Here is a 72,089-nt window from a genome sequence, read left to right as displayed (position 1 = left end):
TAATATCAATTTAGACGAGGTATGTGGTCCGAGGATCCAAGCACACCAAGCTTCAGTTTGATGCTTAGATGAAAGAGTTGAAATGTTAATTTTCCCAAAGTAGATGATCCGAGGACCAAACGTAACTTAGGTTCTGTTTAACACTTAGTAAAGAATATCAATTTAGACGAGGTATGTGGTCCGAGGATCCAGGCATACCAAGCTTCAGTTTGATACTTAGATAAAAGAGTTGAAATGTTAATTTTCCCAAAGTAGATGATCCGAGGACCAGACGTAACTTAGGTTCTGTTTAACACTTAGTAAAGAATATCAATTTAGACGAGGTATGTGGTCCGAGAATCCAGGCATACCAAGCTTCAGTTTGATACTTAGATAAAAGAGTTGAAATGTTAATTTTCCCAAAGTAGATGATCCGAGGACCAGACGTAACTTAGGTTTTGTTTAACACTTAGTAAAGAATATCAATTTAGACGAGGTATGTGGGAGGATCCAGGCATACCAAGCTTCAGTTTGATACTTAGATAAAAGAGTTGAAATGTTAATTTTCCCAAAGTAGATGATCCGAAGACCAGACGTAACTTAGGTTCTGTTTAACACTTAGTAAAGAATATCAATTTAGACGAGGTATGTGGTCCGAGGATCCAGGCATACCAAGCTTCAGTTTGATACTTAAATAAAAGAGTTGAAATGTTAATTTTCCCAAAGTAGATGATCCGAGGACCAGACGTAACTTAGGTTCTATTTAACACTTAGTAAAGAATATCAATTTAGACGAGGTATGTGGTCCGAGGATCCAGGCATACCAAGCTTCAGTTTGATAGTTAGACGAACGAAGATAATGAACGTAATGTAGTTTACAACAAAAAACGGCCGAAGTGCCTTTTATTTAATAATAGTACCTTCGTAGATTATTTACATTCCAGGAACGTTGTACAACACGTTCGTCCAAATCTTCCAGATTGTAGGCCCCTATTCCTGCGACCGAAGTAATACGATAAGGTCCTTCCTAGTTGGGCCCCAATTTTTCCCACGCAGGATTCTTCGTCGTGCCCAAAACTTTCCTTAGTACTAAGTCGCCAGGTCCAAGTGGTCGAAGCTTTACATGAGAATCATACCCCTGCTTGAGCTTATGTTGATAATAAGCTAGTTGAACCATGGCGTTCTCTCGTCGTTCCTCAACTAAGTCTAAGTTTCTCCTTAATAGATCATCATTGCTATCTGGAATGAAGGAGCTTTTCTTCAGGGTTGGGAACCCAGTTTCTAAGGGTATTACTGCCTCGGCTCCATAAGTTATGGCAAAGGGTGTTTCACCTGTGGATCTTCGTGGTGTAGTTCGATACGTCCATAAGACATGTGGTAGTTCTTCCACCCACCTCCCCTTGGCGTCACCCAACCTCTTTTTGAGCCCGTTCACTATTACTTTGTTGACAGCCTCGGCTTGCCCATTTCCTTGGGGATAAGCCGGAGTGGAATATCTATTCGTGATGCCCAGATCACAACAGCATTTTCGAAAGGCTTTGCTATCAAATTGTAAACCATTATCTGAAATGAGAGTATGAGGGATGCCGAACCTGGTCACGATATTCTTCCATACAAACTTTTTTGCTTCCATGTCTCTGATATTTGATAATGGCTCGGCTTCAACCCATTTGGTGAAATAATCTGTTCCGACGAGGAGCCACCGTCTGTTTCCTGTTGCTTTGGGGAAGGGTCCAACAATGTCCAAGCCCCATTGAGCAAAAGGCCAAGGGCTAGATAGAGGATTAAGGACTCCCCCTGGTTGATGTATATTTGGAGCGAATCTTTGACATTGGTCACACTTCTTCGCATAATCTTGCGCCTCCCTCTGCAAATTTGGCCACGAATAGCCCTGAGTAAGGGCTCTGTGAGCTAAAGACCTTCCACCTGTGTGACTTCCGCAAATCTCTTCATGTAACTCTTCCAAAAGTAGCTCCGTTGCCTCGGGGTGCATACATAACAAATATGGTCCTGAAAAGGAACGTTTGTACAATTTCTGGTCCTCGAATAACCAAAAACGAGTGGTTTTCCTGCGAACTTTATCTGCTTCAGCTTTTTCTCCAGGCAGGATGTCATTTCTGAGAAACTATTTAATCCATCCAACTAGGCCCTGTCCTAATTTGAAGAATTCGAGTGGAGTTACCATCCGTCCCAGTGGGTTTCAACAGATCTTCAACAAGGATAACTCGTGGTAGACTTTGTGCCGAGGACGTTGCGAGCGTGGCTAGTGAGTCGGCATGGGTATTGCCACATCTGGATACATGTAATAGTAAAAAAGACTCAAATTTAGATTGCATATACCTGACCTGGGTTAGGTATTCTCGCATTCTGGAATCCCTTGCTTCTAGCTTCCCTTCTACTTGGCCTACCACCAATAGTGAATCTGAGAACATTTGCACCGTCTTTCCTCCCATTTTATGAACCATGTTCATCCCTGCGAGGACGGCCTCATACTCTGCTTCGTTGTTGGTGGCCGAGAATCCTAATCTCAAAGATTTCTCAAAAGTAATTCCCTCTAGGGATATCAAAACTAGTCCTATACCAGATCCCCTCTGATTTGCTGCTCCATCAACATGTACTTTCCATAATGGAGGCTCTTTACATGAAATCATGCCTACTGACTTTTTACCCATGCCTTCTTCATAGTCTTCTAACGAAGGCTCAGCAAATTCTACCACAAGGTCCGCGATGACCTACCCCTTTATAGAGGTGCGAGGCATATATTTGATATCGAAAGCTCCTAGGACAGTTCCCCATTTGGCAATTCTTCCCATATAATCTGCACTTCGCAGAATCGATTTAAGAGGGAGTTGTGTAAGAACAACAACCGTATGAGATTGGAAGTAATGGGAAAGTCTTCGTGTAGCATGTACCACCGCCAAGATAGCTTTCTCCAGTGGCAAATAACCCAGCTCGGCCTCATGCAGAGATTTGCTTACATAATAAATCGGTCTCTGGATATTATTGTCATCTCGGATAAGAACCAAACTAACTGCATGGTTAGCCACTGCAATATATGCAAACAGAATTTCACCAACTTCTGGTCGAGACATAACGGGCGGTCGCGAGAGATATTCTTTAAGCTGTTGGAAAGCCACCGCGCACTCCTCGGTCCATTCAAAACCCTTCCATTTATTCAATAATTGAAAGAAAGGTCTGCATCTGTCTGCGGACCGAGATATAAATCTGTTGAGAGCAGCGGTCATACCTGTTAGCCTCTGCACTTCTTTAGGATTCCGAGGTGGGTGTAAGCTGTTTATTGCCTTAACCTGAGCAAGATTCACTTCAATTCCCCGGTAAGTCACCATATAACCTAGAAACTTGCCTGATCCCACACCAAAAGAGCATTTAGAGGCATTGAGCTGCAATTTATATTCTCTTAGCTTTTGAAAAGTGTTGCTCAGATCTTCCAGATGTGCAGAAACTTCTTTACTCTTTACCACCATATCGTCCACATATACCTCAATAGTTTTTCCCAGTTGTGCTTCAAACATTCTCGTCATCATCCTTTGGTAGGTAGCCCCTGCAATTTTCAAACCAAAGGGCATTACCTTATAATGATAATTTCCCGTAGGAGTAACAAATGCAGTCTTCTCCTGGTCCTCTATGACCAAAGGTATCTGGTGATAACCCTGGAAAGCGTCAAGAAAACTCATCCGAGGATGCCCAACAGTAGCGTTAACCAATTGATCAATCCGAGGCATTGGGAATGAGTCTTTTGGGCAAGCTTTGTTTAAATCTGTGAAGTCCACACAAACTCTCCACTTCCCATTCTTCTTCTTCACCACCACTGTATGGGCTAACCATTCAGGATAAAACACTTCTTTTATAGCACCAGCCTTTTTGAGTTTGAGTACTTCCTCTTTTACGGCTTCAGAATGTTCCTTAGAGGATCGCCGAGGTGGTTGCCTCCTCAGTACTGCAGCTGGATTGACCTTTAAATGATGACATATGAAGCTCGGATCAACCCCAGGGGCTTCATACGCATTCCACGCAAATACATCCATATTTTTTCTCAAAAATAAAATCAGCTCCGCTTTCTCTTCCTGTGGTAATTGAACTCCTACCTGAAAGAATCTCTCAGGGTCATTGTCTATGAGAAATTTCTCCAATTCTTCACATGCCGCTTCATCTATCTTGGCTGTGGCAAAAGACTTTGATTGCTATGCTTCTCCGTCAGCCGAGGCCGAGGACTCTGGCTCTGGTCGACGCAGAATTGCAGCCGTGACACACTGTCGAGCCACAGATTGACTCCCAAGTAACTCTACCACCTGGTCTCCAGAATGAAATTTAACTTTGACATGCAAGGTTGAGGAAACAGCCCCTAACGCATGCAGCCAAGGCCTCGCTACAATAGCCGTATAGGGATAATAAGCATCGACCACGATGAAATCTACGTCTACCACCTCTGGGCTTGATTGTACAGGCAGTCTAATTTGTCCCTTTGGGACGACAGCTCTCCCTTCGAAGCTTATCAAGGGTGAGTCATATGCCGTAAGATCCTCAACTCTTAATTTCAAGCCTCTAAATAGGTCAGGGTACATGATATCTGCGCCACTGCCTTGATCAACCATTACCCTCCTTACATCATAGTCCCATATCCTCAAGGTTACCACCAAGGCATCATCATGAGGCTGGATAGTCCCCATCTTGTCCTCTTCAGAGAAACTTAGACTTGGTAGGGTGCTCGCCTTAATTCTCTTCGGCTGATCCCGTGACTTTTCGGCCAATGTTCGCGCCACAGACATTACCCTGAAAGGAGCTGAGCCAGTCCTTCCAGGTGCTGCAAAAATCACGTTGATTGTACCTAAAGGAGGTCTCGATGAAGGGTCGTTGTGGTTTGCCACTCCTGATTGGTTTCCTTGCCCATTAGGCTGATACAGGAACTGCTTCAGCTTTCCTTCTTTAACCAATTGTTCCAAATGATTCCACAAAGTGCGACAATCCTCGGTGGTATGACCCCTCTCCTGGTGATAATGGCAATGGAGATTTTGGTTGCATCTCAAAGGGTCCCCTGCCATCTTACTTGGCCATTTGAAGAAAGGCTCATGCCTTATTTTCTCCAACAGCTGCTGCACTGGTTCTCTGAAGACGGTGTTGACCACCTGTGGGGGTATGTGACCAGCCTGTCTGGAAAAATCCCTTGCAGGCCTGTTATTGTTGTATCTTTCCGACCTGAAATCCCTCCTTTCTTGTGGGATCACCTTCGCTTTGCCCTTTCCCTGCTGCTGATCTTCCTCAACCCTTTTGTACTCGTCGATGCGATCCATCAGTCGACGTACGCTTCTGACAGGTTTCTTCGTTAAGGACTTCCTCAAGTCATGCTCCGTTGGTAGGCCGACCTTGAAGGTCCTTATTGCTACATCATCGAAGTCTCTGTCAATCTCGTTGAACATTTCCCAATACCTGTCCGAATACGTTCTCAGGGTTTCCCCCTCCCTTATAGCCATGGATAATAAAGAATCCAATAGCCGAGGAACTCTACTGCATGTGATAAAGCGAGAACCAAATGCTCTAGTAAGCTCTTTGAAAGAACCAATGGAGCCTGCCCTCAAGCCATCAAACCAGCTCATGGCCACGGGCCCCAGGCTAGAAGGAAAAATCTTGCATAACAAGGTCTCATTTTTGGAATGCACTGCCATTCTCTGACTGAAATGGCTTACATGCTCCACAGGATCCGTCCGACCATTGTAAATAGTGAAGGCCGGTTGTGTGAAGCGCCGAGGTAACCTCCTTTCCTCCAATCTGCGCGTGAAGGGTGATCTGGAGATTTGGTGTAACGCTCTACCCATTGCGTCATTTCCCAAGCCCCTAGAGGGGTAGTCTTTGCCACGCCTCCCATGCAGATTGTCTTCTTCGGAAGAGAAAAATTGACCCAGGGGAGTCTTGGATCTCTGCCCGTAATTGTCATCCTCGGATCCCTCCGAAGAGTGGTCAGAGACCGAAGGAGTTCGTCTTCGTCTTTCGTGACGCAATTTTCTCTTTAAGCCGTCGATCTCCTTCTGCATGGCCTTGGCATTTCTCTCATAAGGAACTCTGCTTCCTCCTTGTGAATGGCTTGCACTTCTGATGGTGTGTGTAGTATGTACACTACCTTCTCGGTTCTCTCCGTGATCAGGACGTAAGGAGTGATCCTCACGCTGGGAGCCTACGGACTCCTCGCTGCGTTGTGGTCCTGATCCCACCATGACGCTCTAAACTTCCTTAAAAACTAAATCCCCACAGATGGCGCCAATTGTAAGGACACAATTCAAATTCCCAAACTATGACTGGAAGGAAATGGGCTTGAAAGGCCTTTTTTACAATAAAATTTGTAGATGATGGGTTTACAATCTAGATTTCAAGGATGATTTAGATGACAAGGAAAAGAACGGGCCTTGGGCCCAATGGCACAAAATAAAGAACTGTTTACAAGAGTAAGACTGAAAGTTCCTCTTCGGACACAATCCGAGGATAATTTATAATAGGGTTTCCTAAAGTTTGGATACAATCATATGCTATTGGCCCTTTTTCTTCTTGAAAAAGCCTCCCCTCTTCTTCGTATGTCTTCCCTTCTATTTATACTTCTCTTCTTCTCTTCCTCATCTTCCGCCTCATGGTTGCAATCCTGATTTCGGATACTTGTCCCATCCATTCTTCCCTAAAGCCCGCTGGGGTTAGGGACCAAGTTCCAAACTCCATGCTCAGGTCCCATCCTTCCATCTCTGTAGTCAGCGTATCAATTACAGAGCTTTTAATGTATGGGCGGTGGTAGCAGCTTTACTTTAGATATTCCACCGCTCTTTCTATTGTCCTCCACGTGTACTGTGTATTCCCGTAGTCGTAGGATTCTTTATAACATAACCCGGGGACACTAAATTTCTCTTCCTATGTCCTCGGCTCAACAATCCGAGGACAAATCTACTCCTCGGACGTAATTGGACATTTAGATACTCCAAGATCATTTTGATGTCTTCGGATTTGGGTTTCTAGCACAAAAGACTTCGTTGGGCCATCCTTGATAAATTACTGGGCCCAATGCCCCTACAGATTTTATTTGAACTTATAAAAGCAAATAAATCCTAATTCCACTAGGAATGATAAAGTAACATAAAATATTAAAATATTTCATTCTTCCTTAACCAATCTGCAACAATTTGTATATATGGTCAACCTAAAAAATACTAGGCCTTGGCTTTTAAGCGAGCCTGGTGTATAATCATTATGTAATATATATTTTTTAAACTAATAGTATTCCCATGCAATGCATAGCTTGATGAATCTTTGAAGATTCATATGTCAGCTGATTTTTTTAAAAAATAATTAAAACAAAATTATTAAATATAAATAATAATAATAAAATATAAAATAAGTAAATAATTTCAATAAAAAAAATTGCTTTAAGTTTAATTGTTTTGAGTTTGGACTTATAAGTGTTTATCTATTTTTGTATTAGAAAATTCTCTTTGTACTTTGTGTTAATTTCTTAATATGAGATATGGAATGAGTTTGATCATTTCTACTTGAGTTATGTTTAATCTATATGCTGTAGCTAACACAAACAATAATAAACAAAATAGTTTTTCAATATTGAAGTTTTCCTAGTGATAGTCTAATTAAAGAAATGAACACACTCACAAATTAAATACAATAACCAAAAATTAAAATCAAAACATACACAAAAGAGTTCAATTTTAAAAAAAAAAAATATTAAAAACTTACATAAGAGAACCAAGAAGTCAAATTAGTGTCCATTGTTTTGCTTCTTTATAGTAATTAAACTTCCTTAGGCATAATATCCTGCACGCAAATTTACAATTAGAGAACAATATGTAAGATAAGTTTATTAGATTAAAACATAAAAGACTTCATGGTTGCTAGAATAATATAAATGCGTACAAGTTCTCAAGACAGGGACACTAATTATCTACTGATTATTGATCTTAATTACAACAAATCAATGTAAACAATTTTTGATAAAAGTGAAATATATTGTGTTCCTAGACTTTGCTGAGCTATAGCTTATCCACATGATAATGCTAGTCCATAACAATTGGGTTGGGTGTTCAAATATGTTATTTTGCTGGAAGTACTTTATAAAATTGAATGTGGATGATGCAGTCTCACATGATTTACCTTTTTAACTGTAGTTGCCAAAAATGTAAATAGTGAAGTGTTAAAGGTTTGGACCAAGATTTATGACTTATTCACTCCTGCTCAAGTTGAAGCAACTCCAATTTTGTGGGTTTAAAACTTTTCTAGGTTTGAAAATTGGTTCAATAACATTGGGGCAGCGGATGCAAAAGTTTGTTTTGATGCTTTGGCTAATTAAGAGGATGAGCTTGCTGACTAGTTTATCTCTACTGTCATTAGTAATTGTTTTGATTTAAGCTTGTATTTTGTTAGTTGTGAATTTTACTGAATTAGGAGACCTCTTAACTTTTTTTTATATTTTTAATATAAAATAGAAATTTTATTCTAACCTAATCTAAGTGTATATGTGGAATGACTATCGCACTAAAAGTGCACGTTGGTGGAGATCTCTTAACTTAGCAGCTCATTCTGCTACTAAACTTTATGTTGCTCTTAAAGTTAATTTCTCTTGTAATAATTGCAATCTGTGTCACTACAGTTCTAGAAGCATGCTCAATTACCGTACTACTTTTTAATTCTTAATGATGTTGCAGTTTATAAAAAAAAAAAAAAAAAAAAATCTAATGAATGATTTAAATATAGAATATATAAAATTAAAAAAATTTTTTTGTAAAATCATGAGATCTTCAAAGTTTATGTGGCACAATTTTAGAAGGTGAACCAAAAGTCAAAAGACTTCGTTTTAGTTAGTAATTATGTTGCTGAATTCATTGTGGTTTATGTCTATTTTATTTTTGTAAACTTAAATATGTTTTTAACTTTTTTTTAGAGAGTTTCAACTTATAATGGTTTTTATCATCATACCAAGACACCAATCGATTTTTGGTGTAAGCGGAGTTGAACCCCAGATCTTTTATCAACCTTCAGAGACTTAATCAGTTGAGCTATCTGAAACCCATAACTATGTTGTTAACTTTAATTCTCATATAACAAATTCATAAGTGTTTTGATAAAGAGATCTTGCCATGAATGGTAACTAATTTGAGTTGACTATGGGATTGACCAAACAATCATAAGCGCTACATCTCCTAAGGCCTCGTTTGGGAAGAGGGAATGGAAATGAATGAAAAGAATAATTTTAGAATATTTTTCCCTTCCCTTATTTGGGAGTTTTAATGGAGGGAATGGAAAGTTCATTTCCTTATTTGGGAGTTTAAGTGGGAGGGAATGGAATGGGTAGGAGGGAACACTCATTCCTCTCTATTCCCTTAAAACTTCAAATTTTCATTTCCCCAGAAATTGGGAGGAATGGGAGGAAATGAAATTAGATTTAATGAATTTTTTACTAAAACTCCCAAAATACCCCTATATATTCAACCATTTATTTTAAAATAGGGGTCTAATAGTAATATTGTCATAAAATGATTCCATTTCATTCCTTCCATGTTACTTCCAAACAAGATTACTTACATTCCATTCATTTTCATTCCTTTCTATTCCTTTATTTTAAAACATCCAATCAAGGTTTCTTAATTCCATTCAATTTTTTTTCCATTTCTTTCCCTTACTTAAATACATTTCATTCCATTCTATTACTTTTCATTCCCTTATGATCACTCCATTTCATTCTATTCCCTTCTCTTATGAACTCCCAAACGGAGCCTAAAGCTTTTTTTTTTCCCCTCTAATTTTCATCTATTTTAATATTGAATATACACAAAAGAAGAAATTGTGCAGTCTCTGAAGATGGCGCATAATAATAGACTATTAATATTGATTATTTTAAAGCTATCCTTTGCTTTTACTGTTGTATGCTTGTTGAACATACATAGGTAATTTCCTCTTTGATGATAACCAGAGTTGTGGGTGCTTTATTTTCACTTATAAAATGTAATATGATAATTATTTTACTGTACCGATTTAATATTAAAACAATCAAGTTTTTCTTTTTTTGATAATCTAAAGCAATCAAGTTAGTCATAAGAAAGTGGTTCTAGTTAGCTCAATTGGTAAAATCTTTGATAGTTGTATAAAAGATTTGGGGTTTAATCCTCGCCTACACCAAAAATTAATTGGTGTCTTGGTCTGATGATAAACAGCTATTATCAAGTGCAAGTGGCATATATTAAAATTCTATAAAAAAAAAAAAATTATATATAAGGTTTTGTTTACTTAATAACTGTGTACAATAAGAGTACGAGCAGCAGGCGCTTGCTTCATCTCCACGTCACAGCGAACATAGAACTTACACAAAAGGCCCTCTGGTTCATCTCATGACTTTTTGTTGAACTTTGGGTTACTTTCTTTAAAGAGTTGTTGTTGTTGTTGTTTTTTTTTTTAGGTTTATCGAGGGCTGTGCAATAGGTGATACAATTGATACAATTGTTTAAGGTCCCAAATAAAAGAATGCCACACTTGTAAAAAAAATTATATCTATTTGGATACAACTGAAAGTTGAAAACTGAAAATGCTGTAGCAAAATAATTTTTAAATGTGTTAATAGTTCCGTGGGACCAATTTTTAATAAAAAAGTTGCTGAAAAGTGAAGTTTGTGGGTCTCGTAAACAGTGCACTGATCCACTGATGTGCACTATACACTGAAGAAAAGTCAACAACTGCGGCTAAAAAAAAAAAACGTGGAAACGTAGACGTGGGAAGCGCAAAACGTGCTTCCCAAACGCACACATAATATATATATCTATATATTTTAATTAAAATTTTTTTAAGCACTTTTATTGATCAATAAAATGCACCATTATATCCTAAAATGCAGAAAATTAAAAAGGAAAAAACAAAAAAGTTCAAACTTCAACTGACAAAATTAAATTTTAAGAGACAAATTTATTAATTCATTCTTAAAATATGCTAAAATAAAAATTAATATCAAAAAATTCGTTAATAGTAAAATGTAATTGTCTTGAAATATACTAAAATAGAGATTATAAATTTCAAAAACAAAAGAAAAATCTCTCACCTCTCTACCTCTCTGCCTCTCCATCTATCTTCCTACCTTTCTTTTCTTCATCTTCTTTTTGATTCTTGATCTTTTTCCATAAACTCAGTAAGTGATTCTAGCTTAAAATTTTTCTTGGTTGATTCCCTTCAATTCACAACTACCGGAGCTAATCCTCTTCCCTTTCTGCCTTTCCAAAAATGAAGATGACGACTCTTCTATTTATTTAACTTATTATATATTTTTCTAGTTTATTTTACTGCACAATTGTTTGATGAGGGTCCCATCATGTGACACATATTTTGCTATGATAGGACCCTTTTCTTCTATGATAGTACAAGTTTTTTGCTTTAAAACTTAGTCACAGGATGATAGAGTCCAAGCTGGACGCTAGACATCTCACATCTGCTGATCTGCATTGCTGCACAGGCGCACAGCAGCGCAACTGTGCAGTGCAGCCCGCACTGTGCAGGCCCACAGTTATACAACGGATTCAGATCCTCTAGAGTTCCTAGGGTATTCTACCAAGTAGAGTTCATTAAATCCTAACCACTCTTTAATGATTTAATGGTCTAGATTTTGCCATATCAGCATTTCATTAACAATCATCTTAATTGTTTTGTTTACAACATTATTTTATTATTTCAAGAATATTATTAATGAAATGCTGACATGGCAGAATCTAAACCATTAAATCATTAAAGAGTGGTTAGGATTTAATGAACTCTACTGGTAGAGTACCCTAAGAACTCTAGAGGATCTGGATCCGTTATACAACACGGTTTCTCACCCTTTTTAAATTTTATCTGAACACGGTTTCTTACTTTATTAATTATTATATTAATTAATAATTTGATATATAATTTATCAACTTATTTATATTACAGTGACCCCATCAAAAAAATATATATTATAATGACCCTAATTTATTGAGTTATATATTAAACTAATTTTTATTTGTACAAGTTTAGACTTTAAAATGGTCAAAACTTTAGAAAAATTGCAATAACTAAGTTTTATTGTTCTATACTTTAAATTTTATTTTTAGTTAAATTATCATTTTTTAATTATAAATTGTGTTTTATTTATCTATAAATATTTTCTCATTATATATATATATATATATATATATATTTTTCATTATATATATTTTTTCATTCAATAAAAAAATTCAATATATATATATTATTTAATTAACATTTAAATATAAAAAAAGCTCTATTTAAAATTTTTGCCTGGCCCAAAATTGTTGAGCCGGCCCTGGGTTTATCATATAGTAATAAGTGACTCACTCACTGACCCACAAACAATTCAGCAAAAAGAAAAACTCACCAACAACATTGGTTAACCAATTCTCTGAGACTAAGGGTCCGTTTTGATAGAACTTATTACTGAAAACTGAAAATTGAAAACTGAAAACACTGTAGCAAAATAATTTTTAAATGTATAAATAATGATGCAAGACCCATTTTTAATAAAAAAAATTGATAAAAAGGTACGTAAACAGTACGCCCACAGTGCGCGCACTGCGCATTTGTCCCCTGCAACTGCAACAGGAAAAAAAAAAAAAAGAAGCAAAACGTGAAAACTGAAACATGAAAACCAAAAGCTGAATCCAAACGTCCTCTAAAAGTATCTGTTTGGATTGCGTTGAACGAGTCTACGTTCAGAGTTTTCTTTTTTCTTTTCTTTTTTTCCATACGGCACGTTTCAGCTTTAGGGACAAGTTACTGTGCACGCATTGTGCAAGCAAGCACGGTTCATGCACTGTGCAAGCAAGCACTGTTCACACACTGTGCAAACATTGTTCATGCACTGTACAAGGCACTATTTATGCATTTTTCAGCAACTTTTTTTTTTATATTAAAAATAGGTTTCATGATACTATTTACAAATTAAAAAAATATTTTGCCTCCAGTATTTTCAGTTTTCAGTAACAGACCCTGATGAACAAAACTATTTAGGACTTCTAGAGAGAGAGAGAGAGAGAGAGAGAGAGAGCGAAGATGGAGCTAAGGGTGGTGGTGATATGTGCTGTTATCGGAGTGTTGGGGCTCTCATCAGTTATTATGGGTTTTGTTGCTGAGCGTACAAGGATTAAGGTAAGCAATAAATATAATACTGGGTTTTGCTTTTTTCCTTCTTATCAATGATGAACCATTGAACGTGTGTAATATTTTCAATTCTAAGCTTGTGTACGCATTTTCTTGTGTTGCTTGCTTCACTGTGTGAAATACATTCAGTTTACTTAAGCAAAAGTTGGTTTTAAACTTGCTTGCTTAGATCATGGAATTAAAGACTACTCTGTCTGGTATCAAAAAGAAAAAAGAAAAAAGACTACTCTGTCTATCAACTATTAACTTGCTCCAACCGAACCATCAACCATCTACCCTTAACTAAAGAGTGATACATGATTCATGATTCATGATTCATGGTCATGATCTTCCCTATGTTGGGGGTTTGTGGATTGTTCTTGCCATTTTGTTTGTCCCTCTCCCTTTTAGGTTCTTTCCTCTGGACTTTATCATCCTTCTGAACCTGCCCGACTCGACCGAACTGAATGAAGGCTTTGACCGGGCAAGTGGAATTTCTGGTCGGGTTTGGGTCTTGCTTTTATATATTTTCGAGTTGGATTCGGATTTAACCCGACCCGGAAAATCTTTTTATTTTTGGCTAATATAGTGCTATAAATTCTCAACCCCCCCCCCCCCCCCCAAATCGACTTTTGAAATTGTATATTTTTATTTTCATAAAAAATCAATTCCTATTATAAATTTCCTTTTTTCTTTTTTGTATTTAAAACTTGACCTAATCTCCTCTATCATCTTTTATACTTTATATATTTTATTTACAATTCAAATTTTAAATAAACCTTAAAAGGAAATCTCTTGATATTAATGACCCAACATATTTAAGAAAATATTTAATTACTTATTAAAAACTTTTCCAATAAAAATATCAACTTAAATTTAAATTTAAAATCTTAAATTTGACTAACCCGATTATATTTAGAAATAAGATATAAATTTACCAATTGAATTGAAAATAACTAATTAATTTCTCAACAAAAATCATAGCAAATCCCAAATATAATGTACACACAAAAAATACTAATTAATTAAAAACATAACAAAGAAATAGAGAATGAAAAGTTATATGAGCTTAATTTCATAGTTTCAATTAAGAGATTCCACCTCACGTGGATTTGCAAATCCAAAAAGGCAAAGGCTAAATGAAATGTGCTAGATTAAGAAGTTCACAAAATGATCTAATTAGCATGCTTTCTATTGAGGGTTTTTGAACTTGAAATTTGATTGCTCATTTCGAGGAAATTAAATTAAGGAGATAATAAAATTTCCTAATGCAAATTCAATATCATATTTCGAACAACTCATTAAAATCCTATATTTTCCATATTGGTTTTTAAGATTCAAATTTCTAAAATGGATGTTTAAAGAAAGAAACATGCCAGAGACTCGACCTGAACTGAATGTTCAGGTTTGGGGTCAACTATGTCAGGTTTGTTTTCTGTTCGGGTCTGAATTGCCCATTTCTTTTTGGGCTTCAGAGCAATAATCTCATTCAAGATCCCTTGCCTTGCACCCATTTTTGGACCCTTTGCACTTTATTCAAGGCCCTCTTCTTTTTCCCATTCCTGGGCTAGTTGTGGATACCAGATTATCCATGGGTCCTTTGTGCTTAATTGGTTTGGGTTGGCGTTTACTTTCAAATTTTGGGTGTCAATAAAAATTCAACGATGTTACGGATTTATTCAATTTCACACCCCGTTGAGTTGTCAACTTATAATGAAAGTTACATCAGTCTCAAATGGGGTCTATTACTAACAAAATTTTTATCATGCACTGATCACAATTGGACACATTAGTTGGGTGTAAAATTGGGTTTGTTCCTATGCTTATTAATAAAATTTACCTAGAATGATTAGAAATAGGTTCTTAAACTTTTGTTACGTCAATCTTTGACATTCATCAAGGGCTTCTAAACAAGAATTTTTATTTACAGGTTTCTCAGGTGACGTTTGACGGCTTCAATTGTGTACGCCCACACAGTCCAGCTACAGCTCTTGGTCTAGTTGCACTACCGGCTATTATTTTAGCTCAAATTATTGTAAGTGTTGCAACTGGGTGTATTTGTTGTTGCAAAAGAGGTTCTCATCCCAATAGCTGTAACTGGATAATAGCACAGGTCTGCTTTGTCTTTTCCTGGTAAGTTTCTTTCACTACTTGCTGATAAAACTTTATTAAAGTTTTGATTGTTTTTGTCTTATCCAGGATAAGATCTTATGGTTAAGTCTAAAAATACGATTTTGGTCCTATATTTGTCTTGTTATTTTCAATTTGTAGTCAATTTTTGTTAGTGTGTTGACAGTTGGGACCAAATTGATTGCGAGTAAAAAATAATAGAGACCAAAATATAGGGACCAAAACAATATTTTCATCTATTTTTAATGAGGCATATCTGAACTAGAGCATTTTTCAATAGAAGACTTTTGATTTTGATAAGCCTTAGTATAAAGTGGAATACAAAAAATAGGACATATAAGTTCTCTTCAAACACAACAAGTATCACAATTATTTTGTAATTTATTGATGTGGTACATTATTATTAGTGTAATATAACTTTCATATATAGAACTACAACTGATGTTATCAAGAGCAGATGACATAGGTTTAAACTTTCTCCAAAAAAAAAAAAAAAAACACCAATCAACAAAGTGGGTCAATATTGGGTGTCATTTTGAAATATAAATATGGACATTATGTCAATTCATTATTTTCCATTAAACTCAAACGTTCCAGATTTTTTTTTGGCAGCATTCAGATTCCCCAATTTACCTTAATGCAATTTTTCAGCTTTAAGGAGCTTTTTTAAAATTATCATCAACATGCTAAAGAACTGTAAACCCCCTAAGGGAGCCTTAACGCAAATCCAGAAGACCTTTAAGGTAGTTCAAATTATATCTTTGAGTTTTTAAATTCTTCAATATCTATCTTATAATTTCAAACAATTAATATTTTTTTTTTTTTGAGAAGAAATGTTACAATTCAATCTTAGAGATACTCTTCCGACTTGATCTCTTGTGAAATGGGCTATGTGAACTTTGTGAACGACTTTTGCAAATGAAGTGCATAGTTGAATGTTTCTAAATCTCCAAACTTCTTTTTTTATTTTCAAGTCATCCTTCACTCAATTTGGTTAGCTTATATGAGTTACATTATCCATTGCATATTGGTTTTCACTTTTCAATTGATTTAGTCTATTTCACAATCGAGCAGGATCACAGTTGTAATAGCGGCTGTTGTGTTATTGCTTGCATCTTCATACAATAGTTCTACCTCAAACTATGACTCAAACGGCCGGTGCTATGTTACGAAACCTGGAGTCTTTGCTGGGGGTGCCATTTTGTGCCTTGTAAGTGTGGTTTTGGGTCTTGCTTCTTATATTTTAAGTTTGCAAAAGAACAGTAACAATCGTTTTCAAGGAGACATGGCTATGGCACAACCTCAGTTTGCAGGGGGGACTAGTATTTATCAAGGAGCCACGCCTATAGGACAACCTCAATACCAATGGGGCAATCCTGCTGTTCCTAATCAAGGAGACATGCCCATGGGACATACTAAGTTCCCACAATAGGGTACTGAAGAACATGTTGTATATCATGAATGGAGAGTATGATGCTTATGTAATAAACGTACGCATTTGATATATGTGGAATTTGAACAATGGATCGGTTGTTTATTGGTTTGGTTAATTGAAGTTTGGATTTGTGTTGTGTTTTCTAAGTGTATGGCTGTGTGAGTCTGATAAACATGCATGAGTTGTGGATTATAGTATTGGTCCAGCAGCTTCATCTGATTCAAGGAAGCGGAATAAATTCCATTACTGAATATGTCTTCTAATTAGTTTTATGTTTACCTTTGCCTTCCCTAGCTTAGTCACTCAACCTTCATCATCCACTTTTGGTTTTCCCTTATGCTAATAGCACAAAAGCTTCCCTAGCTACTGACATATAAAATATATCCAAAAAAAGTATCTTTTTTTTTTTTTTTTAAAAATTTTTAATTTTTTTTAGTGTAATGGAGTCGACATGATACAGGTGCATCTTCAATTTTTGTCACTTGTACACATCTAGTGCACTGAAACTAACTCTTAATTACCCGCAAAACCCCAAACCATTAAGTGTCATTTTAAGGGAATGTTCATAATACTTGGTGCCAATTGAAAAAGGACAAAGAAATTATATCTCTCGCCCGCTATTAATTTTTACTCCATATAACCGTCCTAATAGTTTTAGGATTATCACCGTATTACCATTAAATTTTGTCCATATCTTGGTCCTTGGACATCACAATTTCACAAGAATTTAAAACTCACCCACAATTAAGCCAAAAACAAAAATAACTCATTTAACTAACATTTATAAATAAATAAAAAAACATAATAGCTATCTTAGTTCTCAAAAATTGTATCGAATTGACTGTAGAACAGGTTTATTAAAAAGAACACGAGTTAGCTCCAATGCTCCAATACATAAGAGTTGACATGATGTAGAAGGAATGTTCATAATACTCTTGGTGCTAATTGAAAAGGACAAAAAGAAATTGTATCTCTCGCCTGCTATTAATCTTTACTCCATAGCCCATAGTTAGTCGTCGTCCTCACAGTTTCAGGAATATCACCATATATATTACCATTAAATTATGTCCATATCTTGTACTTCACAATTCAGCCAAAAACACAAACAACTCACCGGCAACAGTACTTAAATAACTCTAAGCTAATTCTCTCATACTTAGAACTTCTAGAGACTAAAGTTTTTGAGGCAGTGACTGTGAGAGAGACAATGGAGGGAAAGGTGGTGATAGAGTGCGCTGCCACTATTATTGGATTCTTTGGGCTCTTATTAGTTGTTCTTGGTTTTGCTGCTGAGGCTACAAGACTTAAGGTAAGAAAAAACTATAAGTTGGTTTTGCTTTTTCCTTCATGGGTTCATTTATTTAAGGTTGTTTTGTTGTTGATGTTGTTTTTTTTTTTTTTCTATCATCTTGCTTTTTATGTCTCTCATTGATGATCATGGAAGTGTGTTATATTTTTTTCTTGCTGTGCTTCACTGTGTCAATGGAACATACTGATCCACTTAGGCCATTATTAGTTTTAAACTTTTCACTTAGATGGAAATCATGGAATTAAAGACTTTGTCATTCACTTAACTTGCACCAATGTATCGATCTTGTTAGAGCTCTAACATATTGCATACAGTTACATTCTGTGAGATTTTGAGCATGGAATGTGTACAACAATGGTGGGGAGAGAGAGAATGAAAAATTCTGAGTAATACTGAAATTGTATTTCCAAGCTCTCAATCTTTACAAATAGATTAAGCTCTATTTAGAGAGCATACATTAGCAAAGGTTCTAGAAACGCCTACTTTAACTGAATCATAACAAACAATCCAGCTAAGCACTACTCTATAACCGTATTCAAGAAACTATTGAAGGAAGGATCTGAGCTTCGTGGAACGGCCAGAGCAGAACAAATCCAAATTAAGGCACTTCGAATAGAGAAGCAGAGAATTCAAACACTTATGCTCAAAACGACATCGTTTTCTAGCTAGTGTATTAACTTCGTGAATTAAGCTTGTGCAAAACGATGCAGTTTGCCACTAAACCAAACCAAACGTCATCCTTTTGATCTAGATGACCGTTGGTTACTAGCCGTTGCTACAACTGTCTCTTTTTCCTCTTTCATCAACATATTTGAATCTTCTTTTTTCTTCAAAACACTTAACTTAAAACTAGTCTTCCTCTCTCTATTTCCAGACTCAGAATCCCCTTTAACATCCCCCTCAAAACCATGGTATCGATAGAAACCATGATTTTGGAATGAAGAAATTGCAAGTAACTGGTAGAAACATTATCGCACGAAAGCTTTGGGGGAAATCGAAGAAAAATGCCAAGATCCTTCAAAACTTGACAAATCCAACAGAGCTCGGTAGTAGTGGTTCCGTAACAAGTGCCCGATATTCCACCTTTGTGGAAGAACGAGACATAGTGTCCTGCTTTTTGGCACTCCAAGTGATGGGGTTGTAACCAAGGTAGGCAATATACCTAGTCGTGGAACGACGATCAAAGGGGTCACATGCTCAATTTGAGTCAGAAAAGGCAAACAGGGAAAGAGGACTAGATTGAAGGAAGATGCCAGAGGTGGGGTTCCCATTCAAATATCTCAAGAAGCGCTTGATAGCCACTAAATGAGCATTAGTGGGAACAACCATGAATTGGCACACTTGATGCACAACAAAGCTAAGATTAGAGCAAGTGAAGGTAAGATAGTGAAGGGATCCAACTAAGCTTTTGTATTCATGAGGGTTGGCAAGAAAGTGACCCTCATTGGGAACCAACCTCAAATTAGGAGCACAAGGAGCGTGATCACCTTTGGAAGAGAGCATGTTGTGCTTCTATAAGAGGTCCTGAGCATACTTAAATTGATTCAAATAAATCCTCCTAGAAATTCTTGTGATGTCCAAGCCAAGAAAATAATGAAGAGGGCCAAGATCCTTAAGCTCAAAAGCATGGCTAAGTTGCTGAATCAAGATGTTTAGAAAGGAAGGACTATTGCTAGTAAGCACGATATCATCAACATACACAAGTAAGTAGAGCAAGTAATTATTTTCCCTATAAATGAAAAGAGATGAATCTGCCAAAGAAGCATGAAACCCCATATGTAGTAACTGAGTTGAAAACCTATCAAACCAGGCACGAGGAGCCTGTTTTAGGCCATAAAGAGATTTCCATAATTTGCATACATGATTAGGAAAATTAGGATCAACATACCTTGGAGGTTGAGTCATGTAAACCTCTTACCTTAGAAAGCCATGTAGGAAAGCATTTCGAACATCTAATTGCCTCAAAGGCCATTGAATTGAACAGCAAGTGAGAGAACGATCCTCACAATTGGGGGTTTAATGATTGGGCTAAATGTTTCCTCAAAGTCAAACCCATATTGTTGGTGAAAGCCCTTTGCAACCAATCTGGCTTTATACCTATTTATGGAGTCATCATTGTTATGCTTCAACTTGAAGACCCATTTACACCCTACAACATTCTTAGATGGGGAGGTAGGAACCAAGGACCAAGTCCCTAGCCTCTAAAGTGCATCAAACTCTTCTTCCATAGCAGAACACCACTTGAGCTGCAATCTTGTAAGATTGGGGCTCAGTGAGAGTATAATCAATTCTAGACTTGGCAAGTAAGGAGGATTTAGTGGGTTTGGTGGACCTGAAGACACCCAAGTTTGACCTTTTTCAACTCCATTTCATTAAATAAATAATAGTTTAATGGTAGTAAAAATATATTCAATTTTATTTCACGTTGAATTGTCAAGTTATAATTAATGAGAGCAACAATAATTTCACATAAATCTACTACTGATATAATTTTTATTATACACAAATCACAAATTAACATTTAAATTGAGAGAGAAATTGGTTGTGTTCATATACTTATTAATAAAATTACCTAGCTAGAATGGTTAGAAGTAGATTCTTAAACTTGTGTTACGTTAGTCATTGGCATTCATGATAAAGGGTTTTTAAACAAGAATAGTGTAAATGACTTGTGAGAAAATAGGTTGAAGGTAGATGTAAAAATTAAAGGATGGAGAAATAAAAGAGATGGTCTTTTATTTAAAAACTAAATTCGGAATGTTTCGTAAATCACCTGTCCAAAAAGTAGCTAAAATTGTGAGAAATGTGTGTGCTGACTTTGTATTAATATGCTAACATACTGTAACACTTTCCTCACATTTAGGTATATACTGAATAATATTAATATGATTCTCAAAAAAGAAGAAGAATAATATTAATATAATTTTTATTGTAATATTTGAGCAGCCCAATAAATTAACATATGGTGTGGGGGGGGGGGGGGGGTGTATGTTACATCCATTGTAAATTTTGTTGATATGGGCATTTTTTTTTTTTTTTTTTCAGCCGGATCAGCTGTCTGCTGATATTTGTTCAGTTGTACATACTCTAAGAGTCCAGCTACGGGTCTTAATTGGTACACTTGCACTACTGGCTATTATTATAAGTGAAATATTTACAAGTGTTGCAACCGGGTGCATTTGTTGTTGCAAAAGAGGTCCTCAACCTACCAGCCGTATATAATTGGATCGCAGCACAGGTCTGCTTTGTCTTATCCTGGTAAGTTTCTTTTACTACTTGTGTATAAAATTTTATGAGTAATATTGCTAGTAACACCTTAAAAATTCATAACGATTTCGCAGAATTTTTAAATTAGTATAATTTTTTTTAATTAAACATTGTGATGGCCATGTGTGAGGTAATAGGTTATTTAATGTTGTTAAATTATTGTGTGCTTTTTGTTGTGACCCTAACTTTATCATAACTTTACTACATTGTTTCTGTTTTATCTTTTGAGATATTATTGTTTTTTTTTTAAAATGTGAATACTGAAATTTTATTAATGATGCGAAATAGATATTACATCATAGATAAGAGCTTGCTCAAGGAAGCAAGGGTTCTCTTTAATCCATGCTTTGGAATCAACAACGCCTAAAGTATGTTTTGCTAGTAAATGGGCTGGTCTATTACCTTGTCTGCATACATGAGAGAATTCAACCTGGCGAAAATCCCTATAAAGGGTATGCATACCTAAAATAGCTGGTTCCACCAAAGATGGGGGGTTGGATGTTTTGCAAAGAGCTCAGTGTCTGAACTAAAAACATTTTTCAACTGAGGACTCGTGCTTTGATAGGCTCGAGTATAAACAATAATGCAATAACAAAATAAATATCATGAATTTTATATAAGAACATAACTTAACTACGTCACTTTTTTGTACACCAAATAATTTATCACTAAAATTATTATAATTTTCTTTTTGAAATTTATTGTGGGGTTAGACTTGTTGAAATATAGAAGTAACAGAAAATATAATTTTATGCATTTGTTTGTATGAATTATATTGAGTTTTTACTACAAATATAAATAAAAAGCAAGGAAAGGTTTAAAAAAAACATATATAAAAAAAATAATCAAAATAACGTAAAAGAAATACAATTCATAAATATCCTCATAATAACATAAATGAATTTGTTATTGGGTCATGTACGTTTCTTCTTGCTTATAATAATTTTTTCCACTTTTATATTGCTTTCATCTAAAATAACTGGATTAGAATTTTCCCACACGTTGAATCCACACTTTTGTATAATTAGTTCTACAGTAATACCCTTTAAATCTAAGTTGTCAATTCTTTTCTAGTATTTGTACGCTTCAATTTGTGTGTTGAAGTAGAATATTTTTCAGGTTACTCCTATATATATATATATATATATATATATATATATATATACAAAGTATACTTTCTTTTATTTTTATTTTTGGTAAACATATATACAAAGTATACTTTCTCGTGTGGCAGACATCCACTTATTCAAACTTCACTATGGGCTTGGGCAGTGAGCTACTAGCTTTTGTTCTGCCACATGGGTATTTTTACCCAATCTGTTGGCTCACGGGTTTGGATTTTTAGGTTTGGGCCTTTTGAGACCCATAGAAAAATGAGACATGACAAAGGCAAAGTGGAACATGGGATATAGTGTACCAACTTAGTCATTAGAGATGAAAATTTATTTAATGGTTGGAATGGAATGGAGTTAATAGTGTTTCCTTGAATAGTTGAACCTTCTATGCCTCATTGATGACCAATTACTAAGATTTGAAGTCATTTTTGGTTGTTTGACGGTTCTGGGTTTTAGAACCATGAAATGACAAAATAGGATATATCATAAAAGTGCCTTTTGAGTTGAAAAGTTATCATACGTGAGATTGCATGTGTTTCGACGATTGGACTTGAACTAGAAGTGAAGTGCATGGTTGAAATTCTTTGTTTTTTCTAAGTTTCTAATCTCCATTTCCCCTTCTCTTCATTGCAAAAATAATGATTTCACCCTACACTACCAATTACTTTGTGCAGACCTTCAGGTTTAGCAGTTAGCTAGCTTTTGAATTTGTCAGTTACATACTTACATATTGGTTTTCAATTGATTTAGTCTATTGCACAATCGAGCAGGGTCACAACTACCGCAGCGGTTATTCTGTTAATGACTGCTTCTATAGCTAATAGTAGTGACGATGCAATTATAACATGCTTTTTTCTGGATCCTAGAGTCTTTGCTAGTGGTGTCGTTTTATCGTTTATGACTGTGGTGTTGGGTCTTGTATCTTATATTTTAAGTTTGGTAAAGAACAGTAACAATCCTAAGCAAGAAGGCATAGCTATGGCACAGCCTCAGCATGCAGAGGCCAATCTTTATCAAGGAGCTACACCTATAGGACAACCTCAGAACAAATCGGGCAATCCTGTGGTTCCTAATGAAGGAGGCATACCTACGAGACAAACGTAAGTCCCCACAGTAGGGCACTGAATAACATGTTGTATACCATGAATGGGATTATGATTGTTTATGTAATAAATGTACGCATTTGCTATGTGGAATTTGATCAATGGATCAGTTGTTTTTTTTTGTAGGGATAATTGAATTGTTTGGCTTTAAGTTGTGTTCTCTGCACAATGAAGCGAATGGCTCTTTGTCTAAAATGTACGCATTTGCTAAGTGGAATGGTTTTTATTTATGAATTTATAAAAATTAGATTTTCCAATCATTGTATTATTAAAATAGAAATTCTTATTTTTTATTTTTAATACAAGATAGAAATTCTATTTTAGCCTAATTTAAGTGTATATGTAGAATGACCATTGCACTAAAAGTGCACGTTGGTGGAGATCTCTTAAATTAGCAGCTCATTCTGCTACTAAACTTTATGTTGCTCTTAAAGTTAGTTTCTCTTGTAATAATTGCAATCTGTGTCACTATAGATCTAGAAGCATGCTCAATTGTCGTACTACTTTTTAATTCTTAATGATGCTGCAGTTTATAAAAAAAAAAAAAATATTATCTAATGAATGATTTAAATATAGAATATATATAAAATTAAAAAAAAATAATAATTTGTAAAAGCACTTTAATAATTAAAAGAAAGACTATGTTGACAACAAATGTGAATTTAAGGACTAAAATGATTTTTTTTTTTTTTTGAGAAGCAAGGACTAAAATGATTGATCACACTTAAATGGTGTAATTTATATTTTTGACTCTATTTTTTTTTAGACAATTTAGCTGTTTTTCATGAAGTGCCAACAGTGAATGGTGAAAATTATTTATTGGTTTCATGTGAAAATTTTTGCCTATCATTTGCCGTCATTTACTTTAACAAGCTGTGAAGGACTATAGGAGATAGATTAGGAGTGCTAAGAATACGCTTATAGGACACCTTTATCTATTTATGACCACAAGTCTACAACTATATGAAGTAGAGCAATACTAAAAATTTCATAACAATTGAATTTGTAAATTTTTATTGGTTTTTACCCGGGTTCAAAGTTGAAATTACTTTTTTATCTACCACTATCAATTCGTCATATTAATAATTATGAAAAATTTTGTCAAATTTTTGGCGGCTAGACACTCTTTATGAAATATCCCGCAAGTGATGTTTATTGCATAATGACTATCATGTTCAAGGTTACACTTTTTTATTCCGCAGATGGATGATAACGGCAAATGTATTCCGGACAGACCGTACGAGTCCAGCTTCGGCTCTTGGTAAAGCTGCACTACAGGCTATTATTGTAAGTGAAGTAATTACAAGTGTTGCAACGGGGTGCATTTGTTGTTGCAGAAGAGGTCCTCAACCCACTAGTACCTGTAATTGGATCGTAGGAGGGGTCTGCTTTGTCTTCTCCTGGTAAGTTTCTTTTACTACTTGTGTACAAAAATTTGATGAGTAATATACTAATATTCCTAGCAACACTTTAAAAATTCATAACAATTTCATAATATTTTAAAATTAGTATTAAATTTTTTATATTGAAATATTGTGATGGCCATGAGGTAGTAGGCTATTTTAAAAATCTTGTCAAATTGTTGTGAGCTTTTTTTAGTGTCCCTAACTTTATCAAAACTTTTATTACATCGATTCTGTCTTATCTTTGAGATATTATTGTTAGTGAGAACTATTTGTGTCTGAACTAAAAGCATTTTCAACTAAGGACCTGTGCTTTGATAGGCTCAACTATAAACAATAATGCTATAACAAAATAAATATCTTGAATTTTATATAGGATCATAATTTAGGTCATTTTTTTGTGAACCAATCATAATTTATCACTAAAATTTTTGTTCGTTTAGACCCCTTAAACAGATTGTTTAACCTAATTTATTAACTAAGTGATTACTTAGATTAATTTTCAAATCTAGGTTAAATACAAATAAAACATATCATGCAAATATGCGAAAAAGTAAATAACAAAACAATCGATATGATGACCTAGGAAAACCAATGAAATTAACCGTTTCAAGGTAAAAACTTAAGGAGGATTTGACCTAGCTATCCTCAAGGTAAAGTAAATCCACTGTAAGAGAATTGAAATTTTTACAATCAGATTTAACCCTAAACCTATTGCTACTTCATGTAGTAACTTACTGACACAACCACGTACAAGCTCCGAATTTACGAACTCCTTCTCTTTTTGGATTTACACCAACACAAGTCGCCTTGTTTGTGACTTTTAGATTCCACTTAAAGGTTTTAAATCACCTTCAATAATGATCTTGATGCATCAACTATGTTCTACCAACATTTGATTGTAGTTTTAGCTCCGGTAGATTTTTGTGTAATTAGAAGGTATAAAGCCTCTTAGATCTCACAAAGAGTAACACACAAGTCTTCAAAACATGGCTAGGGTTTTTCCTTTTATATGTGAAGAAATTTAGATGAAACCCTAAACATTTTCGCGGGCTTAGGCCTGTTTAAAATTCTGCAAAAAAAAAGTTGGACCTATGATTTTTGATCAATCGAGCCTAATTCTCGATCGGTCGAGCAAGGTAGAACCACACTCCCTTTTTTTGCAATCAGCTGGACTTGAACCTTGAAACAACCACTTTTAAGCATTGCCTAAAAACCTAGTCTAGACATGTTTTGTTCTCGGTTTGCCAATACAATACAAATGTGATTCTTAAATCTAAATCTTTAGAAGCTAACATAATTTTTTTTTTTTGAAATTTATCGTGGGATTAGACTTGTTGAAATATTGAAGTATAATTGATTTCAAATAGAATAAAATAGAAGAAAAGAATATATGTAATTAATTAGTCGAGGATCATGTAGATTACCCACAATTATGGAAATATGAAATTTTTAAAAACCTAATGATACTATATATACAGGTAGGAGTCCTAGGACATGTGAATTGATTAGTAAATAAATATGCATTTGTGTGTATGAATTATATTGATTTTTTACTACAAAAATAAATAACAAGCACGGAAAGGTTTAATATATATATCAAACAAAAATTTAAGGAAAAAGGCAGATAGTTGTATAAAATGTAAAGTAATTAGTATCCGTGTTGGTGTTGACTTGAGTTTTTTATTTATATATTTTTAAAAGATAGTTTCAATTTATTTTTGGTGTAGGTAGGGATTAAATCTTAGATCACTTATTTAACCATCAGATTATAAGAGACTTTACCAATTGATTTAAGCTAGTTTTATTAAATAATCTTAAAAATACACAATTCATAAATGTCTTCAAAATAACACAATTCATAAATGTAAGACTCTTCCATAATTAGTTCTACTTTAATACCCTTTAAACCTAAGTTGCCAAAATCCTGTTCTAGCATTTGTATGCTTCAATTTTTGTGTTGAAGTAGAATATTTTTGAGGTTACTCCTATATTATACAAAGTATACCTTCTCGTGTGGTAGACATCCACTATTCCACTTATTCAAACTTCACTATTGGCTTGGGCATGACCTGGGCTATTTTACCCAAATTTTGTTGGCTCACGGGTTGGGATTTTTAGGCTTGGGCCTTTTGAGACCCATAGAAAAATGAGGCGTGAATAAAGGCAAAGTGGAACATGGGATTAGGGGTACCAAATTAGTCATTAGAGTGAAAATTTATTTGATGGTCGGTATGGAATGGAATTGATGACGTTTTCTTGATCAGTTGAACCTCTTATGTGCCTCTTTGATGAGCAATTACTACAGTTTTTATTGTACAAATACATAAATACTGGGGGTGTTAAAGCCTACTTGGGATTGTTGTCAGAAGTAGAGTTTTAGTTATTGAACTTTTGTGATAAAGTTAATTGAAAAGCTCCATAGTGATGGCATCTTTGTGCTATCTCAGGTTTGTGATTCAAACCTCACTTCCCTGTCTCACACTATTTGCCTATCAAAAAAATAGAAGCCCTCAAGTGTTTTGGAGCATTTGGTAAATTACAGTGGTAAAGTTCTTTAAAGATATTACATGAGTTTGATAATCAAATTGATAAAAAGTTTTTAGGCTTAGAAATGACTATGGTTTTAAAAACCGAATTGGACCAGTTTAATCAGGAACTAAATCCTCAACTAATCTCGTAAAAACCGATAGTTCAACTATGAAAACCACCAGTAAAAACTGGGAACTTGACTTATTTTCGATTTTTTAACCATTTTGGTTTTTAAAAACATTAAATTACAAACGAGAGTATATTATCAAAGTGCCCCTTTTGAGTTGAAAAGTTATCATATGTGAGATTGCATGTGTTTCGAAGATTAGACTTAAACTTGAAGTGAAGTGCTTGATTGAATGTTTCTTAATCTCTAAAATTCTTTGTTCTTTCTAAATTTCAGTTCTTTCTAAGTTATCATATGTGAGATTACATACTTACAAATTGGTTCTCAATGATTTAGTCTATTTCACAATCGAAGAGGTTCGCAATTATCATAGCGGCTATTATGTTATCGCTTGGTTCTTCGGGCAATAAGATTGATGAGACAACCACAGCATGCAATTCTGGATTGTTTGGCATTGGTGCCATTTTCTCGCTTGTGACTGTGGTGTTGGGTCTTGTATCTTATATTTTAAGTTTGGAAAGGAAAAATAACGATCCTAGACAAGGAGTCATAGCTATGGCACAACCTCAGCTTGCAGAGGCCGGTCTTTATTTTACTCAGGAGCCACTTTACACTGCATTGTCCCAAGATACAGCAAGTCCAATATGATGTCTATCCGACCCAAAAACTTTCTTCGAATATCAAAATAACAGCCCATTATTTTTAAAACGTTTTTTTTTAATTATTAATTAAGTCAAATAGTCTTTATTTAGTGTCTTCTAGGATGAATCACTATATGTTTTACTAGTATTATGTCCGTGCGATGCATGATTTAATAAAAAAAATTATATATAAATTTTAAAAAATATATTTTTTGATAATATAATCAAATCTAATAAAAAATAAAATAGTAAAAATATTTTTAAAATTTAAGTGACATGGAAAATGTATATTATGTAAGTTTTTTTTTTTTTTTGAAATAAAAGCTCTTAGTAGTAAAATTGTAATTTAATTATATATGTGTATGTGTGCGTGGCACTTACAAATCTTTCCATTATACTTGCTAACATTTATAGTAGCAGAAGTGCTAATCATATATAAATTTCTTGTATATATGACCAAAAAAAAATTACAAAAATGTAAGTATTTAGATTGCAATGTAAATATTTACTTATAAATTACAAGTCATAGCCATTTTAATGTTGCCATAAGTGAGGAAACAATCTGCATAATCAATTAAGAACACCAAATCAAAAAATAATATCAATAATCAATATGAATTGTATTATCTAATTTTTTTAAAAAAATCATATAACTTAAGAAATAATTGAACTTCGTTAATAGAAACTCATAAAAAAAAAATGAAGATAGATCTTCTCACATAAATCTCCTAATTTCATATGGTAGATGAGTTCCATCTCAAATAGATTCAGTGATAAAATTTTGACTGAAATAAAAATTCCATAAATTATATGTGTGTCTATATGTGTGTGTGTGTGTGTGTGTGTGTGTGTGTGTGTGTCTAAACCTTCTAGGGTACCACAATCAAAATAATTTCAAAAATAGATAAATAAAAGTGCATAAAGAGAAACAAAAATTGTATTGCAATGTAAATGTAAAAGTTTACATATAAATTACTTGTCTAGCCATTTTGTTATTGCCATAAGTGAGGAAATAATTTGCACAATTAATTAAGAACACCAAATAAAAAAATATATCAATAATTGAGATGAATTGCATTATGTAAAATATTTTAAAAAATCATAGAATTTAAGTAATAATTGAACTGCATTAATAGAAAAATAGAAACGCAAAAAAATAAAAAATAAAATAAAGAAGATAGCTATTTTCACCAAAAAATCCAAATCCTTCCTTTTGAATTTCTTCACTTAATTTTGATTTTTTATTGATTGATTTTAGCATTCTTAAATAGTATAGAAAAGTAGACTTAGAGAGTTTTAGTTCAACTCATGTTGCAATTTTTTTTTTATCCAAAACAAATTGTAGCTAATAGGTGTAGTAATATAACCTAAATGGAAAAAAAAAAAAAAAGATTAGATGACGATAAAGATTTTGGATTGTAATCAAATTAAGAAGAAATAGATGAAGAAAAGAATTTGGATTGGAATTAAATTAAGATTTTTATCAACTTAGAAATTATAGAAGAAGAGGATAAGAAAAAAAAAATTATATCTTTTTTTTTTTTATCGTGTAGTAATTTAATATTTTTTTTATTGATTGAGTTTAGCATTCTTAAATAGTTTTAATTCAACTCAATTTCTCTTGGATTCAAATTTAATTTGTGGAGGTGTTAAAAATAATCACCTTAACTCAATCATATATCACATTGCTTTTTTTTTTTTTTATATATATAATCCAGAAGAAGATGAGAAAAAAAAAATCTATTAATATTACTACAATTTAAGATGTATTAAACCTCTTTAATTATATGTTGAAACCTATCTCAAAGCCCAATCCATAGATGCAAGTGCTTGGATTACACTATGTTGCAACCTTGGACAAAAAGTCTAAAGTTAATCTAATTTTATTTCAATTCAAATAGATAATCCTTAAAGGAAATTGCATGGAGACATATTAAGCATACCAAATGTAATTCAACTGTAATCAAATTAAGATTTGTATAATGTGAAACAACGTTATCTCCAATGTATTTAATTATATCTTTCCCAATTCTAAAATCTCTCACAACTCCACATTAAAAAAAAAAAAAAGTAAAAATTACATGAATTATAAAAGAAGTAGTTGATATGAAAACACAGTTGCTACTTTATCTAGAAAAAAAAAAGTAGATAAGAATGAAATTTAAGATATATTTTATCAATTTAGAAATTATAGAAGAAGAAAAATTATATATATTTTTAAAATCTAAAAATCTAAAAAATTTCTGCAATATGGTAAAGGCAATTGGCACAACCACAGCGTCTAAGCCCAAGTTTTATTATATAGTATATGATTTCTCTTAGGCGGACAAGTACTTCATCGTGTTTCTAAGTTCCTAAGAGTCATATCTGACTTTGGTTAGGTTAAGTGAATGTATTTATTATTACTTTCATTCTCCTATGCTTGGGGGGCTATTCCAAGCTCTATTTAAGCCTTTGGCTGAATCAAATAAAATGCAAAGTGTATTTGCATAATTAAAAACCTTTTATTTTTTAGAAGATGGATTTCTTCAAAATCAACTCTTATCTCTTGGGTGGATTTTTTTGGGTGGTGAGTCTCGGTTTCTGTATCTCTTGGGCGGTGCTAATCTGTATCCCATAGAGTAGTGAGCCAAAATAGTTTTGTATCCTTAGCTAAATTCCTTTGGGTGGTGCTATCTGTATCCCTTTGGGTTTACTTAGGTAGTAAGCTTAGAGGGTGTTTGGATTGGCCTGTTTTCAATTACATAATTCAAAAACCTTAACTCAAAACTCAAAAACTATGGGACCCACCAGTTAAAATATTGTTTGGATTAGTTTTCAGTATTTGTTTCCAGTTCTCATATCTCAAAATTTTGAGTTTTGAGAATGAGAAATGAGAACACCTTAAAAGTTGTTTTCACTTTTTGGAACATGAGTTCTGTGGCATTTTTCGTAAATAATTAGAAACGTGTGGGACCTTCTTCAGTGTCTGGTCACATCATCCTCAAAGCCATTGGAAGATTTTGCTGTGCCAAATGCTCCAGCTTCAGTTATGGCCTCTATTTTCCTCTCTTCTCTTCACTCCTTTGACTTTTCCATTTACTTCATTTACACCTTCTCCATTTACTCCTCCTCCTTCTCCATTGACACCTCTCGCCCACCTCTACCATCATACCATTATTTCAAACTTTTGCCTTTTCTTTAATTGCTCAGACCTCTCACTTGTTCCATATTTTCACAAGCTACTCTTAACCCAACACAAACCGAGAGGAAGAAGAAGGAGTCCCAGCCAAAAACAAGCACACCCCGACACATCTGATATTGGCGCCGACACCGGTTTGAGAATCCTATCGTTGTATTGCTTAGGTAAAAATATTTTCTCACCTCCCTCTATAAACCCACTATGAATTTCGGTGTTCCTTTCAAGGCAGAGAAGAAGACAAAATGAAGACCAACAGAGCACTACAACTGAGAAATGAAAAAAACTCACCGATAATCTTTGATTTTTTCTAGAGATGGTCTTCGACTTTTGCTGGAGAAGAATAGAAGCTTTGAACTTTGCTTTCGATGGGTCTCCGATGTAGATGACGAGATGGGTCTCTGTTTTTTGGAGATAGGTATTTGGGGAGATGGGTATTCATGCTAGAGATGGAATATGCAATGGGTTGGAGATTAGGAAGATGGGTATTTGAGGAAGTGTGTTAGAGATGGAAATCGGAGAGTGTTGGAGGTGCTGGAGATGGATTTGGAGAGGGTTCACCGAATTGGGGAGAACGGTATTTGATGAAATGCTAGAGCCAGAGTGTGTGGGAGAGAAGGAAATTGTTTTTAAGCAATTTTTATATGGGTTGTTCTTAGTATTTGGCAGGGTGTGGGCTCCACTAAAAAGGAGAAATAGTGAAGAGGAACAAAATCTGAGTTATGAAGCAAACAAGAATTTTGAGTTTTGGGTTGTTGGTGAAATAGAGTTTTGAGATATGAGTAATGAGTTTGAGATATGAGTTTTGAGTCAAGAATTTTGAGTAATAAGTTAGCCCCAATCCAAACACCCTCTTATCTATCCTTTAAATTATTAAGTATTTTTCTTATCCCATAAAACTAGAAAATACAAAATATATTCATCCAGCCTGTTTTTCTTTTTTATATCGGTTAAGTTTGGGTTGTCCTTTACGATTCTGGTATCACCACACCTATATATAGGAAACCTCAATACCAATAGTGCTATCCTACTGTTCCTAGCATGTTTTATATCATGAATGGGAGAGTATGATGCTTATGTAATAAATGTACGCATGTATTTGCTATGTGGAATTTGATCATTGGATCCGTTGTTTATTTGTTTGGATAATTGAAGTTTGGCTTTGTGTTGTGTTTTCTGCGCAATGAAGTGAAGGGCTCTTTGTGTCTAATAATTGTACGCATTTGCTATGTGGAATGGTTTTTATTTATTTATTTATTTTTGTTGAGAAAAATGAATGATTATTATTTCTGATTTTATAAAAATTAGATTCTATAATCTTTGTATAATTAAAAATTGTATATAATTTACTACATAATGGACTATTTATATAACCAATAAATTATTTATATAAGTAATAATTTGATATTTATGAACTTTTTTACAAATTTATCTAATCTAATCTCAAGTCTATATAAGTATATTTAAAATATTTATACATAAACATAAAATATTATTCATAAACTAATCAAGTTTCTTGAGCACATTATTAAATTTGAATTTAACTTGTATGATAGTTGAGTCTAAACTTAGACTTGTACTTGGTTTATTTGTTAAACAAACATAAACAAGTTTTTCCCGAATTGAATTCAAATTGTTCATAAAAAACTTGGTTTATATTTAAGTTATTGAGTGGCGAGATGTGATATGTTTTCATTGGATTCTATCTTTGGGAATTGGTTTGGGTCCAGTGCACAGGAGCACTGAACTCGTTGAGTGCTGACATGTGTTAAATATTTTTCAAATGTCAACACCCCATTGAGTCCAATGTTATGTGTATTGGAGCCAATCCTTATCCCTATTTTTGTTGTAGCTCGTGGTATGGTGCGTGTGGACTATATGGTACCAATGAGCTACATCGATCTATATGGTCAACCCCAAAAGTACAAGGCCTTGGCTTTTAGGTGAACCTGGTGTATAATTTATTAGAGAGACCACAATTTGACTCCTTACAACTACTTTAAATAGGCATGCGTGGTGTGATGTTGAAAACCATAAAAAATTTAAGTGTGCTTTCCTCACCATCAATTGGTTTTGAGATAGAATGACACAACTTACGGTTCGACATAATCATTATGCAATATATATATATATATATATATAATTTTAATGTGAAACTCCATTATGTAGTGCTTAGTCTTGGTTTTAAGGATATACTAAAAAAAAATGCAAAACTTAGGTACAGTACCTTAGGTACTGTTTCTTAGATTCCCCTTTTAAAATTCAGCCATGTGGTTACTTAATTAAAAAATACACTTCCATTCCATATGAAAAAATCCACATGGTAGAATTTTAAGAAGGGAATTTAAGGAAGAGCACCTAAGTACTGTACTTAAGTCTTGTTAAAAAAAAAAAAAAAAGTCTTTGTTTTAAGGTACATTTGTTTCTAGGATGCATTGTGGCACTTATAAACCTTTTCTTTTTTAATTTTTAAAGAAAAAAAGTACAGTGAATTATGGCAATGAGCATGTGGCTGAGCTTGTGTTTTGTTTTGTTTTGTTTTTTTTTTCATTTGATTTCCCTTGCTAGGTGACCAAGCAGGGCCGGCCCTATGCTTAGGCCCCTTAGGCAATCGCCTAGGCCCCCTACTAGAGAAATGCCCCAAAATTTTGAGGCAGAAATTGAAATATATATATATATTTTTTAGATTTTTTTTTTGAGATAATACATTTTTCTTTTACTTTTAAGAAGTTTAAAGAATTGGGTAATGTTAGAGATAATACAACTTTAAATACATAGGGCTTACATATATGTGTCACTAATTACAAGAAATAATTTAGATAGGAAAATACTATAAATACTACAAATTTTACTTAAAAACCTTTATACAGATTGATGTGACAATTAATATAATTTGTAGACGTCAACAACCTAGTAAATGCATTTTTAAATTACTTAGTGATACATCTTTATAAGCATCATGTTGTAAAATTTATAATATCCCTAACATTATTCATTCAAATACTTGTTTATTATCTTCTTGAAGTGTCATTAATTACATTCATTGCTACAATTTTTCTAAGTTTTTTTAGTAAAATTTGTTATAGTTTTAGCATTTCTTCAATATATAAATATATATATATATATATATTTTAGCTACAAAATTAGTTGTAACCTTAGGCTACAAACTTACTTAAAATTTTTTTATTAGATGTGAATTTTGACAAATTCATCATTGGATTACATTTTTTTCTTATTTCCTCCATGCTTGCGAAATTTCAAGAAAATTAAAGACTAATAGCTATGTTATCTATAAATTTTTAAATTGCAAGTTTTTGTAATTTAAAATTATGCACAAAATATAAGTTTATAGATCATATAGTAAATAATATCCAATTGACACAAAATTTGAGATGTTTATTAAGATCGTAAAGAACATGTAATTCAACGGTTAGATTTTCAAAATATGCTGTAATATTTATTTTATTGAGAGAGTTTAAAATTTTAAGCTACAACTAATTTTGTAACTAAACTGTGTTCTAAAACGAATGCATTTTTGTTATATAAAAATTATGATATTGAAAACTAGTTAAATATCATTTAATTAATAACAAAAAGCCCCATTTAAGCATTTCGTCTTAGGTCTCAAAATTTGTTAGGCCGCCGCTGTGACCAAGTCATCCAGCCATATCGCTGCCACTGGGCAGATTGCCTGTTTTATAATTTTTGACTTTGATGGAGTTCCTATTAAGTATTAACCCCTATTAATTATTTAATTGACAATACCAAGAACTATAATACAATGAAATATATATATATATATATATATATATATATATATATATATATATTTATATAAAAGTTTATAAACAAGGTCTTATTATATAGTATTATCTTTTTCCCAATTGCTATAGTCAAATACTGATTCAGCGCAATGGAGAAAAGTGGTCACCACGTTCCTCTCTCATTATAATTTTCATTGGTAATTAAATGCTGTGTTATCACTCAAATAATTCAGCATTAATCTCTCAATCATGTGAGAGAGGAGAGAGTCCGCCGTAAGGACCGTGGAATTAATAATTTTCCGAAATGTGAACAAAGGTTACTGCTCTCTCTCTCTCTCTGCCTCAAATTCTATATATATTTATTTTTATTGGAAGTTTGAATGCTGACATCTTCTCTCTTACTCCAATATTGATGTCATCGAAAGATACCAAGTTATTGTCAATCATTGTATTATCTAAGAGCTTGTGCAGGTTGTGAATGGGATAGTCAAAAGCAATCTTTTTCATAGGTTTACTTGTCTTACAAAATAAGCAGGAGTTCAGGACACATTTATATGGTAGTAAAATGTATCAATTAAGGGAATGGACAGTCAATTACTGAAGGCTACCACTGCGTTGGTCAATAGATAAAAATATAGAGAAAAATGACCTGCTTATACTTAAGGGAGACCCCTGTTTCATCCAACTTAATTGCACTATTTCGTAAATGAATTAATACAAACTTTCCCTCCCCCCTTGTATAATGATAGAACAGTAGGCGTCACTCATAGATGTAGCTCACTAGAGGTACAAGATATACTTTTTTGTTCTAAAGAAGTAGAACAAATGCAGACCCAAAACCTCATTGTAGGGTCCACATGTCAGTCTCACATCAGTCTTATACGCTACGCGTATAAGATATTTTCCCATTGTGGGATGGTGTTTTTGTAAAGTGTATTGAACTTGACAACCAAAAAGTATTTTATATGACAGTAGTATGAGACTTCATGCATGAAACCGTTTCATGAAAAATCTTTTCTGGCAGGGCAATCAACTTTGCCATTAGGTTTATTGTTCTTGTGATATGTACACCCCAACAAAGTATAACTTTTTGAACACAAATTGAATAAATTGATTAGTAAACAGGCCGGCATGCAGGGCATTTGAACCTTTCTTAGGACCTTGACTCAGTCTCGAAGGAGGAGCAAGACGTACCACTAGGCCATGTGGTATCAAACAGTTGCTGAATAGTTTATAGAATTGCTGGATTAAGCAATTCACAGGCAGGTGCTAGCTGAAAGCTGGACAATTAACTCTACGTTAATTACAGCCAATCTAGGCTAATTAACATGAATATTAAAATGGATTACAGATGGGCTGGCGGGTTATTATGTTTCGGTGTATAAATTTTTATTTATTTTTTGTAATTTTGACTTTGGTACGAGAAAAATAAGCAAAATGGTCAAATACCACATTTTTGCAAAACATTTTGAGATCTACCACTGTTTCAGAAATAAATAGCAATCTATCATTATTTAAGAACTTGAGTTCCTCAAACTCGAGTTTCTTATGGTACTCGAGTTCCACTATAATTTGCTATTGTGGCAGTGGTTGAATTGGAATTTTTTTGATTAAAAATGCCACCTTAAACTCGAGGTCTGGAAGCTTGAGTTTTGTGTTAATAGTACTTGAGTACCATGTAAAGTCCTAACTTGATTACAATTATACAATAAAAATTTTAAAAATAAAACGGTCATACAGGTTGATAATTTTGTTTTTTTTTTTCTAAAAGTCAGACACATACAGATGAGTTGCTGGCCTTGACATAAGCTTTGATAAAATATACAGGCAAGTGGCATTTTAAGGGAATGTTCTTACACTCGGAATCTCAGTCCCAATGTAAAAGAGACTAGGAAATTGCCTTGAAAATCACATATTATTCCTTATTCCAGGTTCGTCCTGAACATTTCAGGATTATCACTATATTGCCATTCAATTCTGTCCTCAATATATAGGGCATCATAATTTCATAAGAATCACAACTCACCACTAATTCTCTCACGCTAAGAGGCAAAAATATTTAGCACTTCCACATTGAAGGAGAGAGAGGAAACAAAAAGAGAGACAATGGAGTCCAAGGTTGTAGTGATATCCGTTGTTGCGGGTTTCTTGGGGCTCTTAGCAGTGATTCTTGGTTTTGTTGCTGAGGTTACAAGGATTAAGGTAAGCAAAAATATAAGTGGGTTTTGATAATTAGTTCTTTTTTTTCCCCCCCTTTAATGGGTTCATTTAAGACTGCTGTTTTGTTTCTTTATCATCTTGCTTTCTCTGTATCTCATTAAGGGCGCTGCTTCACTGTGTGATCAATGAGAAATGCTGATCCACCTGTGCAATTTTTTGTTATAAACTTTTCACTGAGATGGAATTAAGATTCTGTCATCAAACGTAGACTTGCACTGATCTTGTTAGGGCTCTACCATATTTACAGTGACAACTGACATGCACGCACCTATTTTCATGAATTATGCTTACATCAAGACTGATCATGGTGCAATATTCTCGTGGATTCCTTTGGTTCAAAGTCATTAGTTAAACTTAGAAAGTTAGAATGACTTCTTTATCTAGTTACGTCTATCTCCAAAACCAAAGCCTCAAAAATGTCCATTTCAATTATGTCAAATTTATGTACTTCTATGTGGCTAGGTATAGGTTCTTAAACTTGTGTTCAGTCAAACATTGACATTCAAATAAAAATAGTAGCGTGTGAGAAAGCAAGTTGAAGGTAGAAGTAGAAAAGAATGGATAAAAGAAAAGAGAGGACATTTTTTTTTTTTTCAAAAAAACTAAACTTAGAGAATTTCATACATCAACTATCCAAAAAAGCTTATATTGTACAGAAATGGACTAATTAACAATGTATCGTGAGCTAATATATAATAACACTTTACCCTCACATCGTGTAGTTTTACTCAAGAATATTTTTAGCCGTATACGTGAGCAACATATATAATAAATTAACATAGTGGGCTGTGGGAGTGAGGGGGGACATTACTGGTATATGTATAATCCCCCCTAAGAGTTACATGAGGCGTGAAAAGGATGATGGATTTTAGTGCTTAAGTTTGAATTTTTGATGTTTGGGACGATCATTATTTTAATTATGGTTTTTTTTTTAATTAAATTTTAGACTAAACTGTAATTTACAAAATGATTTAACAAAATTTAAAATATATTATTTTACATCAAATTATTGTTTGAAAAAACTCCATTTTTTTATTAAATCAATTCGTAAATTATGTACAATCTTTTAAATAATTTGGATCCGCGATTAATATTCATCAAAAAATTTAAATCAATAATTTTTGCTAAATAATTTATAGAAATTAAATATTTATATTTTTAAAATTATGAAGAATATAATATTTAATTAATATTAAATAATTTAAATAATAAACATCACTTTACATGCCTAAAACTATACATGTCAATATAAGAAAAATATAACAATAAAAAAATTATAGAAAAACCTCATTTTTCACACATGACATGATGACAATACAATAAAGATCTTTAACTCCTAACCACAAGATCCCAAAATTTTCTTTCTTCTAAAAATAAAAATAATAAAATCTCATTTTTTGCCATTTCTATTTGTCCAAATGCAAAAAAAAAGGTTTATTTTCTATAATAGAAAGAAGGTTTCTATTAAAGAGATTTAGTTATTTATTTTTTGGAACATCTACTTTGATTTAATGAGATAAAAATGACATAAGGGAAACAAGGGCAAAAAAATAATACTATAATTATCTATATAAATGGAGTACAATTTTTTAAAGTCAAGGGGGCCATTGATTAATTCAATGTTATTTCATTTTAAATTTTTTGGGGGCATAATAATTATGATCATGCTTTGTCAACATCATGAGCTGGTCTTGATTTTATTATAAAAGCATTGCTAAAAGGTTACATTACCTTTTTATTATTATTTCCAGATGGATCAGGTGTTGTTTGATGGGCTCAATTGTATATACCCTTCGAGTCCAGCTACGGCTCTCGGTATAGTTGCACTATTGGCTATTATTTTATCTCAAATAATTTTAACTGTTGCAACTGGTTGTATTTGTTGTTGCAAAAGAGGTTCTCTTCCTACTACCTCTAATTGGACCGCAGCTCAGGCCTGCTTTTCCTTTTCCTGGTGAGTTTCATTAATTTCCTACTTGCTGAGAGAGTATTTCAAAATTCATTATAGTTTGATTGTTTCTCTCTTATCTTTTAAGATCTTATTGTTAATGAGGACTATTATTGTCTGAATTAAAAGTTCTTTTAACCGAAGATCTGTCATATAGTATTATTAAGTATACAATATTTTCACAATAAATCCTATATACCATATTGATATTTGATTAAAAAGATTAACAAGAAGCACGGAAAGGTTAAAAGAAATATCAAATATATAAAATAACATTCAAGCAACAATAAAGAGAAACATACTTAGAATATCAGGTAATTATTAACAACAAGCACATATTTCTGCGGTACCATCGTATCAATAATAATACAACCGGCCGGATCTATAAAAATATAAATCAATTTGCTATGGGGTCATGTTTCCTCTTTTTTATAACGATTTATTTTTCATTTATATTGCATTTTACTAAAACATGAATAATTGAAATAGAATTTTTACATGTGCTTGGGCGGTGGTGAGCTGATTGGTTCTGGGCGTGACATAAACCCAAAAGCTCTAAGTCCATCCACCACCATGATAATTAAATTAATCATTTTCTAATAACTTAATATTTTAGGAAAACTGGTAATTTATAACAAATGAAGTGCATGGTTGAATGTTTCATTTAATCTCCATTTCTCCCTTCTCTTTTTAGCAAAAATTAGATTTCACTCTGCACTCCAATAACTTTGGTTAGCTTAATTTATGAGTTTGCATATCCCCTGCGAATTAGTTTTTCAATTGATTTAGTCTATTTCACAATCGAACAGGGTCTCAGTTGTCATAGCGGCTATTTTGTTGGTGCTCGGTTCTGCATACAATAATTCTCAACAAACTACCATACAAGGCGATAACTACTTCCAATGCTATGTTGTGAAGCCTGGAATCTTTGCTGGTGGTGCCATTATGTCCCTTGCAAGTGTGGTTTGTGGTCTTTTTGCTTATATTTTAACTCAAAGAAAGGACAGTCCTGTGGGACAACCTCAGTTCCAAGCGGGCAGCCCTAATCAAGGAGGGATAGCTATGGGACAACCTCAGTACCAATGGGGCAATCAAGGAGGAGTACCTGCGGGACCAACTAAGTTCCCACCTCCGGGTCCTCAAGAAAATGTTGTATAGTTTGACTAATTACCAATCTTTTTCAACTGTGCATTATTGGGAGTATGATGTTTATGTAATAAATGTACACACTTGCTGTGTGGAATTTGATCAATTGGTTATTTGTTGGTTAATTAATTGAAGTTTGGCTTTGAGTTGTATTTTGCAAATAGTTGTGTCTTTTAATTAGTTGTGGATTTCCTCTCTCTTTAATTTGTGTTCATCAGAGCTGCTGATCATTGTTTGGTAAATTTTTACAACTTCAACTCATTTCTGAGTTTCTCCTCTAAATATACAGCAGCTTTATCTTGCTGGAGCTTTTGTATTTTCTGTTTTAACGTGAATCAACTAAGCCCAAATATACTGTTTGTTGTAATAGTGGAAGCCCAATTACTAAGGTTGATTGAGAAAACTGTTATGGGCTAGATAAAGATCTCCAAATGAATAATAAGAATAAAGAGAACTTTTTTTCTTTTTTTTTGTTGAGAAAGAGAATAAAGAGAACTTGAAAGAAACATAGACACAATTACAAAAATACCAAGAATTTACATGGTTTAGGTAATAGCCTACCTTCACGGGCAGCAAGGAATAGATTCACTAAATCAAATTTGCGGAAACACAAAAACGGTGTAGTGGCACTCTCATAAATTTCAAAACTCAACTACACCCAAATAGCTCTCCAAAAACTAGAATCTGCATTTGCACTAGATCCAAAAAGAAAAATTTTCTCTACACTGCACAACACCCTCAAAACAATTTCCCTCTAACTTAAACCAAAGAGTCAAAGGATCATAAATAACAAGCTACAATACCGCACACAAAACAAGAGACAATAATCCAAACCCAAGATAAAGTTGTACTGTCCAAACCAAATAACAAACTGTCACACCTCCACAAGAGAGTTTCTCACAAAGTCAAGATGGCCTTCTCCATGACACATTACAAAAAGCTGGGCCTATCATAGTGTTTTCAAACTGCTAGGGTAGTCCCAAAAAGTGCTGGTATAGTCCAAAATGCCCTGTCCCAGTACTTTGTAGCGTTATACAACGAGTATGACAATAGGAACGAATGACCTACACGGGCGCTTTTAAAACCGGCGGTATATTTAGGGACAGTTTCCTTTAGGGACTAAGGAGGGCCATAGCCAAGTTGGCCTCAAGAACTCTAAATAAAATTAATGGTCGCTATTTAAGTGTTAGTGTGTTACTGATATCAATTTTCTTGAAACTTCATTTTAAATATACTGAAATGACTGGATTTTGTCCATTTTTCAAAAATTTAAATGACTATGTGTTGGATGGTTATATTTAAAGTTAAAGTTTGGAACTTTGAGATTTGGTTGCTGACATATTGCTATCTGACTCCATCTAAATGATTCATTAGATCTTAAAAAAAAAAGAAAAAAAAAAGGCAACACATTAGAAGAATCCATAATATAGAACATAATGTTGAGTGGATATGGTTGAGTTGTTTCAAACTTTTGTTTGTGTTGTTATTTTTTTTTTCAATTTTTTTAATTACTCGGTAACTCTAATTTGAATTTTAGTTAGAAAAAATTTCTAATATATAATGAGACAATAAACATAACATTTATTTAATTTATGGATTATGGGAAAGTCAACCACAAAATTCGATGTTCAAACTAGGAATATCATCTAAACTAAATTTCACAAAAAAAGAAAAGTAAAAAAGGAGATGATTTTCTAACATAATCTTTAATTTTGTACATTGAATAGGAAAATGGTATGGAATTTACTATAGAATGAATCATAAATGATTTTTGGGATTTAAAAATATGTTGAATTTCATTTTGGTTGATGACTGAGTAGAAATGTGTTAAAAATAGCTATTTTGTGCATTTTCTTCTTCTATTTTTTGTTAATACAAAGTATACGCTAATGTAGGTATTCATATATTGATATAGTTTTTTCTTGTTCTTTAATAGTGAAATGTGTTTTTGGTTCATACTTTGACCCCAAGATAAACTTACGGTTCGTGCCTGGATATATTACACATGTTTCATATTGTACATGCTTTTACATTGCTTTAGCCACATCCTTGATACTAGCTTGAGTCAAGGCATATCAATTGTCCTTGATTTAAACATAATCAAGACAAGATCTTCATAAGCAAATTATCTTGTGTGTGTGTGTGTGTATATATATATACCCCTACACTGCATTGACAACCATCTTGATACAGAAAATACAAAGATTTCCTTAAGAACTTTGTTCTTTCCCTATTTCCCTTTTTCGTTTACTTTTACAAAGAGCTGATTTGTGATATGTGTTGTTATTGAGATTTTTTTTTTTTAAAAAAAAAAAATCTTGAGGCGTTAAACATACATCTTTACTTAGTACATCTAAAAGGTCATACTTAGTGTACAAAACTCTAATTTTTTGGAGTATGTAAAAGATAATAGTAGGCAGTCTTATCCTCAATTTATTTTTAAAAGACTAATATTTTGGAGAGACTAATTTTCAAACTCAAACTCGTAACCTATTGTTTTTTGTGGAAAACACTTGTCATGATATCAAAGTCTATCATGTAAGAATAATTAATTAAAATTTTTTTTTCTTAAAATTGAACAATATATAAACGCTGAAACTCAAAGGGCGTTTGCGAAAAAGGCCAAAAGCCACCCTGTTTGGATTTTTATTTTTATTATTTTTTTTAGAATGATTAGTGTTTGGGTGTTAGTGAAAGAATTTATATAAGAATAAATAAAAAAAAGTAATAGGTCAATTCAAATTAATTAGGTCTTGTTCATTGTTGACTTTAGACATGTTATTCTTTTGCCTTTTCAATCATGCAAAGCAGCAAAAGGATTGTAAGAGACTTTTTGGCTCGGCACAAAACTTTTTGGCTGTCACAATATTTTTTTCATGTATATCTTCATAAATAATAATATAAATATTAACAATGGTTTCCAGTTAGCAACTACTATTAAATACCAATAAGTTACTATATCCTCCTCAAATCCTAATTTTTTTTAGTCTTTCCTTAACAGTTGCGTTTAGGGCATAAATTAAGGAGTATTTTATTTAATGATATCTATTAAATTCTTTTTAAAAAATCATTGTTAAATTATGTGCAAACTTAATATATTTCCAAATAAACAAACTTTTCATATACATATAACAAATATAAAAATAAAAAATAACACATATCTCTCTTAAATTTAAAAATAACAAATTTTAAGGAAATATAATTGTATGGGTAAGATTTCCTAAAAATAAATACTAAGTTTCATTCTAATTTTATAACTCACAACCAAACTAATGAATATGTTTAGTTATTATATTATAACACACTTTATTACTAGTAATAAAGATTACAATTCATGTCATAATCTCCATTCAGTGTACCAAACATACCCTAAGTTAAATGTGATTTCTTAACATATATGTACTTCAATTTATAAATAATTTTCTCATTTCATAAAATCATACAATGGATCCTCGATTTAATCTTACAATTATTTGATCTCGAAGAGATATTCTTTCCTATTCAGAGCAAATCTAAGTATTAAACTAAATCATGAGAGATGGTCAACGTACCCTAGCGAAATGGGTATATAAAACCACGCTACCTTAAAAAGAACAATACTTATGTAAATTAAACATTTATGCGAATAAAGAGAGGTGATGACAAAAAGTTGACAAAACTAAATCTACGGTGAACTGTTTTGTCAAAGTGATCTAAAATTCAAGAGATCAAAGTCAAAGTATATTTTAGCCTCTTTTTTTTTTTTTTAGCAGCATATTTTAGCCTAAATTTAATCAAACTTGTTAATTAAGTTTAGGTTTACAATAAAAAATATTTAATATACACTACATCAAAAAATGTGTATTACATCATGTGTTAATACAACAAAATATGTATATAGTTGTTTTAGACAAAATATCGCATCAACAAGTTAAAATCGTTGTAATAATAACTTTAAAATGTTAAATTATTGCATCAACTATAATAAGTTGCAATAAATTATAATTTTCAGCTATAATAGAAGATTTAATATATTAGGAAAATTTGTTGTAATAACTTAAAATAAAAGAATCGTTACAATAAATTGATACCAATTGTTTTTGCAATTTATTGCAACGAAAATTTCAAATTAATAGCTTATTGCAACAAAGTTACTATTGCAATAATTTGATATTAATTCTTTTACAATCTATTGCAACGACAAACACGTAACTGCAACGAAAATATCGTTGCAATAATTTAGTATAAATTATTTCATAGTTAATACAAAATGAATTAATTATCTTTTACAATAAAGATATCATTGCAGTAATTTAATCTGGCTTATTTTGTTCAGTTATTTGCAATTTATTACAATAAGTTTCGTGAAATAATAGCTTATACTTGCAAGATATTTGAAATAGTAAATTGTTTATTGCAATAGTATATATATCATTGCATCAAAGTTATTATTAAAATATTTGGAGTGTATTGCAACAAAAATTTTTGTTGCATAAACCTATTACTTCAAATTTTATTATAACATCTTATATCAACTATTACAATGACTCTAATGCTATTGTAATGATTTTTTTCGTTACAATAAACATTTTTTCTTGTAGTGATACATACATGATTAAGGTATTAATGGATTTTTATCACCACTACGTTTTGCAAATTGCCAAATTAGGACAATTTCAAATTACAATACCAAATCAAGGTTGATCGTTCCATGTTTTGTCCCTCAAAAAAAAAAAATAAAGGTTGATCATAAAAAGGGTTAATGCAATTCTAGCTCTCCCTCTTTCCTTTTTTGGAGTAACGCTTGATTCTAGCATCCAGTTGCACTAAGATATTAAACTAAAATTAATTGAAACTTTGTTGGGGTAAAAGATAGAAAAATATGAAGAAAAACTAGATCGACATTCACATTCTTGAATTTTCAGGAAACGTTTGTGCATTAGATTCAGATCCTCTAGATTTCTTAGAGTATTCTACCAAATAGATTTCTTTAAATCTTAACCATTCTTTAATAATTTAATGGTCTAGATTTAGCCATATCAGCATTCCACTAACAATAATCTTAAAATAATGTTGCAAACAAAATAAGACCATTAGATCATTAAATAGTGGTTAGGAGTTAAAAAACTCTATGGTAAAGTACCCTAGAAAATCTAGAGGATTTGAATCCTTTGTGCATTACCATATAACATACATAATCCTGCCAAACCATGGCAAACCAGCAGCTAACTTCTTAAACTGCACTTAAATTTCAATAGCACCTCAAAAACTTAACATATATAATATAATAATGATACAATCACAAACTATTTTACAACATTTTTACAAACTGTTGATATGGCCGACTTTTTATTGGTTTTCATCTAAACCCACCATTAATATCACTTTTTCATTTACTAATAACCATTTACCACATCAGCAGTTTGTAAAATATTTTGTATCTCTAGCATTATTCTATATAATATCTAACTTTTTATTGGTTTTCATCTAAGCCTACCATTAATATCACTTTTTCATTTACTAATAACCATTCACCACATCAGCAGTTTGTAAAATATTTTGTATTTCTAACATTATTCTATATAATATTCAACTTAATTAGTTACCATAAACATAAACAAATACTTCATCCGTCTCACTTAGTTTGTCATCTATTTCATTTTAAGATGTCCCAAAATATTGTCTGTTTCTAATAATAAAAGTCATTAATTTACTAATGTTCCTATTATACCCCTATTTAATTTTCAAAACTACTCCATTTGAAAAGAAAATCAACTTTATTTATGGGTAGTTTTGGAAACTAATACATTTTTAAAAGTTAGACAAAACAATAAATGATGTTCTCTTAAAAAGTTTGACTTTTCAAACAGGACAATTAAATGGGACGAAGGGAGTATTAAAATAGGAATCTCAATGGAAAATTCAGGATCTATTTATGCTAATAATGAAAATGAGATTTTAAGGGATGTGAATAATAACGGTAAACGATTTCTAGCCCTAAAAAAATGTGAAAGCTCCATTCATTTGGCCATTTGCATGACTTATTTCCATTAGTGGTACACTGCTACCACACTATTTATACCTCTCTTGCACTTCCTTCTCCCATACCTCGACTTACTACAATTTCTATCAATATATTCCTTCCTCTCTTTCACTCTTCAAACTCTATTATAATTGTTGTGTCTTAGTTTTTAAAGATGAAAGCTGCAATCCTCACTTTGTTTCTTATCTTCATGATTGCTTCACCATGCTTATGTAATGATCTTGGCAAAGTTTTTAACGTTATTTCTTATGGTGCTGTTGGAAATGGCAAAACAGATGATACCCAAGTATGATTTTTCTTCCCTTTTCAATCAAAGTACAATTTTTATCACTCTTTTTGTTTGCTCTTGTTTTGTGTGAATATTTTCCCTTGTCTTTTTTATAGTTCCTCTTTCACTTGATGGTAAATTATTGAGTATTCATATAGTACAATAATATTATGCTTTTTCTTGTCACATGAATGATGAATCGCACTATAAGTTTGATTAATGATAAGCACTATTATATGAGAGAATAGAGTACAGTATTGTTGTACTCTTATTTTCTACTTGTAATCTATTTATTTAAGGGCAAAATTTGGTTACAAATTTAGTTTTAGTCATAGGTTACGACTTCATAAATTAATATTTAAAAGAAAATGATTTCTTTTAAGACAGAATTCTCAATCCAAAATATGTTTATGGATTTTTTTTATTAACAAATATTAAAGAAAATTTCTTCTAATAGAAATGACATATTACTAAATAAATTTGTGGCAACTGATAGGCTTTTGCAAAAGCTTGGGAGGCTGTGTGTAACGCAAATGGCATCACAAGCCTCATTATACCAAAAGGAAAGATATTCTTGCTGAATCCCGTCCAGTTCAAAGGTCCTTGCAAGGCCACCAAAGTTCTTGTGCAGGTATTATCAATTTTACATGAGTTTTCAATTTATTTTATTGACGATGAACTCAAATTAATTATTAATGATTTATTGGGGAAATAACAGAAAGGAAAGCCAATTATAAAATTTGATATATTTTTTATTTTTGTTTTTGTTATTCTAACATATAAAGAAAATCTGATTAAAAAAATATCATTTTATTTTTGTTTTTGTCTATATATTACTCTTCTTATTATACATATAATCAATATACTTTTTTTTTATGTATCAAAATTCATTATAATAATTCATTAGAATAATAAAGAAAATGTTTCATATTTTCTCAATGCATTACAAGGTTCAAAAGTCAAAATCTTTTTTCCTTTTAAGTCAAAACCTATAAAAGGAAAACGAAGTTAAGGGAATATAAAGGGGACAAAAAGGGAAAAAATAAGAAGAATATTATTATTATCTTTCAAAAAAAATATTAGAAAAAAATGCTAATTAATCAAACTTCAAATGCTTTATGAAATAATAAGCATATTAGTTATTGTTCCTATTATTTTTCAGGTTGGTGGGACTATTGTAGCATCAACAAACCTAAAAACATGGACTGACAATGAGAAGTGGATTCATTTTGAAACTGTAGATGGTCTTGTTATTAACGGGGGTGGACAAATTGATGGCCAAGGAAGTGTTTGGTGGAATGCTTGCAGTGACGAGGTCCAAATTAAATTAATAGCATTTCATCTATATATTTAGATTGATTTTAATCAATTTTTCTTTTATTCTTTAAGTTTCTACTCATCAATCTAACACTGGGTTTCAAACCCTGTTTTTTTCAGAAGCATTGTGATGATCGACCCACGGTAAGTTGACTCTTTCCCAAATCAGAGACAATATTATGGAAAATATTGTGTTATGCTAAACTAAATGGGAAATATTGAGCCTAAAGGCAAATTTTGTAGTCATGAAATATGTAACATAAAAAGAATTATAGCTAAATTTTTTGTCTTTCTTTCTATACAAGTTATTAACATGATTGCGATTTTATAAAGTCTCAATTTGCAAGGCATTCTGACCAAAAATCAAAATTGCAAACCGTTTGATGATGTTGCAGGCTCTTCACTTTCACAACTGCAATGGCCTTCAGCTAAGCAATTTGAGGCATCTCAATAGTCAAAGAAATCACATAAGCATTAGTGGCTGCAAGGGAGTTAAAATCAATAATCTTCGTATTTCTGCACCTGAAGATAGCCCAAACACCGATGGTATTGACATTTCTACCTCAAGCAATATCGAAGTCCTAAACACTGTGATGGAAACTGGTAAATTAAATCATTTTAAAATATCTTTTAATGAATTTTTCATTAAATTAAGTTGATCTCAATGGTGGTACAAAATTTAGCTGATTGGCAATTGCTTCTGTTCCATTAGGTGATGATTGTATTGCTATCAACGGTGGGTCATCATATATTAATATCTCTGGTGTTGCATGTGGGCCAGGCCACGGTATTAGGTGTGTTTGGTTTCCCATTTTCTTTCATGCTTATAAATAAGAGACAAAAATCAATTAGCCATAGAACATTCAACTTCAGATTCCTACTGTTTTTCCATGGCATGATGAACTTTCTTTCTGATCAAATACTGGTTTCTCTCTCTGTTTGTCATTGTATGCAGCATTGGCAGCCTTGGAAAAAATGGAGCTTTTGACACCGTAGAAGAAGTACATGTGAGCAATTGCACTTTTAAAGGAACCCAAAATGCAGCAAGAATCAAGACATGGCAGGTAAATGAGGGAAATGAAAACCTTATTTCATCAATAATATACTAACAAATTTTTAATGTAATTAATGGAGGTTTTTTTTGCTTTTGTTGTTTTTTACTATTGTAGGGTGGAAAAGGGTATGCTAGGAAGATCTCTTATGAGAATATCCAAATTATAAATTCTCAAAACCCTATCATTATTGACCAAAACTACAACCCTAATTCTCTGAACGCCAATGCACAGGTACAAAAAAATTATAAAAAATTAAACTTTTTTATTATTCTTTGTTTAAATCAATGTAATGGTGATTCAAATGATTATATTGAATGCAGTCAGCAGTGAAGATTAGCGACGTGAAATTCATAAATGTGAATGGAACTTCGGTTGATGAGATAGCCATTGATCTAGTTTGCAGCGATCACATCGGTTGCACCAACATTGTGTTGAATGATATTAATATAAAATCGGCTATTCCAGGGAAGCAGACTATTTCTCGCTGCAACAATGCTCATGGATCAACCTTGTCACCTTGCACTCCTATTGTTCCATGCCTATCTCACTGATTTTTAGCTTATGATTGTGGTGGCTACGTGCTGTCTACCCAACAGAGCTAAAAACCAAAGCCCTGCAAAGATCTAAACCCCTAGATGTTAAGGAATAGACAAAAAAAAAAAAAAACCAGCAAATAGTTTGCCGCAGAAATGAATGTAGTAAGAATAAAACCTTGGTCTTGCTCCATTTTAGGGTGGCTAATCTCTTATGAATTGTAAACCCGCCAATTAATGCAAGCATTAGTTTTTAGAATTGCCTGATTTTGATGATTCATATTACGGAGTTTGTTAATCAATTACTTGCATGTTGAAAACCAAAATTTTGTAGTTGATGCAGTATTTATTATAAAAATCCTCTTGTGCATAAAATTTTTAAAATAAATAAATAAAGAAAGAAGCAGGTGATTACCATTGCCATATTAGAATAAAGGTAGTCAGTGCTTGAGGAGCTAATTGATAAGATGACTGATAAAAAAGCTGAGACTGACTCGAGTTGATGGCTTTTTAAATTTTGGGCAGTGTTTATTGCACAGTGTTTGCAAATACATAATGCCAAAAATACACTAAAAAGGTGACTTTATTACACTAAAATAGTCATGTTTTCAGTATATTTTCCCTTTTATTTTTCCTTATCTGTTTCCTCACCTGATTGGATCTCTAGCAAAGCACTCGCCTTAACACACTGTAGAATAACTTCCCATCAAAATTTTCTCTCTCAACTTTATTACAATCAAAATACATCTTGTGGCTATTGGACCGGTAATCTTGGGCTTCTATATTGGGCAAAACTTAGAAAGGCTCTCTGAGGTGTTCTTAGTTGTTGTACTTCAGATTTTCCGATTGAATTCAACCAAAATTTGATATTCATTCGTTATGTTGTTAACACCATCCATCATATTTATGGGTAATTATTGAGTATTCTCGAAATGTTATAAATGCGTTCTTTTCCCTCTCACATAACTGTAAGTCTCACTAATTAAATATATAGTGGGACTCACAATTCATGTGAAAATAAAGAGTACACATTATGGTAATATTCAATAATTTTTTCATATTTATTATCTTTAACATTTTCCATGGTTTATGGTCAAGATAAACAAAATGGTTGAATTCAATTGGGGCACACCTAGCAACTAGAAATTGTATATATATTTTATCCTCTACAAAATAAAATTGAATATATTACATATGATCAATCACATAGGGAATAGAAAGATTTATATTTTTAAGCTTACCCCTCCAATTAAAATTCAAATAAGATTTTCATTATTTAATAATCTACCATAATTAAAATTTGGGCTGTATTCATCGTGTTTGTATCATGTGTGCCTAATGATTTGTAAAACAATTTTGTAACATGTCTTATTATATAAGAGCATTAAAACTATTAACATCGTACACTATGAGTTAAACTTTATTACCAACTTTTTAATAAAATCAAAATACTATTCCAATTAGAATTCAATATTAAAAGTTTCAAGGAATTTAAAAGGAGTTTCATGATTTATTTTAATTGTTTTATGATTTATTGTAATTTTTAATTTTTTTTTCCTTTTATAACAAGTTGGCCTTATACAAAGTGTGTTGTCATGTAACTTAAAGTAAATTTTTTTTTTTCTACTATCATTTTTATTCAATTTTTATTATATTATTGAAATATCCGTCATTGTTTATATATGATTCTTGATTAGCAATTCATCACACGTACATAATACTTATGTACTATAACTTCTACCATTTTTTTACATTTCATTCATTTGGATTTGGAAGTTACTCACAGTTGCAAAGTTGCTTTATAATGTGCCCTCTACATAAATTTTTCATTTCTACTATTCTTGTGCTTGTGTGAACTCCAAAAATGGACATCTGTAGATTATAGAGCTATTGGATGCCTAATATATTAATTTTGTAAGAGCTATTAGCAGGTGTCCTTTAATTTTAGAATTTTAAGGTGTTATTATGTCCTGTAGTGCCTGTTCTCTCAGCAATTTTGGCTTTGGCACCAGCAAGGAATGACAATTGAGAAGCAAAAAAGCATTGCTGGTGATTTTTTTTTTTTTTTTAAGTAATAAAAATTTTATGACTATTGCGAGGCTTGTGATCCCCTATTCTCCTCCCCATTTGATCTCTATCACTTCTATTTCCATCAGCAAATATTGCTTTATGGCCAAGAACACACTCAAACTCTTCCTAAAAATTATAAATAAAAAAAATAAAAAAAAAATAAAAAAGAAGTAAAGAAACTGTGAGTAATCAACAAATGAACAAACCTTTTGAAATGAATTTTTCTCATTCATAAAAAAATTAAAAGAAAAGAAATTAAATTACAAGCTAAAAAATACAAATAATCAACAAAGATTGAAAAAAAAAAAGGGTGGACAAAGATTGAGGCAAAAGTTTCCACTAAGAAAAATTAGGAGAATACAACACAAAACTTTCTCGAGTTGAGAGTAATCATTTACCCATAATACCAAGTATGTTACTATCTTTACACATTCAGCAAAAAAGTAAAACTTTACATCTCTATCTTTCTTCAAACAAACAAACAAACAAAAAAAGTAAAATTTAATTCGGATTGGCGTTTTGCCTTGTCCCTGTTGTTGAGTAATTTCTCTATCGGATACGATTTACATGGGAAAAGGGCTCGGGGTTTGCTTTTGGAGCAGGTTTTGCTGCTTGGGGGGCTCCAAAGACATTCCAGAATTTAAGTGTTTCATCTGCTGCTGCTGATGCCACTGTGCAACCATCTGGGCTCTGCATTATAAGGTGAAAAACAAGTTAAGCCATGAAGAAACAAAAAAATATCAAGGAGATGAAGAAATTTTCCTTGTCAAGTTCATATAATATACCTGAGCCATAAACAGAACTCTGGAAGTATGACCAGTGAGCTCAGCCATCTTCACCATTGATGGATATTTCCAGAGAGTAAGCTGGTTCTGAGTAAAACCATGAGAGCTAAGCAGCTCTCTCTCATTCTTGTTCCACAATAATGAACAAACCTGAGAGCCAGTGTCCACAGAATTCAAGCATGCACCAGTATGAGTATTCCAAAACTTTATGCACCTATCACCTCCACCTCCACCAGAGGCTAGCAAATTGCTCTGGAAAGGACACCAAGCAAGAGCTTTCACTGCAGATGTGTGATCTTCAAGCCTGTGAGCCCATTGCGTTGGTGAATTTGAAGATGCCGTTGATCTGTCCCATATGAATAGTAGATTATCATTTCCTCCACTTGCCAATTGCTGGCCTGAGGGTGACCATTTCAGCCCGCAAACCTCTTGCTCGTGACCTCTGTAGGTTTCGACAATATGCGATCTGACTCTTACATCATTGTTAATGATCAGACTGTCCATTCCTCCAGTGGTAAGGATGTGATTGTTCCATGCCAGTGATCCAACTCTCAATCTGTGGCCACCTTTCAAAGTTCTTAGCTGCAGAAAGAAGATTTACACAGTAAGCCAAAAAGCATTAGCAAAAAATTATAAAATAGAATTCAGAAAAACAAGGATGAACAATGAAGAATTAAGGTACCTGTTTGTTAGATGTTGAATCCCACAACTGTACTTCAGAGTTGTTCAAGCCAATGGCAATGTGCTGGCCATCAGGAGCCCAGCTAACACTTGTAATCGGGCCATTTTCTTCATCAACAGTGACAAGTTCTGAAGTAGAACCATTAGAAGCATCCCAAAGATAAACTGTATTTCCAAGAGCAATTGCAAGAACATTGCAGCTTCCCCAATCCAGTAAATTTAAGTAGTAATCGTCCACAAGGTCAGGGGCATCTAATGTCCTCTCAGAAGTCTGCATAACCAAACAAAAGAAACCAACTATTTAGAACATTTATAAGGCAAAGATAAACAAAATCAAAATTTCACGGGATACAAAATTATACAAATGGAACCAGAACACTGCTCCATTCCCCAAATTCATTCATATGACACTATAATGAAACCCAAAAATAATTATCAATACTGATACCATACAATGCAGACTAGATATTACATGAGCATTCAAGGAACATTTTCCAACCAAGAAGATGTGTCATCCTCTAAATAAAACCTTGAGCATATCAAAGGTGTGTGAAGTACTATAACATGTAAATTAAATTAAGATAACTTAATATCCTAATGTCTTGTCCTCTAAATATATAACCAAGTCCATAAACTTTTTTACCACAAAAGAATAAAATGCAAGACTAGAATCATAGACCCACCTGAGGAATGCTTCGCTTGGGCTTGGTGGGCTTATCCTGCTGCTGAGAAGAGAAGAAATGAGGTGGGAACAACTCGACAGGAGCAGGGGGCTTGTTCTTGAAAGCGAGAATTCGAGTCCGGTTCATGTTGAAGGTCTCTGCCAGATGCTTCCTGTAGGCCTCTCTGGAGGGTGAGCTTGCAGGTGGGTTCTCTTTGCCTTTCCTCCCTTCCATCAGCATATAGTGCGCGTAATCAAAATCAATTGCTGATCGGTTTGGAATAAATCTATCCAACTGTTTGTGAACAACAAAGGTAAATTACATCAGAATACCACAGTAGAAAACACTTACAATATTTCAAAAAACTAATGAAGAAAACTGACATTGGTTTCAGATTTCAAGCACCCAAAAAACAGGAATATGATATTTAACATAAAAGAAAAAGGACATTTTGAATGTCAACTTTTCAAATAAAAACCCTAAAAATAATTTCATTGAAATTGAAACATAGGGGGAGAAGAAAACCCAAAAATTCCCAATTCCATGAATCCTAATTTCAAATGTCAAATAGTAGAAAATGTGATTCAATTAATAACAAGAAAGCACCAACAGTGGAAATAAATAGGTAAAACTGTGAAGCGAAGAATAAGAGATGCAATCAATACTGAAATTGGTTTCAGATTTTAAGTTATTAGATCACATATCCCTGAAAGTTATTAGATCACATATCCCTGAAAAGAGAAAGGAAGAACAGTTTGAAATTTAGGGAAAAAATTGAAATCCCCAATTCCGAAAAACCCTAATTTCAAATCTCAAAATTGCAAAAAACTCATTTGAAGAAACGAAATTAATTACAAGAAGGCACCGAAAATAGACAATTGGAATCAAAAGGGTAAAGCAGTAAAAAGCACAAGAAATTACGTTTTCTTTGGAACTCTTTTTCTGGTGAAATTGGTCGCGAAGAGGCCACCGAGACTGTGCGTTCAAGTATGAACTTGATGAAGAAGAATTCACTGATCCTGCATCCATAACTCTAACACAAACAACAACAATATATATATATAGAGATACAAAAAAGAAACTACAGAGAGAGAGCCTACAAAAAAAATACTATTAGTAACAGTTAGAAATTAAAGAAATCAAAGAATCAAAAGCCTGTAAAACAAAGGGTTAGATCAAAAACAACAAAATAGTATAAAAAGAAAGAGTTTTGATGAAGAGAGCTTGTTGTTGTTGTGAATATTTTGAGCGCTTGTGAACAAGAAGTAGATCTTGAGAGAGAGAGAGAGAGAGAGAGAGAGAAATTGTGAGGGTGGTGAGAGGAATGAGAGGGTTTATATAGTGAGAACTACTGATGAGGATTATTAGGGTTTTGTTCTGTTCTTTGTCTAATTTCAGTAATTTATCTAGGTTTTTGGAAAGTTGCTTCCAACGGCTATATTTCCCGAGAGAGAGCCGTTGTAATTTCGTGTTGACGAAAATAACCCTCCCAATCTGGGTTTTACATATACTGTTTCAGTTTTATTTTGGTAATTCCAACCGTTTATCCAAATAAATAAATAAATATTGTTTCAGTTTTCTATACGATCCGCCGCTGAGGGTAACTGCGTAAGGGGCCATGGTTTTTTTCTTTTCTTTTTTTTTGGGGGGAGGGGGGGGGGGGGTTAGGACCTTTAGGTCCAGGTCATAGGTTAATTAAAAATGCTATAATGTAATTATTGCATATAAACAGGGGTTAGATATATAATTATCTATTTATACTTTTATTCAAATTTACATGTACAGTGTGTATAATAATAAAAAATTTAAAATGTGTGTCCTAATTTAAATGTCTCAAAAAAAATTATGAAATTTTTTTTTTTTTTTTTGGCTCTGTAAATAGTGAAACTACTTTTTTTTTTTTTTTAATAATGGAGGAAAGAAGGCGAGGTAATGTTCATAATTTACAGTGGATTTCAAATTTGTTTAATGGCCTTTAAAATGAGGAAAATGCTAGAGATATAATTCTGATATAGTGAGTGATTATTATTACATAAAAATGAAGAAAATTTTTGATAATTTATTGGGCTAGTATATATTGTTGTAGATTTTTGATAATTTTGATAATATATTTATGATATAGTGAGTGATTATTGGGCTAGTATATATTGTTTTAGATTTTAAATCTACAAATTTTTTAATGGCCTTTAAAATGAGGAAAATGCTAGAGATATATTTTTGATATAATGAGTGATTATTGGTAAATAAAAAGTGATATAATAATAGGCCCAAATGTGAACCAATAATAATTAATACCTCAACAGTTTTTAAAAATGTTGTAGAAAAGTTTGTAATTATAACATTACTCTAAAAAGAATCAATAATAGTGTTAAGAGGAGCAAAATGTAATTTTATAGAACAAAATTTCTAAAATTAATGCATACATATATAGTAACATGCTTGGGCAACGTATGCCTCTGTCCCTGTTTGCAATAACGGTTGCATATGATATCGCTCTCACAATGATTAAGTCATTTACTTGTGGGGTTCACTTCCATATAAGAAAAATGTTAGATTCACCCATTAGGCCGTTACACCAAAAAAAAAAAGAATATATTGAAGAAACTAATGGGTAACATGAACCATGATGAGATTTTTGAGAATGTGTGGACCATCAGAGCAAATTGATGAATAACAATAGATAATAGAAACATCTCTTCAATTTTCTCATCAAAGCATTGACAGAATAGATGGTTTTTCAAGTGTGTAGAGAGATTCCATAAAGGTAAAATAAGAAAATTCATAATGAGTTCATGAAGAAACTACTTAATGTTGATAATAGATCCAAGATTGAAAATACTCGTATTTGAGAATTACAACCTTACTCAATGTCTTTTTATGGGAAGTGAATTTTAACAAATTTACCATTGAATTATATTTTCTTCTTATATCCTCCATACTTGCAAAATTTCTGAAAAATTAAAGATCAATAGCTACGTTATCAATAAATTATTTAAAGGCATTTTTAGTCCTTACATTTTGCACTTTTTCCATTCTAGTCCCTATATTTTTTTTTACCACTTTTAGTTCCTAAACCAATTAACGCGTGATATTTAAGTCCTTACCGTCAGCCCCAACTAACAGGAAAAGTTGAGGTGGCAGATGGAACACCCTATTAGCTGACGTAGCGATTAAAATATTTATTAAAAAATATTATTTGGCATTTTTATATGCCACATCAGCATTTTAATATTTATAAAAAGCCATGTCAGACAATTTAAATCAAAAAAAAAATTAATTAAAAAAAAATTAAACTCAATACCCAGAAAAATTAAACTCAATCCTAGGACTTCTCAAACCCAGAAAAATTAAACTCAAATCAACCACTCCACAGATCTCAATCCCAAGACCCACGGCAAGCTGATACCCACAGCCCCACAAACCCAGGTCCACCCACAACACCACGACCCCATGCTGATGTCCACTATGACAACCCAAAATCTCAGATCGACCACCACCAAAACCCAAATCGCAACCTACACGTCACGCTCCACAGATCTCAATCTCAAGACCCACGGCGAGCTGCTACCCACGGCCCCACGAACCCAGTCCACCCACAGCACCACGACCCCATGTTGATGTCCACCGTGACAACCCAAAATCTCAGATCGACCACCACCAAAACCCAAATCGCAACCTACATGTCACGCTCCTCAAAACCCAGACCCAAATCAATCATGCTCTTCCTCCAGAAATCAAAACCCAAACCCATAGATTGGCTTCGCCGGCAACTAATCAAAGATGTTGGAGGTGGGTATGGCTTCGCCGGCATGAGGGAGATTTTTGCCTTGGTGGATTGGGTACATGCAGAGCTCGAAGTGGGCGAAGGTGAGAGAAGAGAAGAGAAGAAAAGGGAGAAAACTCACCGGACTAGTGTCGGAGTGTGGGGTGGAGCTGTGTCGAAGTGTGGGTGGACGTCGAACCTTCGACAAAGTGTGGGGTGGAGTTGCGTCTCTCTGTCGTCGATGCATGGGGGTGGAGTTGAGGTGAGCTTGAGGATGAGTTTCGGGGTGTGTGAGGAGTGTGTGAGAGAAGTGTGTGAGGAGTGACCAATCCGGAAATCTATTGAAGTTAAAATGGAAAGGGAAATTCATTTATGGTTTGGTTTGGTTTCTTGGATTTATTTCTTATTTTTCTAGATTTGATGGAGTAGATTTGGTTGCTAGATTTGGATTTGGGAGTTGCTAGAGATTGGTTTATTTCATGGATTTTGGAAGAACACGAAGAACAACTTCAGTTCTTACAAAAAAATAATGGTTGAGTTTAATTTGAGTTCTTTAGGTCTTGGGATTGAGATATGTGGAGTGGTTGATTTGAGTTTAATTTTTCTATGTTTGAGAAGTTCTGGAATTGATTTTAATTTTTCTGGGTCTTGGGATTGAGTTTAATTTTGTTTTTTAATTTATTTTGTTTTTTGGTTTAAATGGTCTGACATGGCTTTTTATAAAAAAGTAAAATGCTGATGTGGCATATAAAAATGCCAAATAATATTTTAATCGCCACGTCAGCGCCACATCAACTAATAGGGTGTTCCGTCTGCCACCTCAGCTTTTCCCGTTAGTTGGTTGATGGTAAGGACTTAAATGTCACGCGTTAATTGGCTTAAGGATTAAAAGTGGTAAAAATAAAATATAGGGTCCAAAATGGAAAAAGTGTAAAAATGTAGGAACTAAAAGTGCATTTACGTCTTATTTAAATTGAAATTTTTTTTGTTTAAAATTATGCATAAAATATAATCTTATAAATCATAGAGTAAATAATATCTGATTGGTACAAAATTTGAAATGTGTATTAAAAGCGTAAAGAATATGCAATACAACGGTTAGATTTTTGAAATATTTAGTAATGTTAATGATATTGAGTAAAATTGTAGCCTTATACTACAACTAATTTTGTAATTAAACTTTGTCCTAATTGAAATTTGTATAATCAAGAGAAAAACTATTCATAGTCAATGCAAAATTTTACTAAGAAAGAGCGAAAGGTTGCTTGCATTTAAGTGAACTATAAGCCATTTTTTTGAACCAGCAATGCCCTCCCCCACCTCTCTTCCCATCTATCGTACGTAAGTCGTAACTCTTCCCTGGTTTTAAATTTGTAATTGTCTCACGTATACTAGTGTCCAAACTCCAAACTCTTTCATATTTCCACTTTTCATGTAGTGGAAAAGTATGCTGTTATATAAAATAAAACAATAATTTGTCAAATATAAATAATAAAAGAAAAAATTATATTTTTTTGGAACATAGCCTTATTGTTGATTTGCAAAAGTATTTAAATCTCGAAAAGTCCTAGAACATGATGATGGTATGGCATTAGAATTACATAGATCCTGTATCCCACCGCCACTTTATTATATGCGTGGTGTATCTAAACTTTTCGAGTTCAACTTAATTATGTTTTGGTTCTTTGAGAAGAACAAGTTCTCTTATGTTTAGGATTTTCCTGCCAGAGTACTGTCGGTTCATATATATATATATATATATATATATATATATATATATATATATATATATATATAGTTGAGAGTTGAGACACACAACTATGGCTGCCTTAAGCTTATACTACATCCTCGTCTCCCTAGTCTTAATTAGCAAACCCCGGACTTTATTTTGCACAGCCACAATGCATGGCCTCCACAGTAGAAACCTTCACGTACCCTTGTTTCCAATCCCTGATGATGATCAACCCCAAAACCCTATCTTCCCCTTAACCCCATCTACCCTCAACCCACCACCACCCTCTCTCCAAACTTATACCACCCAACCCCTAAACCAAAACCCCCTGAACACTCACATCCTTCTGTTCCCATCGCTGATATTGTACTCATCTCTCTACTCTCCTTCTTCATCCTTGTTTGCGCGGCTTTTGGGATCTATTATTGTCTCTACAAATTGCGTTACTACAAATCAAACGACGGTGAAATATCCTCCCCTGAATCATCGAACAGCAGCCAAAAAAGACTGCAATATGTGTATGGTGATGGTGATGACCATGATCATGATCATGTGAGTTTGCCTAATATTGGAAACTCTGAGTTACAAGAAGTAATCTCTCCAAAGCTCCGACCACTCCCACCACTTGCTCACAGGGATAATAGTGTTATTGCATTAGCAGAAGAAGAAGAACATGAAAAACTGCAGTTTTACTCTCCAGCTACTACTTTGACAAATATTCTTACCCCTCCAAGAAATTTTGGAGCCAGGACAGCTGAGGATTCTGCAGAAGGCTCAAAAAGATCACCTGAATTTAGTTCTGCACCTTCTTCACCATCGTAGTCAATTTAACAATCAGCCAATTTCTGTGGTTAGGCTTTGTTGATACTGCTGTGAGGTTTGTAAATTTTGGGCACAAGTAGCTTTTCTGGGATGTTTTTTTTTCTTAATAGCTTTGGCCCTTAGAATTTCGAATCATAGTTTATTGATATGATGATATCTTTGTTGAGAAAGTGATTGAATTAGCAATATTTATTATGAGGTGTTCTGTTCAAATTCTCTCTTCCTCGTACCAAACAAGATGGGCCATTATTTGATGACTTCATACGTCATATATTGAAATTTGTAAGAGAACAATAGAAGAGGTATATGTCATGTAATTAATACCTTTATATATATATATATATATATATATGGCTTAATGATTTAATTACAGGTTATGTCAATATGATGAATACAGATGTTGTGACTTACAATTCTTACTATTTTTTACTCTCCCTTTAATTAGGAGGGTGTTACTTGAATTCTTAAATTTTGAAGATATTAAGGCCCAATGCTTGAACATGTTGTAACTAATCTAAAGATATCAATGACTTATTTGTGGTAAAAGTAAACTTAATCCTATTTATAACAAACTTAGTAGTAATATAAACAAAAGTAATCCCAAAATTAGTCTATGAATTGAGTTACTCTCTTAACTCCCAAACTTGCTAAATATCAATAGCTTTTGTTATGGACATAGGCCGTCCCTGTTAACTTCTATTTTCTTTCTCTTTTCACTTTTTTCCCTCCTCTCTCTCATACTCTCATCAATTCTAACATAAAATCAAAGCCAAATCCCCTATCTGGTTCTCCAAAGGTAGACAACTCGTTTATGTACCTCACCATGACTTTGTCTCTAGTCAATGTCTTCCATCTTCAGCGACAATATCCTTAGTTGCTCTCCTGTCAAACCCGTGCAGCTTTCCTTTAGTTGTTGGTTTTGTTGTTCTTTAACCACTATCCATCGCTAACCCCTGCTAACCCTAGTGTATGTCTCACATATGCCATCATCGAGCAATTGTTCCTTTGTCAATGTTACCTAGGCCAACAGTGCAGCCATTCAGCCACGGTAGCAGTCCTCTGGTCACAAGTGCAACCTTCCTGCACCACAGTAGCTGTCTTTCAGCCTTCATCCATCGCTGATTGTCATTGTTTGCTGTCAAAGTAATTGTCTTGCACTTTCCACACTACATCATACCCAATTCATTCCGAGTTCTATCAAATCTTTCATGGTCACAGATTCCTTCACCATTTCACATTCCAAACTCGAGGCGTCTTCAAACTTCCAACTTGATTTTGAGGGACGACATTAGAGATATTGAGTTTTGAGCTCTTTATCACTAGTTTAGATTCAATGTACTAGCTGCTAGGACTTGTAGTACACTGTACAAGCAACGTAATTTTAATCCTACTTGTAGCGCAAGTAAAGTAATCTTATGGTTAGTCTATGGTTAGCCAATTTATCCACCAATTACATAAATAATGACTCCTAACTTGATTTTAAAACTCCATTTGATTGATGGGACAAAGAAACTAAAAGGAAACTAGAAGTTACTTTCTATTGTTCACTAACTGTCTTCTTGCAACAAATACATTTCATCAAGGGAAAGTTTAGCCTATTTTCCTTAGGTCAAACAACAACATGAAAACTAGCCTACCTCTGTTTATATTTCCCTTCACTCTTCTTGAATAAGATTTCCCCACAAAAATATCTTGTCATTTCACACAGCTAACATTCTGAGGTTGCAACTGTCACATCCATATTATGAGAGAGAAACTGACAATTATAAAATTCAAAGGAGTAAAGAAAATAGTAAATTTCTTTTTTTAAAGAATTTCTGCTAATGTATTAGGAGTTCAGGCTTAGCCCTAAGTCAGTTTTTTTCATACCAAACTTGACAGGGAATATAATCATCTTTTGTTCAGAATATAATGGTGAGAGTTTAATAAATTCCCAGAATTACTTTCTGAGATACTAAACATAGCTGAAGCACCAATTTAATTGCTGAATAAACTGGTTACAAATTCTTACGGTCCTGAGCTACTTTTGACGAAAAAATCCAGGTGTATATGGTACTTACAATGGTCTGCGGATTTAGAGTAGCATCTACTTTAAATATTCCTTCAGATTCATCGATCTGAAGCAAGTCTAACTGAGATTGCAAAAGCTTAGCTGGCATGAAATGCTTTCCTTCTGCAGCTCTGTTCTCTAAACGAGCAGCAAGCACCTCTGCCTTAGCATCCAATAAAACAAACTTTACCTCACTGGCACAGCGTCCTAGTTCATAATTTGGGCCTGCAGATCTGAGAATATTTCTGTATTGCTTCTGGAGAGCAGAACACCCAAGAATCACAATTTTTTTGTTAGCTAAGCTCTCTTGTAAGGCATCACGTAGTGTTTCAAGCCATGGAATCCGATCTTCATCTGAAAGAGGGATCCCTTTGCGCATCTTTTCTGTTAAGTTGAACAAGTGAAAATGCTGAAAAGTATAAAACAGATTATAGTTTTTATCCAATAGAAAATAAGTTTATATAAATACCTTTATTTGAAAGTGGATGATAATCATCAGCATCAAGAAAGCTGCAATTAATAACTTTTGCCAGCATCTCACCTATGGTGCTGTTGAACCACACATTCAAATAAATGAATACAAAAAGAAACTACAATATGAATATTAGAAAAATCAAAGAGAATTGTAAAGAGCATAGGAAAGGAAAACTGGCGTGAAGTAGAAATTAGGGCATACACCAGTACATTTGTGTGCAACTGAATTAATGGAATCAAAATGAATTCTTCAAAAATCTCTATTCAACCATCAAGAAAATTAATGACCTGAATTTATTAAGTAATGTTACTTGAAAACCAAAATGCATGTGATAAAAGTGATTTAACAGGGCAATTAGATCCTTTAAATGTGTAGGTTTGCTGTGCTTCTTAAGATGATTTTACAAGTACAAACCTTATAGAATTTCCTGGGATATCTAGATCTAGTCTTCATTTAAAATAAAAGCAATGATGATATACAAAGGATTTTATTGTGAAATATATAGATGCCAGATGAGGGTTAAGACTTACGATTTCCCAGCGCCACTGACACCCATAATCACAACAGCTATTCCTATTGAAATAAATAGAAAAAACGATTAGAAAATCAATAGATAAAATCTACAAAGCAACATATCAAAGAAAGAAAAAGGAATGATGTTTGGTTTGGAGATAAAAATAGAGTTCATATTAAGCAGCAACCAATTAGGAAAAAGAATGTTGAGTAAAATTACCTTTGAGACTGGAATCCATATTTAGACCAAGAAGCAGATTATCTATGAAGCCTTAGCTGATAAAAAATTTTACACCTTTAAAAGTGAGAAGTGAGACTGATCCTTCCACTAAATAAGGCATGACGGATTCCCCTGCACTGCATTGCAATGAGAGGAATTATATAAAATTCAACTTCAGAATCATTTATTCTACAAGACAGCTCATGCTTTTGTCCTACACACAAAAAACAAATACGTTTTTCCGTCAAAATAAAATAAGGCAACAACTTAAATAGGAAAATAAGGCAACAACTTAAATAGGATAATGCCAAGTGTTACCGTACAAATCAATCAAGTAGCTATCTATGTACATTCAAATGCAACAAAAATTTGAGCTATTCAGAGTGCTGTAACTGCTAAGTGACTCACGCCCATTCCCAGTAGCAGCCAAACTCAATCTACATCATTGATAGGATAAAATTAGGCCAACTGCCATAAGTTTGATGGCAATAATTAATTTATGCACCAATAGTAATGATGTTTCCATTATCAGGGAGACAATCTCTGTTATCAAGTCCCAGAAAAGAAAAGGCAAAGATGTTATCTGAAATTTCAAAGCTAAAACTTGCACTATAAAATGTGATTTTTTTTTTCAAATGCTGCAGATGGGTCAGATAGCCATCAGACAAAGCAATTGTTTTCTAGAATCTAAATTACTAATCCAGCGCACCAAAAGAAATAAAAATTAAAAAAATATTAGTTCAAGTCTGATTATATATCAATGTATACAAATACAATAAGGGTAAATCTGAGTTCAGCATTTACGATTTTGGCTTTAACCTTAAGTAATAAGTATCATATATTATAAATAGCTTTGTTGTCCTCGTTCACATATATAGATAAGATACGCACAATGCTTCAACCATATGAATATAGGTAATACTAATAAAATCAATCAGAACCCCCCAGATTCAAATGCAATCCAATGTAACACAAGTTTACTAGTTCATAATCAAGCACTGGCTACTTCAAAGTAATTAGGACATATTCAATTGCATTTGGATCCTGATTTAAACCATTGACAACCCTCTTCATAAAATTATTTAGAGAAGAACATGGACACTGACTTTTCTCATATTTCACATTTGCTCATCCATAAACACAACCATCTGATAAACCAACATTCAAGACATTTCAGATATTCATGTAGACTTCAGATTTTTTAAATTTCAAACATGAGCTTTCCAAAGCAGTATTACCAGCACCTGCTAGAACAGATTATTAAACCACCAAGTTAACAATACAAGTATACAATCCCAGAACCTGTAAAATGCAATTCCTCACGTATCAAAGGAGCATCACCAACCAACCAAATTTATTTATAACTTAGAATAGAAACCACCCAAAAAATCATAAAATTGAAGAAGAAAAAAAAAAGTCAAAGACTATTACAAAGATTGAATTAGCACAACCCAATTGATCCTTCAGACATGCAATGGATTAAACACTATACAATGAAACATATTTCATGACATACCATAATAAGTTGTCCTTCCGTGCCACTAATAATAATGATACATAAAAAGTGCTAAATGGAAAAATAAAAAAAAAAAATAAAAATTGAGTTAATCATGCACACCTGAGCTGAACAATTAAAACGAATGAGCAAATACCCAGATCGGTAGGAAATTTAAAGAAGAAGGAGAGCAAATTTCCAAGGATTGAAAGATTACTTTTTTTGTTTTTTAGAAAGAAGGATTGAAAGATTACTGGTCAAAGCAATGGTAGTTGAATAATTGAATTAAACAACCTTAGTCTGAAACCGCATCCAACGTTGTTGACCAAATCTAATGGAAGGATGGTCTGACACGGCACTATTGCGATTTTTAAATCGGGAATTTTCTTCTTCTTTCTTTTTTTTAAGATTTCCAAATATTGCGTCTTGAAATCGCAACTCAACCTAAAAGCACGTCTGAAAAAGCACAGCTTGAAAAAGTTGAATCAAACCCATGATACAAGACACGAGCATGGCGACCGCTTGATAGTTTTTATAACAACTAGCATGTATCTAAAGATATAAAGATATAACAACTAGCATGTATAAAATTAAACAAAATTTTTATTATAAAGATATAAATAATTAGTTAAATTAATTTTTTTTTAAAAGTATGTAACACATGCATTCATGCATATATATATATATATATATATATATAGATACATTTAAAATTAAACACAATTTATATTATAAAATATAAATAATTAGTCAAATTATTTTTTTTTAAAAGTAAATGTAATTAGTCATACATTAAAATTCTTACCTAAATTTAATACTATTTATGATCATTTTTCTTCTAATTTTTAATAAGATAGAACGTGCAGTAATTATTGTTATGTGGTGATTTTTTTTTTTTATTGAGAAACATGTGGTGATTTTTATTGAGTATATGTAAATGTTTTTTTTTTAATTTTATAGTTCATTATTATTATTATTATTTTTTGATAAACAACGGAACTCAATTCATTAACTTAAATTTGAAGAGTTGAGGCAAGCCTCTCATAACATACACCAGTTGAATCATACAACATTAACAAAATAATATCCATTGGGGGACTAGATAATAACAAAAAGTCTTGGGATTCAGATCCTCTAGAGTTCCTAGGGTACTCTACCAAGTAGAGTTCATTAAATCCTAACTACTCTTTAATGATTTAATGGTCTAGATTTTGTCATGTCAGCATTTCATTAACAATCATTTTAATTGTTTTGTTTACAACATTATTTTATTATTTCAAGAATATTATTAATGAAATGCTGACATGGCAGAATCTAAACCATTAAATCATTAAAGAGTGGTTATGATTTAATGAACTCTACTGGTAGAGTACCCTAAGAACTCTAGAGGATCTGAATCTGAGTTGTACCCACTTTCGCTAGTCTGTTTGCGCACTGATTTGCCTCCCTGTAGCAGTGCTTGACCTTCAGATTAGTAATTTGCCCCATTAGTTGCCTGCAATCCGATATAAGAGCAGAGTGAGCAATATTTTTAGTGATATTTTTCGACACCCAATCTATCTCAACTTTGGCATCAAGTTCTATCTCAACTACTAGTAAGTTTAAAAGCTGAAAATTTTTAGTCCATCCCTTAAGGCCCATAGCTCTGCCTCTACACTTGTTGCTATTCCAATGGCTCTTCTAAATCCAGAAATCCACACTCCATTATGATCCCAGATAATACCTCAACCACCTACCTTACCTGGATTTCACATGGCAGACCCATCTGTGTTCAGCTTATACCAGTTCATCTCTGGCTCATTCTATCTGACATTGATTGGGCTCTTGGTTTGCATAGGCTTAGCACGACCAGCATAATAATGTTAACTCAAAGCCATGTTACACACTTCTTTGCACAATCTGCTATTCGATATGGCTTGCTTAAACACTCTCTTGTTTCGCTACATCCACAATCCCCATATACCAAATGCAAATAACACCCCCCCCCCCCCCCAAGGCACATTGGCCTCCACTAGCTCTATGGAGGATCTTAGATTATCTTTCAACCAACTGCACAGATCCAATGTGAAGAATTTGTTATCACGTCTCCCATTTCCTATGTCCAGCCAAAACTTTGTTGCTATATCACAATCCCTAAGCACATGAATAATAGTCTCAGCTTCTCTCCCACACCCTTCACATTTACCATCTTCGGCAATGCCTCTTGCAGCAAGCAAATCTTTAACTGGCAAACTAAAGGGATAGCTTTTCCATATGAAGCACTGGATTTTTGGCAGCTTGTCCACCTTCCATATCCAACCTCTAGTAAATTCTACTGTTGCAAAGCTTTCTCCTTTTGCTAGTTTGTTCGCACTTCTTCCATCAAAGTCCCCGGAATTGGAGTAAGTAAGCCCAACTAATGTTATCCAAGCTTGCATCTGAGGCCCCTTTTACTGAATTTGTAACTGTTCCTCCAACAAGCAGCCAAAACCGTTGAAAAAAACTAGCGTGTAACCCATCAGTACCTGGCGCCTTGAAAGGTATTAAAGACCACAGTGCATCTTTCACTTCTTGATCAGAAATAAGGCAAGACAACTCAGCAGCTTCTTCCTCAAAAATTTGCACTGTCCAATTTGGAATGTTCCAAGGCCTCCTATATCCAATCTCCATACTAGAGGTGAACAAAGATATGAATCCTTCCCTAATGTGGTTTGCTACATCAGCTGCCTCAGTCAACCACACTCCATTACTATCCTGTAAGGTTTGGATCCTATTTCGTTTCCTTCTAGCCAAGGTAGAGGTATGGTAGAAGGAGGTGTTACGATCCCCATTAACCATCCGCTCAACTCTTGACTTCATAACCCAGAATTCTTCCTCTAATTTATGAATGTCAACATAGTCTTTCCTCAGACTCTGCTCCAGCTCAACAAGGAATTGTGACGGTCTGATACGCATGGCAACCTGAATACCATTCAGTCTAGCTTCAATTTTTTTTTCCCTCACAAAAATGTTCCCAAACACCTCTTTATTCCATTTTCTTGCCGAAATGGTGAACTCATTAACAGCTGCATTAAGAGATTCTACATTGGTCCAAGCCTTTTGAACAACATTAGGAAAATTTGGGTGAGCTAACCACCATGGTTAGCAGCAACATTAGCAAGATTACTCCATAATATAGACCTCTCACGAAATCTAGGACTAGCATATATTGTAGATAATAACCAAGAAAAGTTGGAATTACTGACCTTCACTATGGCATAGATCTCCTGCTCAGTAGAAGCTAAATGGTTGATTTCCACTGTGTCAAAATTCCACAGAATCCATAGTCCCCAGCGTAGCCTAAGGTATCAGTGTGAATAGCTCCATCAAAAGGAAGCTTATCAGAAATTTCTTTAGCACAATCTCCTCCAACTCTAGTCTCCATAACAATAAAAATATCCGACAAGCTCTCCTTTACCATGTCTATAATTGTTTGGCTGAAGCTTGAGCTCAGAGCCCCTCTGCAATTCCATACCATAATATTCATCATTAATTGAGTGATTGGTGGAGGACAATCATCAACAGCTAGTTTGGAAACCTCCTGCTTCAGCATTTTTCCCCTGACTTCCTTCAGAAAGCGATTGGAGAACTCCTCTCCGCTCATTAGCAGCAACTAGTGCATGTCCCGCGCGATGCGCGTGTTCGCTATTAGTTATTTTATAATACTCGTGTTATAATATTTGGAAAATTAATTTCGATTATGTATTATACGTCACTAAAATAATGAATGAAAAAAAAATGTAACACAATATATCCATAAGTATCCATAATTAATTAGACTCTAAAAAGGTCACTGTATGCCTTTTTTTGTTTGATTAAGTGTATATGTATATTTAGTTCTTACATTTGATGATTCCAATATAAATTTTTTATTATTTCATTTTCTTTTCTTTTTTAGAAGTATTTTTTTTAAAGATAACTCGTGAAAATTTGAAGGCTAAACATCTAAGATTTAAGGTTTATAATTTCTAATTCACAAAACTAAATATACATGCCAAGAGATTAAAAAGAAAACAATAATTGAACTGAGTAATATAAACTTATACTATTTCAAATCTCACGTTTAATTTTACTTACATTTGAGTACCTAAATTACTTACAAAAATTAAATACTTTTCAAAAATATAAATAAAGACAAAAAAGACATACATTTTAGAAACCCCATATGTTGTTAAAGTATTGTATCAAGCTTTGATAGTGTTATTAAGAAGTTTAGATCATACGCATCTGAAACTAAAGCTAATTTCATACTCTTTTTTACACTAATTTTCCCACTCTTTGTCTTTCTATCTCTCCAGTCCTACTTTTCTTTGGCTTTTTAATATTTTGTGAAACTGGAATATATAAAAGAACATGAAAACTAACATTAAATAGAGAAAAACTTTGATTTTTTAAATTAATGAAATTAAAAGTGAAAGAGTTCAAGAAGTTGGAAAAGGGAGTAGAACCAAATCTTTTAATTTTCTACATTTATGGTTGAAACTAATCATTAATAAGAAGCTGGGAGATGAAAGGCTAAATGAAAAAGTACTTATACAAAGCGCCACATAGCAGAACCTCATGCACTTCTGCATGAGGTCTCTGCTTTTATATATATATTATATATAGATTGATGAGTGCTCTAGGACTCCCATCTCTTTCTCGCATGACCTGATCATGAGGGTGATGCTCCTCGTAGGATGAAACACTAGGATCTGCTTCCTCACTTGCATATTCCCTGCCCAGCTTGTTATCATTGTTGACTCTACCATTACTCTGTCCTCTGTTATTTCGACCATTGGAACCAATCTGCATAAGGTCGATAGAGGATAAGGGAGGGACATCATATTCCACAAGGGAGAATTTCTCTCTGTTGGCGTTGGTCTGTCCGTGAGGAAAATCCACCATGGATTTGGCCAGGACTACCACACTGGGTCTGAAAGGGGGAGTAAGCCTTACTGTAGGATTGTCGAAGTCAATGTGAAGATAAACTTCCATTCTCTCATCAGATTTAGATCGAACCATCCCATGATTTCTGTAGGGCTCCTCCGAATCATGTTTACGATTGAATCCGATAGCTCTACCACTTTCCCTTGTAAACTGATAGCCCATGATTTCCAAACCTCCATTCTTGGTAAATGGTAGAATGCCACCTTCTATTGATGATAAGTTAGACTTAAGTTTGGCAATAGGGTTGTTCTTAGTGAAAGACCTGATAGGGAGGGTCTCTACTTTCTTTTTTGTTTTGCTATGAGAAACCCCAGAGAGTAGAGATGTGACCAGCGAAGCCTTAGTGCCCCTATTTTTCCTCACATGCCCTTTGCGTGTAGTGAATTGCAGATCTGAGTCTTGGCTTACTACCACCTATGGTGTTGTTGTCTCAAAGCCAAGTCTTTGCATGGACGCTAGCTTGTGTTCAGGTCTCGAGCCACATGCGCCAACTGTTCTTATCACTTTCTAATCTGGTATCAACTGAATCCAAATGGATTATTGGGCTGTTTGGTTTTGATTCAACCAAATTTTTGCTATTGTCACTCAAAACTAACAGCTCCTTGGTCAAGCTAGCATTAGGCTCGTCTCTCACGCTAAGTCACTTGGGCCTTGGCCCATTCCTTTTGTGCGTTACTAGAGTCCACGGCCCATATCGATCTTCCTCAGGTTGTTTGGCCACTTGTTCCATTCCTTCTTCTCCTGCTATTTGGTTTGTCGTCTCCACCAGAGCTTAAACTGTGTACTGACAGTTCGTCCATCCAGCCACATAAGAAGCACATTGTGCTAATACCTTCATATGTCACTGGTTGGACATCGTCACCAATTAACACAGTGTTTATGAGCAGCTTCTCTAAGTCAACTTGCACACAAATTCTTGCAAATCTCCCTCTTGCCCCCATTGCTGTGTTTGAGTCCACTTGCAACACAAGCCCAATGGCTTCTCCAATCTCCCTGAGGACTTCCTTGTCATAATATTCAATCGGTAGTTCTGGCAACTTGGCCCACATGGCTACGAGGGAGACACTAGCTATAGATGGCCTGAAGCCTGGGTTCCATGCTTTGATAGTGAGGAAATGTCCTCCAACGAGCCATAGGCCTCCCTTCAAAACTTTGTCAAAGTCATCCTTCCCTTCAAAGCAAATGAGGAAATAATCTTTCTCTAAATCCACACAATCCATCCTTTCTGTCGGTTTCCAAAGGCTCATTATTCTACTATGGAGATAATGATACCCCACGGACCTACCAAAAACCTTGATAATGAGCGCATTTGCCCATGGACTTCGTATTCTTAGTTTGGTGGCTTTTGACAATTTAACTGCTGCCATGCCATCTACAAGCTCTGTTATTTCATCATCAAACAAAGCACCTTCCTCTGTATCCTCTTGGAACCCAAATGCCTCAGCATATGCCCCAGGGATAGTGCCTGTGAGTTTCTCCTTATAGGAAAAAACCCTAACCTTTTCCAATTGTTGCTCGGTACCTTCACTCCCATTCACGTTCTCGCCTTTTCAGCATTTGCTCTTTTTGTGCTTCTTACTAGTTCGGCTTCCTCCTCACTTGACACAAAGATTAAAAACTTAAGTAGGCACATGACACAAATTTAAGTAGATAATTATGGTGTAGTTCCCACATAAATTTAAACACATGGCGCAAAATTGGATTATAATTTCAATTCTAATTCAATTTTCTCTAAACTTTACCTATTAATATATATATATATATAGATGACTTATAAATTTGAATTTTTTTTAGTTATAGATTTTGTTTTTTATGGTTTATTATACTGGACTCCTTGTTTTTACACTAAATTAACTAATTTTGCACAAAAATTTAAAATTTAGATTATATGGAACATGTGACGCAAAATTAAACTCTAATTGAAATTCAATTTTTACACTAAATTAACTCACTTGATACAAAATTTTAAATTTTAGATTAGATGTGACACATGACGCAAAATTAGACTATAATTAAACTCTAATTTGAAATTTAATTGAATTTTCTCTCTGCTCTACCCATTATTATTATTATTATTATTATTATTATTATTATTATTATTATTATTATTATTATTATTATTATATATTGATTAATGACTCTCATTATTCATTGTTACCATACACATGCTGACAAAAGAAGTTTATATCAATTACGGAATGTGTTACAAAATTTTCCTTTATAA

At 33.4% G+C, this 72,089-nt stretch overlaps 6 protein-coding genes across 13 annotated transcripts in view; 3 read left to right on the top strand and 3 right to left on the bottom strand.

Annotated features, from left to right (window-relative positions):
* The first annotated feature begins 13,008 nt into the window (after nt 1–13,008).
* Nucleotides 13,009–16,848, top strand: LOC142621358 (protein VASCULATURE COMPLEXITY AND CONNECTIVITY-like). Its single transcript, XM_075794679.1, has 3 exons — nt 13,009–13,146; nt 15,068–15,270; nt 16,342–16,848. The coding sequence occupies exons 1-3, from the start codon at nt 13,051–13,053 to the stop codon at nt 16,697–16,699; spliced, it is 657 nt and encodes a 218-aa protein (XP_075650794.1). The 5' UTR covers nt 13,009–13,050; the 3' UTR covers nt 16,700–16,848.
* A 20,337-nt stretch (nt 16,849–37,185) lies between these two features.
* Nucleotides 37,186–40,619, top strand: LOC142618694 (protein MODIFYING WALL LIGNIN-1-like). The gene is made up of 3 exons (XM_075791684.1): nt 37,186–37,343; nt 39,113–39,315; nt 40,119–40,619. Exons 1-3 carry the CDS (start codon nt 37,248–37,250, stop codon nt 40,465–40,467), a joined length of 648 nt encoding a protein of 215 aa, XP_075647799.1. The 5' UTR covers nt 37,186–37,247; the 3' UTR covers nt 40,468–40,619.
* A 6,012-nt stretch (nt 40,620–46,631) lies between these two features.
* LOC142620378 (putative polygalacturonase At3g15720) lies at nt 46,632–49,668 on the top strand. The gene is made up of 9 exons (XM_075793754.1): nt 46,632–46,763; nt 47,242–47,376; nt 47,908–48,045; nt 48,183–48,206; nt 48,458–48,665; nt 48,775–48,856; nt 49,018–49,126; nt 49,232–49,348; nt 49,438–49,668. The coding sequence occupies exons 1-9, from the start codon at nt 46,632–46,634 to the stop codon at nt 49,666–49,668; spliced, it is 1,176 nt and encodes a 391-aa protein (XP_075649869.1).
* Nucleotides 49,669–52,041: 2,373 nt separating this feature from the next.
* LOC142618381 (cell division cycle 20.2, cofactor of APC complex-like) lies at nt 52,042–55,142 on the bottom strand. Its single transcript, XM_075791299.1, has 5 exons — nt 54,770–55,142; nt 53,870–54,142; nt 53,188–53,457; nt 52,506–53,087; nt 52,042–52,410 (listed from the first exon to the last, which is right to left on the bottom strand). The coding sequence occupies exons 1-5, from the start codon at nt 54,875–54,877 to the stop codon at nt 52,270–52,272; spliced, it is 1,374 nt and encodes a 457-aa protein (XP_075647414.1). The 5' UTR covers nt 54,878–55,142; the 3' UTR covers nt 52,042–52,269.
* Nucleotides 55,143–62,039: 6,897 nt separating this feature from the next.
* On the bottom strand, nt 62,040–65,420 carry LOC142618404 (gluconokinase). Of its 8 annotated transcripts, none has more exons than XM_075791332.1 (6): nt 65,042–65,411; nt 63,747–63,860; nt 63,424–63,560; nt 63,221–63,263; nt 62,685–62,764; nt 62,040–62,599 (listed from the first exon to the last, which is right to left on the bottom strand). In XM_075791332.1, the coding sequence occupies exons 3-6, from the start codon at nt 63,440–63,442 to the stop codon at nt 62,163–62,165; spliced, it is 579 nt and encodes a 192-aa protein (XP_075647447.1). In that variant the 5' UTR covers nt 63,443–63,560; nt 63,747–63,860; nt 65,042–65,411; the 3' UTR covers nt 62,040–62,162. The 8 variants fall into 8 exon arrangements, with proteins under 8 accessions (XP_075647447.1, XP_075647448.1, XP_075647445.1 ...); XM_075791333.1 differs by having other exon boundaries at nt 63,424–63,637; nt 63,742–63,860; nt 65,213–65,393; XM_075791330.1 differs by having other exon boundaries at nt 63,424–63,637; nt 65,213–65,393.
* Nucleotides 65,421–70,569: 5,149 nt separating this feature from the next.
* Nucleotides 70,570–72,089, bottom strand: part of LOC142620377 (uncharacterized) — a 24,150-nt gene continuing 22,630 nt past the window's right edge. Inside the window, exon 2 of the mRNA XM_075793753.1 lies at nt 70,570–71,330. Coding sequence (XP_075649868.1) covers nt 70,570–71,330 — 761 coding nt within the window. The remainder of the gene's footprint in view (nt 71,331–72,089) is intronic.

This window comes from Castanea sativa, chromosome 12 (assembly GCF_040712315.1).
Source record: "Castanea sativa cultivar Marrone di Chiusa Pesio chromosome 12, ASM4071231v1".
NCBI lineage: Eukaryota > Viridiplantae > Streptophyta > Magnoliopsida > Fagales > Fagaceae > Castanea > Castanea sativa.
This window is presented reverse-complemented; position numbering and strand designations above follow the sequence as displayed.

Bases quoted from the DNA above. Each gene is read 5' to 3' on its own strand.
- LOC142618381 (XM_075791299.1), bottom strand. From the start codon at position 54,877: ATGGATGCAGGATCAGTGAATTCTTCTTCATCAAGTTCATACTTGAAC. The intron at 53,088-53,187 runs GTACCTTAATTC...TTCTTTCTGCAG, and splicing joins ATTCAACATCTAACAAACAG to CTAAGAACTTTGAAAGGTGG. The intron at 52,411-52,505 runs GTATATTATATG...CTTATAATGCAG, and splicing joins GAGTTCTGTTTATGGCTCAG to AGCCCAGATGGTTGCACAGT.
- LOC142620378 (XM_075793754.1), top strand. From the start codon at position 46,632: ATGAAAGCTGCAATCCTCACTTTGTTTCTTATCTTCATGATTGCTTCA. The intron at 46,764-47,241 runs GTATGATTTTTC...GGCAACTGATAG, and splicing joins GCAAAACAGATGATACCCAA to GCTTTTGCAAAAGCTTGGGA. The intron at 47,377-47,907 runs GTATTATCAATT...ATTATTTTTCAG, and splicing joins CCACCAAAGTTCTTGTGCAG to GTTGGTGGGACTATTGTAGC.
- LOC142618694 (XM_075791684.1), top strand. From the start codon at position 37,248: ATGGAGTCCAAGGTTGTAGTGATATCCGTTGTTGCGGGTTTCTTGGGG. The intron at 37,344-39,112 runs GTAAGCAAAAAT...TATTATTTCCAG, and splicing joins CTGAGGTTACAAGGATTAAG to ATGGATCAGGTGTTGTTTGA. The intron at 39,316-40,118 runs GTGAGTTTCATT...ACAATCGAACAG, and splicing joins GCCTGCTTTTCCTTTTCCTG to GGTCTCAGTTGTCATAGCGG.
- LOC142621358 (XM_075794679.1), top strand. From the start codon at position 13,051: ATGGAGCTAAGGGTGGTGGTGATATGTGCTGTTATCGGAGTGTTGGGG. The intron at 13,147-15,067 runs GTAAGCAATAAA...TTTTATTTACAG, and splicing joins CTGAGCGTACAAGGATTAAG to GTTTCTCAGGTGACGTTTGA. The intron at 15,271-16,341 runs GTAAGTTTCTTT...ACAATCGAGCAG, and splicing joins GTCTGCTTTGTCTTTTCCTG to GATCACAGTTGTAATAGCGG.
- LOC142618404 (XM_075791336.1), bottom strand. The intron at 62,765-63,220 runs GTAAGTCTTAAC...GTGGTTCAACAG, and splicing joins GTCAGTGGCGCTGGGAAATC to CACCATAGGTGAGATGCTGG. The intron at 62,600-62,684 runs GTATTTATATAA...TCAACTTAACAG, and splicing joins TCATCCACTTTCAAATAAAG to AAAAGATGCGCAAAGGGATC.